Source organism: Solanum dulcamara, chromosome 1 (assembly GCF_947179165.1).
Source record: "Solanum dulcamara chromosome 1, daSolDulc1.2, whole genome shotgun sequence".
Classification (NCBI taxonomy): Eukaryota; Viridiplantae; Streptophyta; class Magnoliopsida; order Solanales; family Solanaceae; genus Solanum; species Solanum dulcamara.
The window spans coordinates 77513070-77585158 of NC_077237.1; the positions used below are offsets into that span (position 1 = coordinate 77513070).

Here is a 72089-nt window from a genome sequence, read left to right on the forward strand (position 1 = left end):
GTTACAGAATGCTAATAAAGAGAGTGGAAACAACAGAACATACACCTTCTTCAAGAATGAAACATACAAACACAAGAAGTAGTTGATAGAATCTTTGATTTCTCCAATGTCAAAAAGCCCGACAAAATAGCAATCTCCAACACTTGATTTCAACCTTTAAACCTGGAAATTGGCAACATAAACTAACATAATAGTTAGTACTAACTAAGAATTGAATGAAAATCAAGAAAGATTGACCTTCATATTCTTACCTAGGGTTTTGATCGATGAACTGAACAAGAGAAAATGGGAGTTGAAAGATTAACTTTTTACCCTTTAAATTTGGAGCCAATATAACGTGGAAAGAATAATGAGTTGGCATGATATAATTGACCAACTAATCTATGTGGACGAAATTGTAATACACGCGCTTGAGTCCAATAACAGATTATTTAAAAAGTGTCAACATGACACAGCAGACCCCTACATGAGGTGTCTAAAATGAACATCTCCTGATTTAGGTGTCTAAGTGAAAGTTGGTGCCAACTTTAAGGAGGCACCGATGGATTTCTCCTTTTTATTATTATTAAACATTGATTTGAAGGGATCAGGTGGTGAAGGTTAGGAGAGTCAGTGATAGAATGATGTTGATTAAGGTGGTCGTTGAAGGGATCACTTTGAACATTATTAGTACTTATGCGCCGCAAATCGGCTTAGACGAGGAGGAGAAGAGGCACTTTTGGGAGAATTTGGACGAGTTAGTGGGAGGCATACCGCCTACTGAGAAGCTTTTCGTGGGAGGGGATTTCAATGGGCACATTGACTCTATTTTGGGAGATTATGATGATGTTCATGGAGGCTTTGGCTTCGGGGACAGAAATGGAGGAGGAATTTCACTTTTGGATTTTGCAAGAGCTTTTAGGTTGGTGATAGCCAATTCGAGTTTTCCAAAGAAGGAGGACCACTTGGAACCTTCCGTAGTTCGGTGGCGAAGACTCAGATAGATTTTTTACTCCTTAGGATGGATGATAAAGGTCTATGAAAAGACTATAAGTTCATCTCGAGCGACAGCCTTAAAACCCGATAAAAGCTCTTGGTGATGGATTTAGAGATCAAGATGATGAGGAAAAAGAGGGTCGGGATGATCAACCTAGGATCAGATGGGGGAGTTTGACCACGGCTAGTGCCTTGGAGATAGGAGAGAAATTGAAGGATATAGGGGCCTGGGATAGTAGTGGGGATGCGACCAGTATATAGGATAGGACGGCTAGTTGTATTAGGGTTGTAGCGAGGGAAGTGTTGGGAGTCTCGACAGGTAGTCGTAGTCGGCATAGAGGGGACTGGTGGTGGAATGGAGAAGTGCAAGAAAGGTGGAAGCAAAGAAGATGGTGTATGCGAAGTTGATAGAAAGCAAGGATGAGGTGGAGAAGTGGATGAATAGGGAACTTAATAAGAAAGCGCGGAAGGAGGCGAAGTCGGCAGTTTTGATGGTAAAAACAGCAGCTCTTGAACGCCTTTATGCTAAACTAGAAGAGAAATGCGGGGATAGAAAATTATTCAAGCTAGCCAGGGCACGGGAGAGAAGGGCACGCGATGTGGATCAAGTGAAGTGCATTAAGGATGAGCATGGAAAAAATATTGGTAGAGGAGACTCTCATTAAACAGAGATGGCAGTCATACTTCCATAAACTCTTGCATGAAGAAGGGGATAGAAACATTGTGTTAGGAGACTTGGAACATACAAGGAGGCATCACGATTTTGGGTACTGCAGGAGTATTAAGGTTGAGGAGGTTAAGGGTTCTGTTTGTAGGATGCGCGCTGGGGAAGAGCGACCAGACCTGACGAGATTCTTAGGGAATTTTGGAAGAGCGCGAGCTTGATAGGTTTGGAGTGGATGACTAGGTTATTTAATGTCATCTTTGAGATAGAAACGATGCCCGAAGAATAGAGGGCAAGCGTAATGATCCCTCTATATAAAAATAAGGGGAATATCCAGAGTTGCAACAACTATAGAGGTAACAAGCTACTAAGCCATACTATGAAAGTGCGGGAAAGGGTGGTGGAAAGAAGGGTGAGGAGAGGCGTGTCTATTTCAGAGAACCAGTTTGGATTTATATCAGGACGCTCAACTACAGAATTCATCCACCTTATGAGAAAACTGGTGGAATAGTAAAGGGAGAGGAAGAGGGACTTGCATATGGTATTCATCAACCTAGAAAAGACTTACTGTCACGCCCCAGGAGGGTACCCTAGACGTAACCGGCACTTAGAAACCATTTCTGGCTCCCAAGTGAACCACATAGCCCGATCACACATCTGTTCATTCATTCAATCAGCAGAAGACAAGAAAATAAAGAGAATATTCGGTGGGCAACTCAAACATCAATCTAACTTAAAGAATAAAGGCCATGGGCCGACAAATCAACTCTAATATTTGTCATTATAAATAGTTTGACAAGAAATACTCAAGGATAGAAATACTCAATCGACTCATCTCTATCTAGTCTATAAAGCCTCTATCACTACTATCTAATTGGTGCCAATGACATGTTCATGGCTACCTCAAATCAAAATGAAAAGGGCTAACTCGATGCAAGAATACACAGACGATGTCCTCCGAATGTAAGGAAGGACTCACCAATACGCTGAGTGCTAATAGATCCACAATGATGCTCCTATTGACGATCTCATAAACCTGTCTCTGCATCATGAAACGATGCAGGCCAAATGGCGTCAGTACGTGGAATGTACTGGTATGTAATATGACAGAATAAAACATACCTCGAGGAAGAATAGCATCGGTCCACATATCTCAAATTAGAAAGATAAGAGAGACTCAAATAAGGCGTTGTAAATCTAAAGTAAGGATACAGTTTAGACATAGACCAATCATACACCATACAATCCCATCCAATTATTGTCACGCCCCGAGAGGGTACCCTAGGCGTGGCCGGCACTCAGAAACCATTTCTGGCTTCCGAGAGAACCACTTGGTCTCATTTCTTATTTATTCATCAGCGGAAGACTTAAGAATACTAATGTGGGCTTGTCATAATCAAAGGAAAAATAGATAATTCTTATAAGAAGTAATAGCCAGCCACACCAACCCTAGAAAACGGTATTCGTCTTGAAATAGGGATATTCATAGCAGTTGGTGTCATGTAGAATCCCGAGAGAAAGAGAGGGCGTTGCCTTGCACAAGACGGTGCCCTTTCACTTTTCACTTCGAGTTCCAGCTAGTAATCGCCGGTCAGCCATACGGCGGTGAATTTGTTACGGTTGGAGGGGTAGGTGGTTTAGGAATCATGTTAGAGTGCTGGAGATCTAGCGGATCTTGGTATGATGCTGTAGAGGATTTAGAGTGTTCCTGATATCGTTAATAATTTTAGCCTTGTTGCTCTTGCTTCTCTGGCTAGAATCACGCCTTTTTCAAAGCATTACTATTCCTGAGTGCAGGTTCGGTGATTCATGCCATGTCGGATGAGCAAGATATGCGGAGCGTGGGCAAGTTCGGGATTCACTATCGCTTTCCGCTTGGAGCGGCTCACCCCTTTGTCACTTAAAGGGCGTTCCCACCGCGCTCACGGCCCGGATGGCCTGCCAGCGGTAGTGGGAATTCTCCCGTTCCCTAGTCAAAGACTTGGTTGGATGCGGGATCTACTCCACGAGGAGCGGCTAAGGGAAATTCATCCTTGGATCAATGAAATAGTTGAATTAGCTAAGATGCAAGAAGCAACCTCTTATTGAAATGACTTATTCTAAGGAGAACTACTCCGATTACATCATCAAACTCTGTCTATGAAGCCTCTAATACTCTTAGATGGTGCCAATGACATATCCATGGCTACCTCAAAAGAAACATCACACTCAACAATAATAAAAGGATAAGGAGTTCCTTCGAATACAAGAAGGACTCACCAAATAGCTGAAAAGAAATGATCTTCAACGATGCGCCTGTTGAGGATCTCTAACACCTGTATCTGCATCATAAAACGATGCAGGTCGAATGACGTCAGTACGTGGAATTTACGAGTATGTAAAATGGCAGGAAGGTAAGGTTAGATATCAAAAAAAACTCCTCTCAAGAAAACTCAGCTCATAACTCAACATCATCTCAACATGAATATGTAATGCAAGTTTAAAATATAATAATAAAAATAATTGTAATAAGCAATGCTTACTCAGTGGGGAGTTTCTCTAACCGACAACCATCACTTATGAGCTAGCGATGATACAACGAAGCGATGTCATTGCCACATCCATCCAATACCTTGCCAGGGTAAAGGACATCACCATCTTGGATCCACTCATCAAAGTCCTCTTTTTGGGACTTAAGAGGCATAGCCTCCATCCTACGCTGGCTACGTAGTTCTGGGGTTTGAGTCAATTAAACTCTTATCCAACTCGGTGCTCAATACTACTCCCAAAATATGTGCTCATATTAAACTCATCATTTAGTCTCATTGGACTTTAATTTAAATTATCAAACTCATTTCATTTCATGTTCATCAATCATTATACTTCCAAAAAATATCATTTACATCTCATCAAAATATCTTGCTCAAAATATCATTTGCTCAAATTCATTCTAACTCAACTCTTTTGCTCTTTCAAAACTCAATAAAATACATATATAGTATTAATTCATATAACTTTCTTTTTATCAATGAAAATAATAAAAAGCCAACATCTTTACTCAAAACATGTATAAAAATATTCATGAGTATCAAATCAATTAGGATTCATGGGAAAGTAGCCATGAATAATAATTCTAATAATATGAGAGATAACAATAATAATATTAATGCATAAATATATCAAACTCAATAGAAGAAGAATTAATTTATTTAGAATTCAAGATTTGGATAAAACTCAACTATAACTCAATTATAATGAATTAAAATATTGGGCACATGGACGAACTCAATCCAATGCTATGAAAGCCTTACATACCTTAAATCCGAAGGTTTACTCCGAATTTGAACACTCTTGGACCCCTAGCCTTTTCTTCTCGCCGGAGCGTTTTGTGTACTACCCGGAGTATAAGAATAACCGGAGTAGTATTTTTATACTACTAAAACTAAAACTATATTTGAGAAAAAGTATATAGAGAGAAGAAATGCTTAAGAAAGCTTGATGAATAAAATGAGGAAATAAGGTGGGTATTTATAGATGGGAAAGAGGGACCTAACAATAAATAAAATAATTATAAAGAAAAATCTGAAAATTTAATGGAATATATTGATGTCATGGATGATGTTAAATGGAGGACAATTTATGTCATGCATGATGTCAAATGAATCTAGATGTTTCCATGGTAGGTAAGATGAGTTCTTTTTAACAGAATACTCGTTTTCGAAGCTGCGTATGAATAAGATAAATTCCTTATTAGGATTTGGTTTCTTCATAAGAATTGTAGATATGGAAGTGTAGTTTCATATAGTTTAAGAATCAACCAATTTGGAGCAACCTACAGTGAGATATGAATTTTCTTCTATCAATACTCAATTCCGTCACAGCACTATATTTTGCAAAGATTAATTTATTTGACCTACTTATACTCCGAATTTGAAGTTATGTTCTTCCTGAAAGTTGTAGGTAAGGATGTTGTGATTACCCAGAAATTTGAATCACCTAATTTGGACCAACCTATGAAAAGTTATGCCCAAAATACAGAGGCTGTATTATTTTCGTCGAGAATTGAAATCTCGACATACAACATTTTAGGGGTTGTTACAATATCTCCCCCTTGGGATCATTCGTCCTCGAATGAAGATGAAAATAGGAGACATAAAGAATGAATATCATCAATACATCAACTCCGATACTCAAATGGTCAATGACTCAAACTCAAGAATAAACATCGACTCAAAGATAGAAGTAAGGAATATTACCTTGAATATCGTCATCAGAAGGCATAAATAGATGAGGATAGTTAGCCTTCATATCTTCTTCAGCTTCCCATGTAGCCTCTTCAACAAATTGATTTCGCTATAGGACTTTGACAGATGCCACTTCCTTAGTTCTTAATTTGCGAACCTGACGATCAAGAATTTGAACTGGAATCTCTTCATAACTCAAACTCTCTTTCACCCCAATGCTCTCAGCTGGGACAATAAGTGAAGGATCTCCCAAACACTTCTTAAGCATAGAAATGTGAAACACGGGATGAATAGCAGCTAATTCTGGAGGCAATTCCAATTCATAGGCTACGTTACCTACCCTCCTCATAATCTGATAAGGACCAATGTAGCGGGGACTAAGCTTCCCTTTCTTTCCAAATCTCATCACACCCTTCATGGGTGAAACTTTCAAGTATACCCAATCGTACACTTCGAACTCCAAATCTCTTCTTCTAACATCAGTGTAGGATTTCTGGCGACTTTGAGCAGTCCTCAACCTCTCTTGTATAGTTTTCACCTTCTCCATAGCTTGGTGAACCAAGTCTGGTCCAATCAACTCAGCTTCACCAACTTCAAACCAACCAATTGGTGATCTACATCTCCTCCCATACAGAGCTTCATAAGGAGCCATTTGAATACTCGAATGGAAACTATTATTGTATGCAAACTCAATAAGAGGTAAATGATCATCCCAATTACCTTTGAAGTCAATGACACAGGCTCTTAACATATCCTCCAAAGTCTGTATCGTACGCTCTGCCTGGCCATCTGTTTGCGGATGAAAAGCAGTACTAAGGTTCACTCTTGAACCCAAGCCCTTCTGAAATGACTTCCAAAACTGAGCAGTAAATTGAGCTCCCCTATCAGAGATGATAGACAAAGGAACTCCATGCATTCTAACAATCTCTCTAAGATACAGTTTGGCATAATCCTCTGCAGTGTTCGTAGTCTTAACCGGCAAGAAATGGGCCGATTTAGTCATCCTATCCACAATCACCCAAATAGAGTCATGTTGTTTGCGGGTTCATGGTAAACCGGTAATGAAGTCCATATTGATCATTTCCCACTTCCATTCCGGGATCTCTATATTTTGAGCCACTCCACAAGGCCTTTGGTGCTCAACTTTAACTTGTTGGCAATTAGGGCACTTGGACACAAACTCTGCTATATCTCTCTTCATTCCACTCCACCAGTATACTTCTCTCAAGTCATGATACATCTTTGTTGAACCTGGATGGATGGAATACTTAGAATTATGGGCTTCTTTCATGATTCTCTCCCTAATACTATCAACACTTGGAACACATAATCTTTCTTGATATCTCAACACTCCATCTCCCCCTTTGGTAAAAGCCATTACCTTCTGCTTGTGAACCTCATCCTTCAGTTGAAGAAGAATGGGGTCCTGATCTTGCTTTTCTTTCACCTCTGCAACTAGAGATGATTCGGCTCCATTTCGTACTATTGTACCACCCTCACTAGAGTTAATAAGTTGAACTCCCAAACGCGCAAGTCTATGCACTTCCTTTGCCAACTCCTTCTTTTCCTCTTCCACATGAGTTGTACTCCCCATAGATAACTTGCTAAGAGCATCAGCAACTACATTTGCTTTACCTGGGTGGTAGAGAATGCTCATGTCATAATCCTTGAGCAACTCTAGCCATCTCCTTTGCCTCAAATTCAGCTCCTTTTGGCTGAATACATACTGTAAGCTCTTATGGTCTGTGAACACATCCACATGTACACCATAAAGATAGTGACGCCAAATCTTAAGAGCAAATACCACAGCTGCCAACTCAAGGTCATGAGTGGGGTAGTTCCTCTCATGAGTCTTAAGCTGCCTGGAGGCATAGGCAATGACCTTACCTTTCTGCATCAATACACATCCCAACCCAACTCTTGAAGCATCACAATAGATTACAAAACCATCTGTTCCTTCGGGTAGGGATAGTACTGGAGCAGTAGTCAATCTAGCTTTCAACTCTTGAAAACTTTTCTCACAAGCATCAGACCATTGAAACTTAGCCTTCTTCTGAGTCAGCTTAGTCAATGGTGAGGATATGGATGAAAATCCCTCAACAAACCTCCTGTAGTAACCAGCCAAACCTAAGAAACTCCTTATGTCGGTTGGAGAGGTGGGTCGGGGCCAGTTCTTAACTGCCTCAATCTTTTGAGTATCAACTTGGATTCCATCCCCAGATATAATATGACCTAGGAATGCTACAGACTCAAGCCAAAACTCACACTTTGAAAACTTAGCATACAACTCCTTCTCCTTAATAGTTTGAAGGACAATCCTAAGGTGATTAGCATGCTCACTCTTACTTCTAGAGTAGACCAAAATATCATCGATGAAGACAATTACAAACGTATTTAGGTATGGCTTGAATACTCGGTTCATGAGGTCCATAAAAGCTGCTGGAGCATTTGTCAATCCAAAGGACATAACAAGAAACTCAAAATGACCATAGCGGGTTCGAAAAGCCGTCTTCGGGATGTCACATTCTCTCACTTTCAACTGGTGATAGCCTGATCTGAGGTCTATCTTAGAGAAACATGTGGCACCCTGAAGTTGGTCAAATAAATCATCTATTCTGGGGAGAGGGTACTTGTTTTTAATGGTGACCTTGTTTAGTTATCGGTAATCAATGCACATTCTAAGGGACCCATCTTTCTTTCGCATGAATAGGACAGGAGCGCCCCAAGGTGAGACACTTGGCCTAATAAACCCCTTATCTAGGAGGTCTTTCAGTTGTTCTTTCAACTCTTTCAACTCAGCAGGAGCCATCCTATAAGGAGGAATGGAGATAGGTTGTGTATCAGGAAGGACATCAATACCAAAGTTTATCTCTCTATCAGGAGGGATTCCGGGTAGATCCTCAGGAAAGACTTCAGGAAACTCATTCACAATGGGAACTGACTCAAGAGATGGAGTCTGATCATTAATATTTTTGACTCGAACTATATGATATATACATCCCTTAGAGATTAATTTTCTGGCCTTAAGGTAGGAAATAAATTTACCCCTAGGCACTACAGAATTCCCCTTCCACTCTAAGATAGGCTCGTTTGGAAATTGAAACTTGACAATTCGGGTCCTACAATCAACCGAAGCATAACAAGAATAAAGCCAGTCCATACCAAGAATCACATCAAAATCAACCATGTCCAACTCAACTAAGTCAGCCATGGTATCTCTATGATAGATTGACACAGTACAATTTCTATAGACCCTCTCAGCTAAGATAGAATCACCAACAGGAGTAGACACACTGAAAGGCTCAAGAAGACACTCAGGAAGGATCTCAAATTTACTAGCCAAGTAAGGAGTCACAAAAGATAATGTAGCACCCGGATCAAGTAATGCATACACATCAAAAGAAAGGACTCGGAGCATACCAGTAACAACATCGGGTGCATTCTCTTGGTCTTGGCGACTACCCATAGCATACAGATGGTTGGTTCCCCCACCTGCACTTGAAGCTGCACCTCTATGATTACCTCTATTCTGTGGAGCTGCAGAAGAAAACTGAGCTCTACTACTTCCATCTCCCTGCCTTTTTGAAGGACACTCATTCTGGAAGTGACCTATCTTTCCACATCCGTAGCAAGCATTGGTGCCCACACGATATTCTCCCAAATGGAGCCTCCCACATCTAGCACATGGTGGTTTTCCTCTAGAACCTTGAGCCATACTTAATTGGGACTGAGAACCTTGAGATCGAAAGTTTTGGTGACTTAGCAATCTCTGATCATACCTGGTATTAGGTGTAAAAGCATTTGTTGGGGAAGGTGCATAATTGGAAGACCTTTTCTGAAAGAAAGACTTGTTACCCTTCCCTTGCTTCTACTCATTCTCATGCCCAACAGACTTAGCCTTCTTGCTTAGGTGTTCTGCTCGGTCCTTTTTCTTGTCATCCTCAACCTGCTGAGCATACACCATCAATCTAGAAAAATCCATGTCAGAAATCATTAGCATTGCCTTACATTCTTTCTTTACATGTTTGCCTAGGCCAGAGACAAACTTCCTCATCTTAGACCTCATATGAGGAATCATTTTTGGGGCATATTTGGACAATTGAATAAACTTCAAACTATACTCTTTCACAGTCATACTCTCTTGCTTGAGGTTCACAAACTCCTCAATTTTTGCTTCACGTAGCTCTTGGGGAAAGAAGTTATCAAGAAATGCTCTTTCAAACTCATCCTAAAGAGCAGGCTCTGCATCCTCACCTCTACTTTCTTCCCACTGGTTATACCAGACATTTGCCACATCCTTGAGTTGATAAGACACCAACTCAACCCCCTCGATCTCTGTAGCATGCATCGCTTTTAGTATCTTCCACATCTCATCAATGAAATTTTGGGGGTCTTCATCAACGTTAGAACCCGTAAAGACCGGCGGATTCATTCTCAGAAAATCTCTGATCCTCGTGGCAGCAGACGGCTCTTGATAACTAGAGCTAGGAGTTGGTGAACTTTGGCTACTATTTTGAGCAGCCACCAACTGGGTGAGCATAGCAATCGCTCCTCGAAAATCTTCCTCAGAAGTAGGAGTGGTCTGAACAGTAGGTACTTGGGGTACCTCAGTAGACCTTGCAGGTCGGCCCCTAGTTCTCCGTGGAGGCATTACTGACTGTGGAACCTCAGTGCTGGCAGCGTTCCTCTGACTAGCTGAACGTTTAGGAGGCATGTCTGAAACGTGTAAACGCACGAATTAGAAAGAAAGATTTTATAGAGTTAAACTCTATCGCACGAACTCAGATTATGAAAGAAGTGAAATAATTCCTAATGTCCTATAGCTTCCTGATTATAAGTGTGGTGCACGACACACCCATAAACAAGACTCTACTAGACACGGCTTCATAGACACCCTAGGACTCTTGAACTCTGGGCTCTGATACCAAGTTTGTCACGCCTCGAGAGGGTACCCTAGGCGTGGCCGGCACTCAGAAACTATTTCTGGCTTCCGAGAGAACCACTTGGTCTCATTTCTTATTTATTCATCAGCGGAAGACTTAAGAATACTAATGTGGGCTTGTCATAATCAAAGGAAAAATAGATAATTCTTATAAGAAGTAGTTTCTAAGGAGAACTACTCCGATTACATCATCAAACTCTGTCTATGAAGCCTCTAATACTCTTAGATGGTGCCAATGACATATCCATGGCTACCTCAAAAGAAAAATCACACTCAACAATAATAAAAGGATAAGGAGTTCCTTCGAATACAAGAAGGACTCACCAAATAGCTGAAAAGAAATGATCTTCAACGATGCGCCTGTTGAGTATCTCTAACACCTGTATCTGCATCATAAAACGATGCAGGTCGAATGACGTCAGTACGTGGAATGTACGAGTATGTAAAATGGCAGGAAGGTAAGGTTAGATATCAAAAAAAACTCCTCTCAAGAAAACTCAGCTCATAACTCAACATCATCTCAACATGAATATGTAATGCAAGTTTAAAATATAATAATAAAAATAATAGTAATAAGCAATGCTTACTCAGTGGGGAGTTTCTCTAACCGACAACCATCACTTATGAGCTAGCGATGATACAACGAAGCGATGTCGTTGCCACATCCATCCAATACCTTGCCAGGGTAAAGGACATCACCATCTTGGATCCACTCATCAAAGTCCTCTTTTTGGGACTTAAGAGGCATAGCCTCCATCCTACGCTGGCTACGTAGTTCTGGGGTTTGAGTCAATTAAACTCTTATCCAACTCGGTGCTCAATACTACTCCCAAAATATGTGCTCATATTAAACTCATCATTTAGTCTCATTGGACTTTAATTTAAATTATCAAACTCATTTCATTTCATGTTCATCAATCATTATACTTCCAAAAAACATCATTTACATCTCATCAAAATATCTTGCTCAAAATATCATTTGCTCAAATTCATTCTAACTCAACTCTTTTGCTCTTTCAAAACTCAATAAAATACATATATAGTATTAATTCATATAACTTTCTTTTTATCAATGAAAATAATAAAAAGCCAACATCTTTACTCAAAACATGTATAAAAATATTCATGAATATCAAATCAATTAGGATTCATGGGAAAGTAGCCATGAATAATAATTCCAATAATATGAGAGATAACAATAATAATATTAATGCATAAATATATCAAACTCAATAGAAGAAGAATTAATTTATTTAGAATTCAAGATTTGGATAAAACTCAACTATAACTCAATTATAATGAATTAAAATATTGGACACATGGACGAACTCAATCCAATGCTATGAAAGCCTTACATACCTTAAATCCGAAGGTTTACTCCGAATTTGAACACTCTTGGACCCCTAGCCTTTTCTTCTCGCCGGAGCGTTTTGTGTACTACCCGGAGTATAAGAATAACCGGAGTAGTATTTTTATACTACTAAAACTAAAACTATATTTGAGAAGAAGTATATAGAGAGAAGAAATGCTTAAGAAAGCTTGATGAATAAAATGAGGAAATAAGGTGGGTATTTATAGGTGGGAAAGAGGGACCTAACAATAAATAAAATAATTATAAAGAAAAATCTGAAAATTTAATGGAATATATTGATGTCATGGATGATGTTAAATGGAGGACAATTTATGTCATGCATGATGTCAAATGCATCTAGATGTTTCCATGGTAGGTAAGATGAGTTCTTTTTAACAGAATACTCATTTTCGAAGCTGCGTATGAATAAGATAAATTCCTTATTAGGATTTGGTTTCTTCATAAGAATTGTAGATATGGAAGTGTAGTTTCATATCGTTCAAGAATCAACCAATTTGGAGCAACCTACAGTGAGATATGAATTTTCTTCTATCAACACTCAATTCCGTCACAACACTATATCTTGCAAAGATTAATTTATTTGACCTACTTATACTCCGAATTTGAAGTTATGTTCTTCATGAAAGTTGTAGGTAAGGATGTTGTGATTACCCAGAAATTTGAATCACCTAATTTGGACCAACCTATGAAAAGTTATGCCCAAAATACAGAGGCTGTATTATTTTCGTCGAGAATTGAAATCTCGACATACAACATTTTAGGGGTTGTTACAATTATGTATAATACAGTTCAACCAAATCATTTACAAGTCGATCCCTTTCAATCATGTACACTCCGGTTATATACACTCAACTCAACAATCAACTCAATAATCAAATCCAATCTAGTCACATACCATTCTATTCAATCCAATCACAATTCATCTATTCCAATCCGACCATATACAATCTACTCAACATTCGACTCAACAATCAGCTCAAAGGACTCAACTCAGTAAATATACAAATCAAATTATGCAACGTTTTACAATTCAACTCGAAGGACTCAACTCAATAAATGTGTAACAACTCACTCGAGTGTCATAAGTCTAACAAGAAATAGTTAAGACAGAACTAACTCATAAGCATATAGCAACTCACTCAACTCAACTGACTCAGAGCACTATCAAGACCTAAATGAGAGTTTCTCTTAACCGACAACCATCACTTATGAGCCAGTGATAGTACAACAATCAGACGTTATTGCCACGTCCGTCCATACCTTTCCAAGGCATGAACGCCTCCCTAATCATGGATACCATCGATTAGTCGAGTCCTATCATTTCAGGACAATAAAATGGGAAACATCCGACTTTAACGGTTCGATCCCATGAGAAGCATCCGACTTTAACGGTTCCATCCCTACCTACGTTGGCGGCTTAGTTTCTGGGGCTCGAGTATGGACTATACTCTTACCCGCCTCGGTGCTCGATACTCCTTCCATGACTCTATGCTCATAAGACTCCCTCTAATCATCTCAAACAAGCCCTCACGGCTAGTTTCATGTGGTACATTGCCACCTCATCAACTCTGTTCTCATTTCAACTCAATCAAGCCTCATTGGACCTTCTTTCAAATCGACTCATCTCAAATCATCAAACTCTTCTCTTTAAAAATTTTTATAATCTCAACTAAATGAATGCAGAAAATGTTATGTACATTAAAATATAATTTCAACTCCTCAACTCATACTCAAAATAGATACTTTAATGTAAAAATACTCAACTCAATTAAAGGCTCCTCATACTCAACTCATACTTAAACTCCTTTCTAAATCAGAGATAAAACTAATAATTCTTTAGACTCAAAATAGTGTATAAGTAGTTTATGCAAAAAGGTTCACAAATAATTTATTTAAAGCTCCTCCTCAAAAGATCATTTATTTTCAAAATATTCCTAAGACTCCAATCAACTCAAATTATGCACATCATATACCACAAAATCACATTAGACTCCAATCCACTTCATCACACAACATCCTCATCAACATAACCTCTTCATTCACATCATCGTCAAATATTATCATTCACATCGTCATCAAACATCATCATCACATCATCATCATATATCATCATTCACATCATCATCAAATATTATCATCACATCATTGTCAAACATCCACTCTGAAATCCTTATTTTAGTCCTATGTTTATTTTATAGAAGCAAAGGGACATTCTTAACTAACCAATTCATTCTTTTCATTCCAATCAATACGTATATACACAAAACATCCACCTCAACCTCAAGACATTTATGATAAGAAATCTCATCTTGGGTTCATGTGAATGAAACATGAATCCATACTCTCAACAAGACTCAACTCAAGAATATCGTCAACATCTATAAATCTATAGACAAAGGTACATTTGAAATCAATAATATAAAAGAAAACTATTTAGCAACTCAAGTCATTAAAACGTCAATCAACTAATAGTACTTAAAAACACTCTATAGTTTAGGAAAACTTTCAAGAAAAAACCTTCTTAGAGGGTTCAACTCTTTCACAACTCCTATTCAACACATCTATGGGCATATGGAAGAACTCAATCCATATTTTAGGTTAGCCTTACATACCTTGTTTGAAGACTTTGAAGAAAACCTTATGTTGGGTCTTCAATGGAGAACAAAAATCTTGAAGCTCTTGGACCATTCTTGTTGGAAATTGAGAAGATGAAGAAGAGAGAGAGAGAATCTCCTAGGGCTCTAAGAGAGAGAGTGAGAGATTGAAAATGATCTCAAAATGTGTTAGGGCTGATACATATATAATTTGGGTAAGTTCCCAAATTACCCCTCCTCAAAAGTTTTGAAAATAGGCTAAAAATGCACCTGGCGCGATAGTGGCGCGTCGCGCCCTTGCAGCGCCAGGCTGATTACGCCTAAAACCTGCACACCTCGTAGTGGCGCGCCGCGCTAAGGACCAAACTACTGAGGCACATTCTTGGCGCGATAGTGGCGCGTCGCGCCCTTACAGCGCCAAGGCCAATATCTTCTGGGTTCTGGAAATTGGCTTGGAAAATCCTGCACACCTTTTAGTGGCGTGCCACGCCAGAGCCCAAACTACTAAGGCATGTTTCTGGCGCGATAGTGGCGCATTGCGCCACTGCGGCGCCAAGCCCAGTTTTCCAGCAATTGCAACCAGACCTGAAAATCTCTACTGTGCTAGTTCATCTTAGGATCGCCATACCTTTCGACTCCAAACTCCAAAATTTACATTCTTGGTGGCGTTGGAAAGAAGACTCGATGGCCATTAATTTAATAGGTCGTGGGCTACCCAGATTGTCATATATCAAAAGATAGGGTCGTTAGAAGTCAACCCCTCATGCAAACTCCTCCTCAAACTTAGCCACGATGAACCTTTTGGCTTGATTTGGTCCTAGGGGTCCTTCATGACCCCACATCACCTCTAACGCTCTTTAATTACTTAGGAACTCATCCTAACTCATGTGAAAAATTTCAAGTCCTTCGGTCTAAGTCTACACTCACGTGAAGAAATGTTCGAATCTTAGGGAAAAAAATTCCGGGGTGTCACACTTACAATAAAGTTCTAAGAGAGATACTATGGAGATATTTAGAGGCAAAAGGTGCACTTGTGGCGTACATTAGGGTGATCAAGGACATGTACGAGGGAGCCAAAACCAGGGTAAGGACAGTAGGAGGGAACTCAGAGCAATTCTCAGTTGTGATGGGGTTGCATCAAGGATCAGTTTTAAGTCCATTTTTATTTTCCTTGGTGATGGATGGATTGATGCGACAAATTCAAGGTGAGGTGCCATGGTGTATGCTTTTCGCGGATGACATAGTCTTGATCAATGAGACTCGTAGCGAAGTTAACGCTAAGCTGAAGGATTGGAGACATACCTTGGAGTCTAAAGGGTTTAAGCTGAGTAGGACCAAGACAGAGTACTTAGAGTTCAAGTTCAGTGAGACACCTCAGGAGGTTGGCGTGAAAGTTAGGCTTGGTGCCCAGGCCATCCAAAAGAAAAGTAGATTCAAGCATCTTGGGTCTATCATACAAGGCAACGGGGAGATTGATGATGATGTCACACATCGTATTTGGGCAGGATGGATGAAATGGAGGCTTTCTTCTGGAGTGCTATGTGACAAGAAGGTACCACCACAACTTAAGGGCAAGTTCTACAAAGTGGTGGTTAGACTAGCTATGTTGTATGGGGCGGAGTGTTGGCCAGTTAAGATCTCTCACATTCAAAGGATGAAATTTGTCGAGATGAGAATGTTGAGATGGATGTGTGGGCACAACAGGAGAGACAGGATTAGAAATGAGGCTATTTGGGACAAGGTGGAAGTGGCCTCGGTGGAAGACAAGATGCGGAAAATACGACTGAAATGGTTTGGACATGTGAAGATGAGAGACACAGATGCCCCAGTACGGAGGTGTGAGAGGTTGGACATGGATGGTTTCAGAAGAGGTAGGGGTAGGACGAAGAAATGTTGGGGAGAGGTGATTAGACAGGACATGGCGCAGTTACAGCTTATCGAGGATATGACCTTAGATAGGAGGGTGTGGAGGACTCACATTAGGGTAGAAGGCTAGTATATAGTCTCGTTATTCTTCCTTATTAGTAAGCATATTATAATTTCTTGTGCCCTTATTTCTGTTATTATCTATTACTATTTGTACTTTGATTACTCTATTTTATCTGTGTCGCTTTCGTTATTTGCTTTCTCATATCGCTTTGAATTTCTTAGCCTTATCTGACCTCTTTTTATGCTTTTATTGAGCCGAGGGTCTTTCGGAAATAGCCGTCCTACCTTGGTAGGAGTAAGATCAGCGTACACTTTACCCTCCTCAGACCCCACGTTGTGGAATTTCACTGGGTTGTTATTGTTGTTGTTGTTGTAAATATTGATTTGAATGAAGTGGTAATAAATTTGATCAAAAATAATAAATTTGGTGAATATAAATAGTAAACTAAGAATTAATTTGAAGTAAAAATAAATTTTATATTAAAGAGAATAATCGTTATATGAGATATAAACGACTTTAAAAGTAATGTTATGAATTATAAATTTTATTTACATATGAAACAAATGACTAGTAGATATATATATATATATTTATAAATTAAATATGAGTTATTTTTACAAAATATAAACTTGTTGGTCAATTTTTATATTTAAAAAATCTCATATCATGATTTAAAATTTTCAAATCATAATTTTTGGTGAATTTTTGATTTCATCTCATGATATGAATTAATGAGATGAAATCAACGTAAAATTGCATGTCCAAACGCAGATTTCATCTCATAATTTCATATCAATCTCATGGCCAAACGCCTACTTAATGTCTGAATATCAATCATTCAGATTTTAATCATTAAGTTCATTTATTTTTCTTATTTTAAAACCACTTAATGAATAATGGATTTGAATAGATCTTAATGATTAAGATTTATAACAAAGTTTTAATGTAATTAAGATGTCTGTTTAAAAATTTCTACAAAGATGATAGTTCACTCCTACTCCATCTACTTTCACCTATCACCCACAACCACCATTTCAGCCACAACTATCACCACCATCAATCATCACCACCTACCCTCCATAACCATGCACCGTCTTCAGCCAACCACAACCATCACTGTCGTGAATCAACAAATTCAATCATCATATATCACCATTAGCCATTATTTTCAATCATCACCACCAATTATTATTACATTCACTAATTAATCACTGTCGATAATTACCACTGTTACTCAACATTATATATTGCTAATCATCATATCTTCGTCATGACCATTAACTATTAATATCATTTCACTATTAATTATTAACCGCCACCACCAACAACCACGGTTTATCACTAATGTCAACCACTATACCATAAGATACTACCCACAACCACCATTATCAGTCAACATCATCGACACACACAATTATCATCGTTAGCCATAAACACCACCAATTGTCATATAAAAATTTTAAAATATTTTATTGATATAATATTAGATCAATTTGGTATTTTGTTTAAATTTTATATTTATTATTTTCAAAAATAATAATTTTTATACATTTAGATGTTGAAAAAACTACCAATCTTAACTATTTAGTATCAGCCTTAATGCAATATCTTAATGTTCTGATGTGTATTTAGATTCAGATCCCTAAATCTTAATGTACATCTCAGATTCAGACATCTTAATTTTAATGAAAGGAACTGAGGCCTATCTAGTTCCTTTAACCAGTCTACTAGCAATATCACTTTAGCTATAACTATTGTCATGCTTCTATACTTAGCTTCTGCCTATCAGGGGCGGAGTTAGTAAAGTTTACCGTACCCACTTTGTCAGAAACTACACTATTTATGTATCATAAAAAATTATTTAGATGTTAAACTTCATTCAACTTTTTTATGTATTTACTTCTTTATATACTGAATTCCTTCATGAAAAATTTGCCTTTGCCATTGCCATTCACAATTTTTTTTTATACTTTCGAAAGATTAATGAATCACGAAGTTTAGTTTGATCACATATCCAGTGATATATTTCCTCGTGTTTAGGCAAGTTGTCCAATCTAAGACACAAAATCCAACCAGTTGATGAATGTCTTTTTAATTAACAAAATGCATGTCTGGTCGTGGTGAATCCTTTTAAGTATGTTGTCGGAGCAGTTATTTCATCTTTTATTTTGCATAAAATAATATATAGATTTTTTTTTATATTTTATACGTATATTGATTATGTTAATTTCTAAATTGCAAAATAAATACCGTATTAATTTTATACATGAATAACTTACCTCCTAACAACTACCAAATGACCAATAAGTGTTGTGGTAGAGTGGTAAAACTCTTTCATCCTTAATCAGAGGTCTCGGGTTTGAGTCTCCTTGGGTATGGAGTCTTCTTTGTTAGGGAGCACTTTACCCCCAATGTGGAACTTTCCGCCGTGAATCCGAATATAGGAAGTTTTCCACTATTTAAGTGAAAATTTGTTTCTCACCATGCATTTTTCTAGTAAATTGAATAGGTGAGAAATGAGTGGGAAAATCATGATCTATAGTACAAATTTCTCAATAATTTACTATGGGATTTCTTAAAATTTCTAGTAGTATGACTTGCGTAGAATTTAATACTTGCATAACTCACCTTTAAATCAGATAATATCAAACAACCCTTGGTTTTCTTAATGCAGACAAACATTTCTTTTTTTATTGGTGTTTTTATCTCAATGATTGGTAAAATATAATTTGTATTGAATTATACTGAAACTCAGCATTATCAGTAGAGGTGGGATCTGGGATTATCCCATTCTTAGCAACAAAAAAAAAATCAGCCTTAACACCTTCATGAATCAAGAGTCATCACAACATTTAGTGAATGAGTAGGTTTGGATTTTTAAGAAATGGGTCAGATTATTAAGGGCACGTTTGGATTAAAGAAATTGGTGGGTTTAATTTTTAAATTAAGTAATATATATGATCAATCATTACAAGCTACATAGCGGGTTTTTTAAAATTAGAAAAAATCATCAAATTTAAGGTGTTAGTTTTAAGGTTATTCTTGAATCAAATAAAAAGATTGATAGTATTTTTAGATCAAAAGTGGATGAAGGATACTTTTTCCATCCACATTACTTGTTTATTATACTAAAAAATAAATGTCAATTTTTATATGTCTAATTTAGGAAATTAAGAGATAATTTATCACTTAATTCTGAATTTATCCTTATTAATAACTAATTAACTATTGGCACCTTTCATTGAATTTATTATATCCAAAGCGTGGTATAGTAAAATTATCATTTTATTTAAGAAAATTTACTTAGTAAGGCAAACATATGTTATGTATTTACTATACACAGCTATAGTTTAAAAGCATTGCATTACATAACTAGACTTAGCATTTTATAGTAATCTCTCCTCTCTCTCTCTCCTCCCCCACCCCCCTCTCCCTTTCTCGTCCCCTCCCTCTCTGTCTCTCGTCTGATACACATGTAGGATATTACTAATACAAATCAGGCGACAGATGGTAGAGATATCTCTTCTTCTTCTCCTCCTCGATTTCATATTAAGACTCTCAGTGTGCTTGAACGGAGGGAGAGATACAATATTGTATCAATCGTATTAAGAAGGAATATACAATACATGATACAAATGTATAACAAAGATAAAATACAGTCAATACATTGATATAAATCTATAGCTAGTTGATATACATTGAATACACGAGGAACAAATACACTAGATACAATATATTCATTGACACAATATAATACAATTGTATTCGTGATACAACCTAATACAATAAATATAACACGTATTCATCATCTCTCTAGCCTCTCTCCCTCAAATCTCGCTCTCCTCTTTCTCCCAAATCTCATTGGTCATTCTCCTCATTCGCACAATCTTGCTCACATATCTCCTTCTTCTAACATGTATTTAAGAATTATAGCAAATTATAAATATAGATCTCTAATTAAGTTCAAATTATAGTCATTTTTGAAAATTCTTCATTTATTTGTTACTCTTTAAAATATATGTAAGATTAATGTTGAACAAATAAAAATAGGCGAAAGAAATATTTGGGAATCATTTTCATTAGATAGGATATTTTTGTCCCCTTTCCCAAAGAAGGTATGATTAAAAATAATTTTTTGACCTTTGAGATATAACAACATGTAATTAAAAAAATGTTCACACATATAATTGGACATGTAATACACAGTATTGTTTTTGGATCCTATATAACACCTGGCTGTAATGATTAATGTCAGATATGCAGAACTAATTTTGGTGGATCTCTAACAAAGATTATCAATGGCATTTACAATAATTTACAACTCCCTCCGTCTTAATGTAATTTTTTTAATTAATCTTAAAAAAATTAATATATGTTTATATTTAGTACTAATAATTTGATCTTAAACCTCCTATGTTATTTTAATGAGATGATTTAGTCAAAAATATTTATAATTTATTTTAGATCAAACTAAATCATCAAGTTTTTATTTGTAAAGAAAAAAGTGAAGCAAAATAGTTATTAAATGATGACTTTAGTTTACTAGAGACATCAACATATTATTTTAGTTTGGTGAAAATAAAATCCTTTTTCTCAGGATCCTATTAAATAGAAATAGATAACGAAATAAATAAAAAGATTGTTAAAATCCCTTTTTTTAGAAAGATCATCTACAAAGCTATTTGTTTTATCTGTATTCAGAATTAAGACAAAAAGCTAATAGATGTTATGGGTAGAATTCTGTTCTAGACATGTTGATTTTGTTCCAGAATGCAACCAGGTGATGAATGTCTGCATTTCTGTTTTTCAATGATCTATGTTTTTTTCCTTGGGAGGAGGGAGCAAGACATGTTGGTTTTGATCCAAGAAAAAAGAAAACATAGACCAGTCAAGGATTTATCAAAAATAGATTATCTATTTTAAAGGTAAGAATAAGATTTATGTTTGTGTATTTCGATTCTTCTCAGATTTTACTTTGTAAAATTACATCAAATATGTATATAGACCAACCAAGGATTTATCGGAAATAGATTATATATCTTTAAGGTAAGAATAAAGTCTGCGTACATCTTATTCTTCTCAAACTTTATTTTGTGAAATATATTTTTGTAAAACTATATAAACCAGTCGATGTTCTATTGGAAATAAACTCCCTATCTCTAAGATAAGAGTAAGATTTGTATACACTCTATTTTTCTCAAACTCCACTTTATGAAATTACATCTAGTATGTTTTTGTAAAAAAAAAACATATATTAGTTGATGGTCTATCAAAAATGAACTCCACCTTTTAGATAATTGTAAAGTCTATTTATACCGTAATGTTCTTCTCAAACCTCATTTTATAAAATTACACCCGATATATTTTATAAAACATGCATAAACCAATTAAGGATTTATCAAAAATACATTTTCTATTTCTAAAATGTAAAATTAAAATTTGCGTATGCTCAAATCTCATTTTTGTGAAATTACTCCGGTATGTTTGTCCTAAGAAAAGCATCAACCAAATCAGAATTGAAAACTACTTGTTTGTTTGTTTGTCAGTTTGGTTCTTCGAAAGTGCCAAAATGCATCATCAAATTACCTATAAGGTGAAAATTATTTTAATCACAATAATGAATAGTTTTCTGTCATTCTTATTGAAATGTGAACCACAAACATTTCACAATCCCAAATTCTTAAAGAAAAAGAAAGTGTCTCCTATAACTCCCAACAACTGTGACACCTCCACAGAATAAGTCAATCAGAGAAGCAAATAACATAAAAGATTTAGGGGTCGTTTGATAATCCGATAAGATCCAAGTTATTCATATCAATCAGAGAAGCAAATAACATAAAAGATTTAGGGGTCGTTTGATAATCCGATAAGATCCAAGTTATTCATATATTAATTTACTTATAATTTATACGATATTTGGTAGGTAGATAAAATATAAATTATTCATATATAAAATTAATACGATGTTTAGTTGACAATTTAGAAATCCGCATAACTAATAGATGTATAAGTTATGAGAGAATTTGTGTATTATTTTATGCAGGATAGAAGGTAAAATAAATAATACATGTATAATTAATAGATGAATAATTAATCCCTGCATAATTAATGTGACACCCCGGAAATTTTTTCGCAAAGACTCGAACATTTCTTCACGTGTGGGTAGACTCGGACCGGAGGACTTGTAATTCCACACAGGAGTTAGGATTAATTCCTAAGTATTTGAAGTGTGTTAGATGTTTTTAGGGGTCATAAGGGATCTCTAACACCAAGTCGAGTCCAAAGAACTCCAATCGATTAAGTTTTCGGACGAGTTAGTATAAGGGTCAACTTCAAACGACCATATCTCTTAGGATATAAATACTTGGGTGTCCCACGACCTACCAAATTAAAGGTCTTCGAGTCTTCTTTCCAACGCCACCAAGATTGAAATTTTTGGAGTTCGGAGTCAAAAGTTATGGCCATTTTACTACAGACTAGTACTGCAGAAATTTCAAGCCTGGGCGAAATTTGGCTTGGCGCTCCAGTGGCGTCCCACGCCACTATAGCGCCAGAAAACAACCTCAGTAGTTTGGGGCTTGGCGCGACGCGCCACTAGTAGATGTGCAGGGTTTTAAGCCTATTTTGGCTTGGCGCTGCAGTGGCGCGACGCGCTACTATAGCGCCAGCAAGACTTTTGCCCAATTTTCCAGATTTTTGGAAGAGGGGCAACTTGGACTTTTTCCAAATTATATATACACCATCCTTGAGCATTTTGGACCATTATTTTCAGCTTCTCTCTCTCTCTAAAAAGCCCTAGAAATTTTCCCTCTCTTCTTCTTCTTCTTCCCCAAATCCATCTCCAACATAGGGTGCCTTCAAGAGTTTCAAGGATTCAAGCCTTCCATTGAAAACCTAACATCAAGATTTCTTCAAAGTCTTCAAACAAGGTATGTAAGGCTAACCTAAAATATGGATTGAGTTCTTCCATATGCCCATAGATGTGTTGAATAGGAGTTGTGAAAGAGTTGAACCTTCTAAGAAGGTTTTCTTGAAAGTTTTCCTAAACTATAGAATGTTTTTTAGATACTATTGGTTGATTGATGTTTTTAATGATTTGAGTTACTAAATAGTTATCTTTCATATTATTGATTATAAATGTATCTTTGTATATAGATGTTGACGATATTCTTGAGTTGAGTTTTGTTGAGAGTATGGATTCATTTTCATTCACATGAACCCAAGATGAGATTTCTTTGGTCATAATTTGTCTTGAGTTGAGGTGGATGGTTTTGTGTATATATGTATTGATTGGAATGAAAAGAATGAATTGGATAGTTAAGAATGTCCCTTTGTTTCTATAATTTGAACATAGGACTAAAATGAAGATTTGCGGAGTAGATGTTTGATAATGATGTGATGATAATAGTTGACAATGATGTGATGATAATATTTGATGGTGACGTGAATGACGATATTTTGATGATGGTGTGAGTGATGATGTGAATAGTGATTATTTAATATGTGTAGAATGATTGATGAAGAGGTATGTTGATGAGGATGTTATGTGATGAAGTGGATTGGAGTCTAATGTGATTATGTGATATGTGAATTGCATAAATTGAGTTGATTGGAGTCTTATGAATATTTTGGAAAAACAAATGATCTTTTGAGGAGGAGTTTTAAATAAATTATTGGTGAACCTTTTTGTATAAACCATTTACACGTTATTTTGAGTCTAAGGAATTATTAGTTTCATCTTTGATTTAGAAAGGAGTTTAAGTATGAGTTGAGTATGAGGAGCCTTCAAATGAGTTGAGTATTTTTACATTAAAGTATCTATTTTGAGTTTGAGTTGAGGGGTTGAAATTATGTTTTAATGTACATAATATTTTCTGCATTCATTGAGTTGAGATTGTATAAATTTTTAAAGAGAAGAGTTTGATGATTTGAGATGAGTCGATTTGAAAGAAGGTCCAATGAGGCTTGATTGAGTTGATTTGAGGATGGAATTGACGAGAGGACAAGGTCCTAAATGAGACTTGTCATTATGAGTTAATTGAGTTGAAATGAGAACAGAGTTGATGAGGTGGCAATGTTCTACATGAAACTAGCCGTGAGGGCTTGTTTGAGATGATTGGAGGAGTTTTATGAGCATGGAGTCATGGGAGGAGTATCGAGCACCGAATTGGGCAAGAGTATAGTCCATACTCGAACCCAATACCTGTGTTGCCAAACGTAGGGGGGATTGAACCGTTAAAGTCGAATGCTTCCCCGAGAGTTTTGTCCTGACATTATAGGACTTGGTTGGATTGGATCCATGAGTGTTTGATTCATTCATACCCTGGCAAAGTATGAATGGGTGCGGCAACAACGTCGTTTTGTTGTACTGTCACTGGCTCATAAGTGATGGTTGTCGGTTAGAGAAACTCCCATTTAGGTCTTGATAGTGCTCTGAGTCAGTTGAGTTGAGTGAGTTGCTATATGCTTATGACTTAGTCCTGTCTAAACTATTTCTTGTTAGACTTAGGACACTTGAGTGAGTTGTTACATATTTATTGAGTTGAGTCCTTTGAGTTGAATTGTAAAACGTTGCATAATTTAATTTGCATATTTACTGAGTTGAGTCCTTTGAGCTGATTGTTGAGTTGAATGTTGAGTATATTGTATATGGTTGGATTGGAATAGATGAACTGTGATTGGATTGAATAGAATGGTATGTGACTAGATTGGATTTGATTATTGAGTTGATTGTTGAGTTGAGTGTATATAATCGGATTGTACATGATTGAAAGGGATCGAATTGTAAATGATTTGATTGAACTGTATTATACATAATTGGATTGGATTGTATGGTATATGATTGGTCTCTGTCTAAACTGTATCCTTACTTTAGATTTACGACGCTTTATTTGAGTCCCTCTTATCTTTCTGATTTGAGATATGAGGACCGATGTTATTCTTCCTCGAGGTATGTTTCATTCTGCCATTTTACATACCAGTACATTCCACGTACTGACGCCATTTGGCCTGCATCATTTCATGATGCAGAGACAGGTTTATGAGATCGTCAATAGGAGCATCATTGGGGATCTATTTGCACTCAGCGTATTGGTGAGTCCTCCCCTACATTCGGAGGACACCGTTTGTGTATTCTTGCATCGAGTTAGCCTTTTTATTTTTATTTGAGGTAGCCATGAACATGTCATTGGCACCAATTAGATAGTAGTGATAGAGGCTTCATAGACTAGATAGTGATGGGTCGATTGAGTACTTCTACCTTTGAGTTATTCTTGTCAAACTATCTTTAATGACAAATATTTTAGTTGATCTGTTGGCCCATGGCCTTTATTCTTCGAGTTGGATGGGTGATTTGAGTTGCCCGCTAAATTATTCTTTATTTTTAAATTTTCCGCTGAATGAATGAATGAACGAATGTGTGATCAGGCTATGTGGTTCGCTTGGGAGCCAGAAATGATTTCTGAGTGCCGGTTACGTCTAGGGTACCCTCCCGGAGCGTGACAATTAATATTTGCATAAAATAATGCATAAATTCACTCATAACTATTCCCTACATTATTAATATCCACATAACTCGATCATTTAACAAACGATCCCTTAGGGTGTGGTGGTATTAATTTTTAAAAATATTTTGTTTAAGGAAATAACTTCATTAAAAATCAGGAAAAAAATTACTTCTTCCACTCCACCAACCCCTCACCGGTACCCAAAACTAGGGGTGTCAAAAGAATATTAAAAACCTACCGAACCAATCGAACATAACCGTATCGAATCAATTTATATCATTTTTTCAACAAAATTGTGGACCTTTATTTAAGTGTATAACCATCCCGAACAATTGGGATGGTCTTTTTAATTTATAAAAAAAAAAAAAAAAAATCGAACCGAATCGAATAACCTTACATGTAAATATATTTATATATTAACAATATGTTAAATTTAATATATAAATATATTTAATAATATTTTTCAAATATAAATATAACCTAGGTCCTAGGCCTCTGGTGACTTGACAACTTTGGATCTTTACTCTTTAATTATCCTTTAATGTATTAGATTTAAAATTTAAAGATACTATAATAAATACTCCATCAAATAATACGACAAAATCTATACAAGCACTCCTATTAAATGTTTAAGATCAAATGATACGGCAACAAAGTTTTACATTCTTAACTTGTTTGTGAAGGATTGAAGTGATTCAAACATACTTGCGAAAGAAATATTATAATAACAGTATATTTTGAGGTGATACTTTAAAAGTTAAAAAATCAAAAATTAACCGAACCGTACCGATACCGAAAAAAAATCGATATGATTAGTATGGTTTAAAAAAATCTAATTTTAGTTATACATTATAAAATACCCGAAAAATTAAAACAGCATAATTTTTTAAAAATAAACGACCGAACCGTCCCATGAGACCCCTACCCAAAACTACCTCCACTCCACTTTTACTGTGTTTGTCTGTCTGAATTATGCTAACATAAATATTCTTGGAACAATAATTAGTTGTTTACTTACCGGTTATAAAAAAAATAAGAAGAAAATCAGTTATTTAACATGTTAATGTCAAACATTAGTCTATCATACTGTGAAGAAATCTTAATAAAACACCATAACTTCCAAAATAACAGTACCAACTTTGGCCGTTAAATATATGCCATGCAGTGTCTCTTCCCAGAGCAAGGTCCCTTTTGATTCCATTTTGAACTATTATAGTTTAGCACTTTGAAACTTGAGCCACCATAACAATTAACAAACATACCACATCCCATCCTTCCATAAATTCTATCAGTCAATGATCAGACACCCAACACCATAACAATTAACAAACATACCACATCCCATCCTTCCATAAATTCTATCAGTCAATGATCAGACACCCAACACCATAACAATTAACAAACATTATCATATCCCATTCTTGCATACTTTCTATCAGTCAATGATCAGACACCAACACCAATCTATCCTCTCCCACCATCCTTCTTCCTCAATCTGTGATACAATGACCATTGATGAACCAGAGACTGATCCTACTTCTGATCCCATCTCAGAGTGGCTGGATGGTCCCTTATCGTATTTCCCATCGTTACTCGATGAGTCATATAGCCTCGATGATTTACTCGATCAGTCATATAGTCTCGATGATTTTTACGAGGAATCGTGGTGGGCTCCTAGTGAAAATATAAACCAAGATATACAAATCAACAACAATAACAATAACAGTTTAACATGCTTCGACACTAGCTTCGCTGTTACAACAGCGAGCACGATCCCTTTGGAGCCGGTCATTTCAAGTCACCTTCCGCCATTGGAATTGTCCAAGAAAAGGAAAGGGGATGATTTTGGATACAATCCCAAGGCATCCCGGAAAAATCAGAACCCTCGGATCAATGATGCAGATGATGGGGAAGCTATTGTGGTTCAAAGAGGGCCAACAAGAAAATCAGCAGGACAGAAGAAAGCAACACACAAGTCCACAGGAAATAATGGGAACAACAGAGAAGGAAGATGGGCAGAGCAGTTACTCAACCCTTGTGCTGCTGCTATAACTGCAGGAAATCTGAACCGTGTGCAGCATTTATTGTACGTTCTGCACGAGCTCTCCTCACTAAACGGAGATGCCAACCATCGGTTGGCTGCTCGTGGACTCCAGGCGTTAACGCATTATCTTTCTACTCCATGCCCAACTTCACTATCTTCTGCTTCTGCTGCTGGTGTTACTACTTTTGCTTCAACAAATCCAAAGTTCTTCAAGAACTCACTGATCAACTTCAATGACATCAGTCCCTGGTTCCGCATACCCAATAGCATTGCAAACTCCTCAATACTCCAAATTCTAGGGAAACATGATTCATCCCGGAACCTACACATCCTTGATATTGGAGTCTCTCATGGTGTTCAATGGCCAACCTTGCTCGAGGAGTTGACCCATCGATCAGGAGGGCCGCCACCATTGGTTCGTCTGACAGTTATAACACCTACTATAGAAGATGATCAACAAAGAAATAGTCCATTTGTAGTTGGTCCAGGTGGTTATAACTTTTCAGTGCAACTCCTTGCCTTTGCCAAGGCAATTAACATCAATCTACAAATCAACAGACTAGAGAATTACCCACTTCAGAATCTTGATTCCCAGATGATAAATTCATCCTCGGATGAAATCTTGGTTATTTGTGCACAGTTCAGACTCCATAACTTGAAACACAACAATCCAGACGAGAGGGCAGGGTTGTTGAAAATACTGAAGAGTTTGGAGCCAAAAGGACTGGTTTTGAGTGAGAACAACATGGATTGCAGCTGCAAAAGTTGCGGGGACTTCACAACAAGATTCTCAAGGCGAGTGGAGTACTTGTGGAAGTTCTTGGACTCCACCAGTGTAGCATACAAAGGACGTGAGAGCGAGGGAAGGAGGATGATGGAAGGAGAAGCAGCTAAGGCTTTGACAAACATGGGAGAGATGAATGAGACAAAGGAGAAATGGTGTGAAAGAATGAGGACTGTTGGTTTCATATGGAAGGTGTTTGGAGACGATGTCATTGACAGAGCTCGTGCATTGTTGAAGAAGTATGACAGCAACTGGGAGATGAGAGTGAATGAGAAGGATTGCTGTGTTGGTCTGTGGTGGAAAGGAGAACCTGTTTCATTTTGTTCATTATGGAAGATAGATCCCAACACACGAGATGCACCAGGCTTTTAAGCATGAACTGAGTCAAAAGTCCAGTGGTAAATCTAGTGACTGGAAAAATTTCATTAACTGGGCTTTTATACAGGTTCAGATAGTTTATTTGCAGAGGCAACAAGTCAAAAAATTGTAAAATTCCTTAAGAATTTGATTCTAGGCAAGGGATCATGTACCTCAAAGAATATAGATGTGTAATGATTGTGTGTTGATGAAATAACTGAGTGTTTAAGAACTCAAGTCTTTTTTTAGCAAAATGACTAACTAGCAAGTCATGCCATAATACTACTTTAAGTGGGGGAAGCTAATTTACAAATGCTGGCTGTTCTTGCAGTTACTAAATTGAAAAGATTTTCTTCCCAACTACATTGTGATGAATATTGTATTTAAGGCTACAACAATGAGTCAGCAAAAATGTATGTACACACACAAACAACATGCATGTTAGATTTTAGTATCTAATCCCTAGGCACGGCGAAAAGCATCCACCATCAGTTCCATGAGACAGTCCAATGCAGTTTTCACTGCATGCTTTACAAATGCACAACCACCTTCCCAGCATGAGCTACTCAAAATATCTCATAACTATTTGCTCCTCAAGAATCATATATCCTTACAGAACTACGAATTGTCTGCCTACATAAAGGACACTTTGGGGCTAAATCACGTTCAACTGACAAGGCACAGCGCTGGCAACATGCAAAGTGTCCACACGGAACGAATGCTGAACGCTTCCTCCTCATAAGGCATATCACACACAACTGACCATCAGGAACATCTCCAGTTTCCTCATCAGCACTAACCTGCAAATCATCGTCATTGCTTGCAGAATCCCTTTGTTGCTGGGCCTGCCTCTGGTGTCTCCACTGCTTCCATCGATTCCAGTTCCTAAAACAAATAATACGAATGAGATAATGTGACCACTAGAGTAAAATACTGATAAGGATGCTGCTGATAGACAAGTTTCATTTAGCTCTTTTTATTCATGCCACGTGGGAGGTTAAGGGGCCGTTTGGTGTGATGGATATAAGGGGTTAATCCCAGGATAATTTTCAAGTGCCCTTTAATTCTCCGTTTGGTTGCAAAGGATGGGATAACTTATCCCAGGATTAACAATTAGTATTGGGATAAGTTATGCCTTCCTGGGGATGGAATAGTAATCCCAGGATAACTTATCCTGGGTTGAGGTGTATTAAATAATTAAAATACTCCTTTAAACTCTCTTTTATACACCACTTTTTACATTAATGTATATTAATATAATTTTTAATAACATTTATAATAACATTCACAAACTTAATTAATCGTTGTTTTTATGATAATGTATTTTTCTATTAAAAAATTACATTTTATAAATAAAATTTCTATTTATGAATATATTATAAGTTTATTTGTCTAATTCTTATGTTTATTTATAATTTGATTTCTCTTAAAATATTCACTTCACTACTAAATTACATACAACAACAACCCAGTGAAATCCCACAACGTGGGGTCTGGAGAGGGTAGGGTGTACGCAGACTTTACTCCTATCAAGGTAGGACGGCTGTTTCCGGAAGACACTCGGCTTCACTACTAAATTACATATTTTAATTAAATAGTTTATTGCTCACTTAAAAATTATATTTTATATATCAATTAAAATGTAAATAACTTTTAAATGTAGATAATTTTAATAATAACATTTATTTTACTTTAATAAACTTAAAATGGAAGTTTTATTTCTAAGCTAAATAAGATGGAAGTTTTATTTCTAAGTTAAATAAGATGAAAATTTTATTTTTAAGTTATATACGATGGAAATTTTATTTAAAGCTAAATAAGATGAAAGTTTTATTTTTAAGCTAAATAAGATGAAAGATTAATTTTAAAAACACATGGCAAAATCATGAAAATGATACACAAAAATATTTTAGTTAAATAAGATGGAAATTTTATTTTTAAGAATGATAACTAAAAGCTTGCTAAGTAAATGGAAAAAAAAATAAGATGGAGGGCATTTTTGTAAACGAACAACTTATTCTTAGATTTATGCAATGAATATAATTTTGAATATGGCAAACCAATCAAGCAATAAAAACTACTCTCAGCATAACTAATCCAATCATAACTTATCCCAGCATAACTTATCCCATCATAACTAATCCCAACCAAACGACCCCTAAGGGATGTTTTAGGCAGTATAGCTAGAGTTACAGGTTTATGCTCATCCTGACAAAAGTCTCTGCTTTTTCCAGGCCGTATAAGCAACAGAAGTTAAAGCTTTAAACACAGTAAGGAACCATAATTACTGTCATGTAGGATGGTTAAGAAAGAGTTTGGACCAGCAAACGAAGGTGCTTGCTGTATAATTTCGGAGATTAGCCCCAGTAAAACAACGAAACAAGCAGAGGAACTATTCACACGAGGATTTGGACAATCCTTCAACCCAACCTTTTTCATCATGAAAACATCAGGATGACATGAACAACATAAATATAAGGAAGGCACTGCGTAAATCAATAGTCATTGACAAATTTCCAAAGAGAGCAAGCTACACGTTATTGGCCAAAAAACTTGAAAAATCAAAATTCAAAGTTTTGAAAAAACAAAAAGAGTAACATTTTTTTGCAAAAAATATGAAACGAAGACAATTTTAAAACTTGACAAAGAAGATTTGGCCAAAAACTTTTTCACCTTGTTTTCCTTCCAAGCTGACATATCCCTTTTTTTCTGTTTTTCAGTCTTGTGTTTACTGTCTTCTTTTTTGTGGGGAGGGGAGAAGGTGATCTAAATATGTAAGTTTTTGCACCTTACACATTGCCAATTTCAAGATTCTGCTCATCTGAAAAATGCACCCATCATGATTCTTTCATGCTTAAGGTAGCTAGATGCATTATTCTTTTTGGCACGTCAATGACGATGGTCCTACTCAAACTTCAATCCCATCAAAGATAAAAATATACTCCCTCAATTTAATAGAATGCAAGTACACTTGTCTATGTCACACAAGTTCCATAAAGTAATATGTATCAAATAATTGCATGCACGCTATGGCAACAACTGTAATCCAAATCAATCAACCAGCCCCTCTACCCCAGTAGGATTTGAACTTCACGTCATAGTTATTATAAGTTGACTCATTTGATGCAGTTGCGAGATAAATTGCAGATGTAGGAAAAGGAATCCACCAATTCTAGGAGCAGATGGATGACTTGATTATTTAACAGGAAATCACTCAATAGCAGGTTTCTAGTATTCAACCCTAATTCATGCTCTGTAAACAGAATCTTAAAATACTATATGAAATAATAAAGGATTTTGTCCTGCCTAGACCTCCCCTCAACTCCAGTCCATGACAGGGGAAAAGGACAAAGAAGAAAAAAGAGAATAACAATGAGATCTTTAAGACATGATATCCACAAAGGCTAAAAGTTCAAGTGTCTGAGAGAAGCAACCAGTTTACCTCACAACAGAATAGCCAAGGACACCAACTGCAACTGAACCAAGCACAACTCCACTCCACATCAGAACTTTTGTTTTAAAGGCAAGATCTACCAGCATTTGATCCTTGGTCATGTCAGACCTACCAAAGTAAAAAAATTACACTCACAAATTTCCACAAAAGAACACCAGGATTTTAGAACAAGAGAAGCAGCTGATATAAAGCATCATATATGTAACATATGTTTGAAGATATAAAGCATCAAATATGAAGAGAACACCTGATTAGAAGTTAGATATTAAAAGAACCACATGCTTCGGGCAGAACGTTTATCCTCTGTGTGTATTAGATTTATATATACAAGAGCAATTTGTAGACAGGCAAATACTTTACTGTGTATATCAACATGTGTATCAGCTGAATCAAAATCATCACCAGGACAGCACTTGCACTCTATTACGCAAACCTACCAATGAGTGCGTCACCTACAAATGTTTCAAAACTCATGGTAATTCTATCACAATGGAACTGACCAAAAAACTGTAATCACTGTTATCATGGTTGAGCACAAATGTCAAAATCTCGGAAAACATTTTAAATTTTAAAATCACCTCATAAGAACCAACTCATGTTAGTTTTTTCATATAGTCTACCAATGACTATGACCAGCAACATTGCGAAGCCTGTGGTAATTATAACCAGAAGTGAAGAGAAGATGAGACTGTAATGTTTCTGTTAAATAGAAGCTGTGGCTTAAATATAATGCTCATAAGAAATGTAGATGTGGTATTTAAGAAAACATTTAATATATTCCGTAACGCGGGGTCAGATTCAGGAATTTTCATTTCCTCTCATTTAAACCAATTTTTTTGAGTAAGGTAAAGTTGTATTCTTCAGCAATAAGGGTGTGCTGCTCATTTAAACCATTTTTTATAATTCAGAAAAGCACTTTTCTTCATAGGTCACTAAGAAGTCTCTCTTAACCTACCTTTCAGACCCAGCTCATAAATCTTTCTATACATGATCAGATACATAATTTAAGAGGACCAGTTGAATATAAAGTATTCAAAATTTCACCAATAAGATAAGGAGACTTGCTTCACATTCAGAGTCAACAAAAAAGACAATTTATCTCAGAGAGGTTTGAGGAAATTTCAGGGGAAAAAAATTAATGAATATGAGAATGACAATAGCCAACCTCATTTGGCAGAACATTTGTCTAACTCTAACCAGTGCCAGGTGAAAATGAAGTATCATAAGGTCCCATGAAAAGAAGAGTGTCATGCTTTATCAACTTATTAAGAGAACTACTCTGTAAACCTTCCTTACAAGAAATAGGGTAGGTCCTTGCATGATTTGATCTCAAAAATCCCATCTTTTGAGCTGTAAACACCAACAGCGGTTATATCTTTTCCAAGTGGCAGAATTTTTTCTTCATCCAATACTCCAACCTTTGTTACAGAAAACACTATGTTACATGAGTTGCAGGAAGACAGACAAACTTCCAAAGTTGTATAAATGAAAACAAATGGTCAAGAGGCCCATATATAGTATACAAAACATATTTTTCAACTCACAGGATAGTGGTGGCCAAAGATCGCCTGGAGGAAAGTGAGAGGCGTAGCATGTACAGGCTGCAAGTGATGATAAACTGTCACAAGAGGTAGGGGATGCCTTGAGCCATCCATATTTACATTAACATATTCTGGTTGTGGCCACTTCCCAGTTTCAACAAGAACAAAAGGAACCTGAGTCGAGGATAGAGAAGCACAAAAGCTTATATTATGAAACCAAAGAGAGCTATACAACACTTATCAGCAGACAAAAAAGCAGCAGCTACAAACATGGAGTGTATTAACTAGACGTCAAGATAACAAGTAGGAAAGACTTTCTATGCAGAGGAATTTGCAACCAAAACACAAGCCAGATAAGAGTACAATGTTCCAATAGGAGAGAAAAAAAGGAAAAGAGAAACGAAAAGCTGTCACATTCACTACGGGCAGGGGCAGATCTATGTAAAGCGTGCTGGGTGCTCGACCACCCATTAACCCCGACACGAACTATACATAACTTCATAGAAACTTATTTATAAATGGATAGAAAGAACTAATTGCACCCATTCAATCAAATGTCTAATGGGTGCTGTGGTTGGAAGTTGAAGGTAAGGTTTGTGATAAGCGTTGTTGTGGTTTGATTCATGGTTATAACAATTTTTTAAAACTTAAGGTTCTTCTTTGTTTACTCATTCTCGTTTACTTTCTCTTCTTTTCTACTGTGCAGAATCTTTCTTCTTTTCTTCTTGTACTTCCTTTGCTGATTTTCCTCTTATTTTGCTGACTTATCTTTTTAGTTTTTCACTTTTTCTTTTTTGTTTGTTTATCTAATTTGTTGTGACAAAGTAAGAGAAAAAGGTATCATTTAAACCATTTTCTTCGCCAACTATAACTGTATAGCAACTGAGCACTTACCCCATTGTATATTTTAGATTATGAATTTGAATTTAACATTTATTTTTTATATATATGGTTTTGGTTGAATCGTAGCGTCGAGGTTTTATCCATCACCGAGTCAAGAACCCACAACCTTAAAATCCTAGATCCACCATTGACTACAAGCCATTTATAAAGAAACACCCTCTCAAGCCTTGCTCCTTAAAATTGAGATGGTTTGTGCTAAAAATCTGATCATCTGAGGAACAACCAGTCTGGACATCTCAGCATGTTATTCTTCCTATTCAGAACCTTACCTTGTACATGAGTACGATATACCTCCAAAGATGTCAAATAGAGAGCATAAAAATCTTAGATGAGAACATTAAATTAGAGTGGAAGGAAATTATCAAAAGCAGATAGATAAAGTATTAAAAACTCTGGGGTAATAGCTTCCTACAAAATATTTTCACATAACCCAGCAGAAATTATGGCAAAAAAGAAATTGTCAAATATTAGCAACACTAGCTCAGTATTTCTTTTTATGCTTCACTAGTGAAATTAAAAGCAAAGGCAAAATTCAAGAGACCAGTGGTGTTGCTGGGAAATTTTCACATTACCATTCTCAAAGAGGATGACTCTTGGTCCTTCCGGAATCTCGGAAATATTGAATACAGATCACCAGTCCACCAAAAGAAGCCTCTCCGCTCATTATAGATACACTAAAATAAGACAGCAAACGAACATCAGTATTATGCCAAAATTCAGTGATAAAAAAATACACACAAAAATTGGCAAAACAATAGCAGGAAAACATAGTTGCAAATGAATTGGTTGTGGATCATATTTCCAGGTTAACAGTAGCAAGTGGTTTCTGAAAGTACACTGTTCAAAGAGTTCTTCGAAAACTGAAGGATGTCCATCAGCAGTAGATAAAAGCTGTTGATTTTCTTCTTCTTTTTTGAGGATGGTAACAGTTAATCTATATTCCACAGGTATACTACATCCAAATAGGTAGTTCCCCTTCAGAAGTGTTAATAGTTGTTGATTTTTACAATGTAACACCAGCAACTACTGCACATCAATTCCAAACAACTTTGGATAAGCTATATAAATCCTCACAATCCATTTAGCTCTTTTTAACACATCTCATTACAAAAATAATTTGTCTTTTAAGACATACTCCCTGCTTGCGACCAAGGGGTCATGAGGCGAAGTAGAAACTCAGCCCATGACATCCCTTCCTGTGCTTATCACCATCTAATCCTATAGTCAAGATTAGCTCATGTCCTCTCTCTATGTTTAGGGACTCCTGTGACACGGGCTAAGCAAAACATCGATTTCTCTTTCTTTCTATTGAGCATCAACATGTAACCAGCATGCGAACATAGTAAATCAAACATTCATTGTAATTGAAAACCATCACCGCGTTGTGGCAAGTGCCTAGAAAAGCCCAACAACGCATCAAATATAGTAAAAATTAACACTCTTTAGATTGACCATCAACTAACTCTAACCATAACACTAATCCTAAATGTGCACAAACAAGTTGAAATAAGAAATAGTCAACTCGAATAAGGATGTTACTTGCCTAAAAAAGCATGCAGATTTCTGATAAATTGAGTAATTTAGCACTGATTTTCAAAGGTATGAACATAAATTAAGGTAAAACGATAAGAAATGAAGAATTACTGTTTGAGTGCGTCGCAATATTACGCCTTTTTCCGCAGAATTATGAGCGGAGAGAACATTAGCCCTCAAGCTCTTCCAGTTACCTTCAACTGCAGATTTCGCCTCCACAGTACCGCGAATGATCACAAGCTTGCCGTCATCGGATTGATTTGAACTTCCAGAGATGACATCACTATCGGAAGACGAAAGTAAGGAACGGAGATCGGAGACACCGAGCGATGGCGCGTCGTTGATTTTGTGAAGGGCGGAAGAGTTGGCTTTGAACTTGAGAATACTCCGTACGGCAACGTAAGCTAGGGCTAGGCCGATAAGTGCGCCGTCCGCTGCCATAGCTATTTGCGACAGCACGGCGGCCGCCGCTTGATCGTGTATTGACATGGCTAGCGATGGTCGACTTTCGAATTCTCCGTCGCCGGAAAGTTAAATTAGAGTCGATATTTGTATTGTTTGTTAATTGGCTATGGAAGTTTAATTATGTATAACTCTTTTTTTTCATAACACTATTATACATCTGTTAAAGAAAAACTTAGGAGAAAACCTCAAAAATATTCTAAAATTTTATTTATTAGTTGACTTTATTCTTATCGTTAAAGTAAAATTATTCTTACCCCATCGCCTACACCTCTCAACTTTTATTTATTAGTTAACTTTATTTTTATCGTTAAAATAAAATTGTTTTTATCCCCGTCGTCTACAAATCTCTCTCATACCCCTCATTTAGATGGAAAGCACCAAATCAACCAAAATTGCACATTTTTCTTATAAATAGACCATTTCCAAATATTAACCCATGCTCGCCCGACCTCTAACTATCTTGGAACATTTAATTAAGGGTGATAAAAATGTGCTGGAATTTAAAAAGAGTGACAAGGATTTTAAAAATTGAGAGTTGGTGATAATTTTATGGTTAGTAATTAATGAACTTTGACCCAAGTCTTCAAGTTTTTTTTTTACACTTAAACTCATTCTCATAAAATCCTAACCTAAAAAACAGGCGCAGCTTTTTCATTCGCGCGTTTTTTTCTTCTGCTTCATCCTCCTCCTCTTCTTTTTCTTTTTTCTCCTTGTGTTGGTATTAATGTGCCTGAAAGAAGAGAGAGAGAGCAGAGCATCTCTTTTCTTTTTCTCTTTTTTTTTTAATTTGGAAATTATTTTGAAATTTCTTCAATTTGAAACTAAATTGTGTTGGTGTGGCATTGGACATTGCTTGAGAGATGATTTTCGACCATTTTGGTAAGTAAATATTGTTGGTTTGTGTCTATTGCTCATTTAGATTTTTTCGGTCACTGCTGAATATGTTTCAGCAACGGCTTCATCATCAGTTGAATCAGATGTAGCAAATGATGAAACAAATACAACTATTGTATATGTTACAACAATTATTGCATCTATTTAGCAGTTGTTGCACTAATTGTTGCTTATATTTTTTACTAGTTGTTAAAACACATTCAACAATTGTTGTTATAGGTTCTGCAGTAGTTGCTGAATATATTTCAGCAATTGCTCCATCAATTACTAAAATAAATACTGCAAACTGAAACATGTTCGACAACTGTCGTTTTAGATACTTTAGGTGCTACACCAATTATTACAGCAATTGCTGAAACTTTTTCAATAATTGCTCCATCAATTACTAAACATATATAGTAAGTGCTGAAATTTTTCAGCAGTTACTGAATAAACTGCAGACAGAATCAGAAGAAAATTATGACCATTTTTTTTGAATCATAATATAGGTACCTACATTTAACTCCATTAATGGAGAACAAAATATATGTTAGAATGGATTGCAATAGTAAATGGATTGAGTCCAACAATCATTATATTTGGCGTTGAAAAAATAAAGAAATGATAGAGACGATGGCGATGATTGTGGATCGAGATATCACGTATGATGATTTTGCAAACAAAATCATTTTCTACTGTGATCTGAATTCTGAGTTGAAAGATCTTGTTATCACTTACATGCATTATAGTGGTGAAAAGCAAAAGGTATCTCCTTTTAGGATAAAAGAACAATCTAGTTTGCGTACTTATTTAGATTATGAAGGTAGACCCATTTTAAGGTATATGTGCGTGAAACATTGATTGAGAATCGTCAAGATAAAAAAATATTAAATGATCTTCAAGAAAAAGAAAGTATCGATGAGCATACTCCTTCTATTTCTATTCCTACTCCTGCTCCTGTTCCTGAATTGGACCATAATACTCCGGAAACTACACAATCATCTAATCATGCCCAATATGACAAAACTGGTTTTTACATCAGTATGTCATTCAAGAATAAGCAAGAGCTAGATATTACTTTGAAAATTTCTTGTGTGAAAAAAGATTTTAGAATGAAAAAGGTGATCAATTCGCGTATCGTGTATTGTGTCAAATATGTACATCCCGAATGCAAATGGTGGTTGAGAGCTATAAAGCTTGAAAGTTCTGATAGATTTTATATCCTAAAGTATGAAAAAATGCATACATGTGGTTTGCTATATCTCACAAGTCATAACCCACATGCCACAACAAAAGTTGTTGGTGAATACTTCAAGGATAGGTTTCCCAAATGTAAAGGTCATTCTACAAAGAATATTCAGAATTCAATCCGTACTGAATTGGGCTGCAAGGTTAATTATTGAAAGGTTTGGAGGGGAACTGAAATTGCAAAGGCTTTGATAACAGGGATATATAAGCACGGTTATGCAGTGCTTGATGCTTACCTTTACATGCTTACAACGTTAAATTTGAAAAGTAAGACAGATTTGAAGCTCGATGAAAATGAAAGGTTCAAATATTTTTTTATTGCCTATGAAGCTTCGATTCGTAGTTTTCAACATATTCGAAAAGTCATCGCTGTGTATGAGACATTCTTGAATAGTAAGTACGGAGGAGTGTTATTGTCTGCCGTAGCACAAGATGCAGATGATCATATTTTTTTGGTGGCATTTTGTGTAGCGGATACTGAGTGTGATGCCTCCTATCAATACTGTTTTGAGTAAATGAGCAGCTTTGTGGATGATATCCCAGAATTGTACATAATTTCTGACAGACATCCAAGTATTAAAAAGATGATTGAAATTGTATTTCCTTTGGCTCATTATGATTGTTGCATGAGGCACCTCGGAGAAAACATCCGAAATAACTTTTACAATGAAAAAGTCGTCTACCACTTTTATAAAGTGACAAAAGCTTATAGCGTAGATGAATTCAATGATCACTTCAATCAAAAAAGGAATATGATTCTGGGGGCCGCCGCATATTTGAAACACATTGGATTTTAAAGATGGAGCAAAATATTTTTTTCGGGAAATGGATAAACTGCTGAACTTGTTGAAAATGTGTAAACCACTGTGTATAGAATAATAATTGCAGCAATTGCTACATCAGATTCATGAAACAAGTGCAGCAATTGTGAAATAAATACAACAACTGCTGAAACTGTTGTTTTGTATAAATATATTTCAGTAATTTTAATTTTATTAACAATTTTAATTGTTATTTTTATAGGTACAAATTATGACATCAAACATTGTTGAGTCGATTAAAGCAATGTTTCTTGATGAAAGAGAATATCTCATTATTGCTCCTTTGGATGAAATAAATTGGAGATACGGAGAAAAATTTAATGAGAGGTGCAACATGTTCATCAATGCATAAACCATTTTTGTTCCTAATATAGAACGAAAAATTATAAAAAATGCTAATTTGGAGAACAAACTATTGGTTCATCAAACTGTCAACTACGAATACATTATCACCGGTAGCAATGCAGTTGCAACAGTTGATTTGCAATGCAAATCGTGCACCTGTAGAGTTTTTGATCTTGACAAAATACTGTGTCCACATGTTATGGCAGCGCTTCGATGTCATTATGGTGATGATTATGGAAGGTGCATTTATGAGTACTCATCTCTATATTACAATTTGGAGACATATCTTTTTGCATACTTGGAGAAAATTAAATCCGTGCCATCAGAAGATACTTGGAAAATTCCTATGGAATTTTTAGGAAGTGAAATACTTCCTCCGCATGTTGAACCAGGCAAGGTGGGAAGAAGGGTCAAGAAGAGACGAAAAGGAATCGAAGAGTCATTTCCAATAAAAAAAAAATGTTCTATATGTAAAAGAGTTGGGCATAAAAGAACAACATGCACAGAGCTAAATGCTCCGTAGGAATAGATTTGATATCGAAATTACTTTTGTTGTTAGTGAACTTTTTGAAATTTATATGTAATGTTGGTGTTGAACAATCTTCTTAACGAATGCTTCAATTCTCAAAAATTGCATGTGAGATTGTTGAATCCTAAACAAGTAGGCAGTCTACTTCAGCAACTACAGTACATGTTGTGGATTTTTTCAGCAAGTAGGCAGTCTGATTCAGTAATTGCTTCACTTTCTGAATAAAATCTCAGCAAGTATGCAATTTTCTTTAGCAACTGCTGTACTTGCTGAATAAAATCTCGGCAAGTAATACGTCTTCTTCACCAACTACTGTACTTGCTGATATTTTTCTTAGCAAATAGGCAGTTTGCTTCAGCAATTGCTTCACTTGCTGAATAAAATCTCGACAAGTAATACGTCTTCTTCACCAACTACTGTACTTGCTGAGATTTTTCTCAGCAAATAGGCAGTTTACTTCAGCAATTGCTAAACTTGCTGAATCAAATCTCATCAAGTAAGACGTCTTTTTCAGCAACTATTGTACTTGCTGAGAATTTTCTCATCAAATAAGCAGTCTGCTTCAGCAATTGCTTCACTTGCTGAAAAAAATCTCAGCAAGTAGGACGTCTTCTTCAGCAACTATTGTACTTGCTGCAACAATTAGAATATTTACTTTCATTTTATGAATAAATTACTATGTAATTGTATAAGATCGCTACTAAAATCAAGTCTAAGTATTATAATATATAAAAATCACTTTATTTATAATTTAATACGACTGATATAATCAATTAATAATCAAATTACTTAATTAAGATTGACTACGCGTGTAATTACTCGATTTATGGCCTATTATGAATAAATTACTATGTAATTGTATAAGATCGCCACTAAAATCAAGTCTAAGTATTATGATATATAAAACCATTTTATTTATCATTTAATATGATTTATATAATCAAATTACTCAATTAAGATTGACTATGCATGTAATTACTTGATTTATCACCTATTATGAATAAATTATTATGTAATTGTATAAGATCGCCACTAAAATCAAGTCTAAGTATTATAATATATAAAAACCATTTTATTCATCATTTAATATGATTGATATAATCAATTAATAATCAAATTATCTAATTAAGATTGACTATGCGTGTAATTACTCGATTTATCGCCTGTTATGAATAAATTACTATGTAATTGTATAAGATCGCCACTAAAATCAAGTGTAAGTATTATAATATACAAAACCATTTTATTTATTATTTATTATGATTGATATAATCAATTAATAATCAAATTACTCAATTAAGATTGACTGCGCGTGTAATTACTTGATTTATCGCTTGTTATGAATAAATTACTATGTAATTGTATAAGATCGTCACTGTTGACACCCAATTTTGATCCTACACAACGCAAATTAGCTATCGAATTTCTTTAAATTTTGAACATTTTAAAAATAATTAACTTTTATAAAAATTAAATATTTTCATGTTATTCCTAACAATTTTTGTCTTTTTATATAATTTTAGGATAATATACATATTTTTATATAACTATATCTTTAATTACTACTTATGTGATTATTCGAAAATTATCTCAATTATTTTTTTATTTTTAATTAGGTTAGTTTAATTATAGTTTGTATTTTCAAATAAATTGATTTATGACTAAAAAATACACTTCTCCAATCGAAAATACATGAACAATTTGAGATTTTTGGAGCCTATATAAAGGCTCATATTTTCATTAAGAAGAGAGGAAGAGGAGGGGGGAGGGGTTTGGACCACCCCTAAGTTAGAAATTTTATTTACTTGACTAGGATTTTGGACTCTTGTCCCCAGCCTAAAAGTTATGAAAAATATCTAGCTTTCAATCTATATTTTTCTCTAACGAGGAGAATAGGAGATTGAAATCAAAATTTTGGATAAGAACAAAGTTCTTATAACGTCGAACCCATGAAGGTTTGAGTCTAATTTTTTTTTGTGTTGGAGCTTCGTCAAGCTCTTGGGTGGTGATAAAGTCGTCTTCAGCTCATCGTCTTCGGTTTCGCTACCCGATAAAAAGTAAAATCTTTTCTCGACTTTATTTTATTTAATGTATAATCATTTCATGTCTTTATTTAGTTGATTCCTAAATCTTATTTTTAGTTAGCATTTGTTAGAATTAATTAGGATTAATAGTTGATTCATAATCTTGTTTTTAGTTATCATATTACTTAGATTTTGTATTCATTATAAATGCATACTATATTTTTCTTTAGTTTTAAAAAATAAAAATAATAATAATAATAATAAAAATTTAAGTAGTAATTTGTTTTATAAGTGATAATGCTTAAGTGTTATTTATCTTATTTTAGAATCTTGTTTTCACTTTATTTGCCCTCTTTTGCTCACTACTAACGGAACATGTCCCTTGATTATGATGCCTAATTTGTTTGATGTGGGCCTGAATGGAGTAGTAATTGTTTAAGATTAGTAATGACTAACTAACCCTAATGTGATTACTTTGATTAGTCTTAGTTGGTATGTTTAAAAATTAGTATTTGAGTCTTAAGTTTTGGTTGATATTAATACTGGTTGTTTGGTTGCCTACTGTTGATATTAAGTTTTGATATGTGCTCATTTCTATTTTAATAATTTTCTATGCTGAGTTAATGAGTTGTTACTTATGTATTTCATTTGATTATGTTGCATGTGTACACTGTTGGAGTCCATTGGATTCAACTCTTCTTTGGACATTTTGGATTGTTTGAAACCCAAATTCTTTATCGGGTCATCTTTGATCTCATTCGGGTGGAAAAGGAAGTTGATATAGGTGTAAGGAACGCTGATTTACAGGTTGCTGAGTTGAAAATAGTGTTGTATACACTGATATACAGTGTATATACAGTTTGATATACTGATATACGGTATATATACAAAGAAAATAGTGTTGTATACCATTTTTCTGTTAATTTACTCTTAAAAAATAATTTTGTTAGAGTGTTTTTCTTTTACTTACTTTAACAAATAAAATTCTTTCAAATTATTTTAAAGGTTTCAAGATGATTTCTTGTTCAAATAATTTTAGTTGACTTTATTATTTACAAAAATTAGTCAAATAATTTTCAAATCATCGGATAACCGCGCGTTAGCGGCCACTTTGAGTGCTAACACCTTATCAAAGTAGAAATAAGAACCTGTTACCCATTTTCTCTAATTTTAAGACTTAAATCTGTTAGAGTCTTTAAAATTAAGGTTTCTTGATTTTTCTTAAAAATTAAGTGGTGACTCTTTTCTAAAATTGATTTTTTTTCTCTAAAAAGTTAAAATTAATTATAAACTGTCTTTTTCCGACATAGCAATCACTAAAATCAAGTCTAAGTATTATAATATATAAAAACCACTCTATTTATCATTTAATATAATTGATATAATCAATTAACAATCAAATTACTCAATACCTTGCTAAGAATTGTTTTAGCAACTGCAGCAGTTGCTGAATTAAATCACCTACTTGCTAAGAATTTATTTAATAATTACAATAATTGCTGAATTAGATAGCCTAATTGCTTAAATAAATTTCAGCAAATACAGCAGTTGCTGAAGCAAATTAATTAATTACTACAAAAATTTTCAAAAAGTACAGCAGTTGCTGAAGCAAATTAGTTAATTGCTATAAAAATTTCCAACAAATAGAGCAGTTGCTGTAGCAGACTTCTTACTTGCTAAGAAATTATTCAGCAATTGAAGCAATTGCTGAAACAAACTACTTATTTGCCGAGATTTTTTCTCAGCAAGTACAATAGTTGCTGAAGCAAACTACTTACTTGCTGAGATTTTATTCAGCAAGTGAAACAATTGCTGAAGTAGTTGTTGAGATTTTTCTCAGCAAGTACAATAGTTGCTGAAGCAAAATGACAATTTTCAACAAGTAATACATACAGTAAAATTAATAGTAGATCAAATAAATTTACTTTTACAATATACCTAATAATATTAATTAGAATTATAGATTGTCTTACAAAAATAAATATACAAAATAACTTACAAAATAAATTATCTAAGAATCATTCAAACTAATAAACATTGTTAACATAAACATTATGGCTTTAGTTCTTCTTTAATGATGCCCTCTATCCACCTATACCACATCTTATTAATCGAATTGTCATTCATAAGGGTCATAGGAGTGTTGGTGATGAGGTGCTCAATATATTCAAGTGCATATGAATCGCACGCTGCTGATGAATCATTTCTTGGGGTATTCGCCAATCTCTCAAAATTTCATTCTTTGTTCAACAGTTTGTCGGGCAAGCTGTCGAAGATTTTGCTTTATTTCAAGAACCTAGAAAATAATTCTGTCATTGATATATTATGTGCCAAAAATTGTTCATCGAAAAAAATAACTCTGTTGCAATCATACACTTTAATTTTTTCCTCGTCGATAAGAATTTCAAGTGTGACAAAATATTTTTTGCCTAGGTTCAAGACAGTGAAAATTCTCTTAGTACCATGCCACGGGACACTGTCAAAAAATAATTTACCTCATCTGCAATAATTCAAATAGAACTCATCAAAGATAAACTTATCAATGTGTTCCTTCAAAGAGACGGTACCCGGTTGAGAACTCTCTTAGGCCAACTGTTCATAGACACTTTTAAAGTAATTAAGAAAATCAAGATCAAGAATTATGTCTTTGGCATCATAGTAGTGAGGATATTCAACATGCCTTTAATGCATTCAGCATAATATTTCATCTACATGCTGCAATAATAAAAGAAAATAAGATGAGAGAGATATAAAAATTGCTACAACAGATACAACAACTGTTGAGACAGAATAAGCAATTGCTGCAATAACACACAAAATTATTACAACAAGTGCTGCATCTACTGGAACTGTTATAGCAAAATAAATTAAAGTTATTAAAACTTACCCAATCGTCCCACCACTTCTGCATGTTGGTCATCATGTCGAAGTCCTCAAAATTAAATTCATACATTATGTAAGATTTTTTCTGAGGATCTTTAGCCTTCAAGATATTTTTTATTTTTTTGTATAATTCACTTTTTGCATGCTTGTAGATATCCACAGATTGCCTCTTGATTATTTGCATCGTTGTAAGTGTCTTGATAGCCCTCTTTTCTTTGACACTTTCTAGTGTCTTCAAAATTTACTTTCTCCTCTTATTGATAATTAATGTATAGGGACTTGAAATCTTTCTTGATGGTCTAACACCCCTTTTGGCCATAAGATTTTTAATGGACTCATCTAAAGATAAAATGCTTTGAGCCATTAAATTCATCTTCTCAGCACATATTTCATATTAACAAGCACAAAGAGGCACTTTAGAAGCACCGATACCGCATCGAGAAGATTCATCTACTGTGAATGGAGTTGTTGTAGGAACTCAAGCATTCTCACCAATAGGAGAAAATCCTCCTTCTCCACCAACATCAAAAGCACTAGGAACAAAAGGGAAAGATCATCCGCCTACACCGACACCACTACCACGATCAATATCAACATGCGGAGTAGATACCCTTTCTCCGCTTTCATCGCCATCAACATGTGGAGTAAACACCTTTTCTCCCTTGCCATCACTATCTTCTCTGCCAACAACATCATCATATGTAACAAATGCCACTGAAGGATCAAAATTCTTCTCAACAACTTCAGTATCTCTTTTGATGGCTACAAAATCATTCAAGTCTTTCTCAAATTTTTTAATTTTTTCATCCTCGATCAACTTTAAAGGCACAAATTCAGTGAGAAAAATTTCATCTCCATCACACTAGGTGTAGGCACTAACCATAAATACACAATCTACATATATTTTTAAAAATCAAAATATAATTAATTAAACTAAATAAAAAATATAGCAACAATGAAAGTTGCAGCAGTTGTTGTAGTTGTCTGAAACTATTACAACAGTTATAGCAATTGCTGCAAACTACTGCAATTGTGTCTGCAACTATTACAATAGTTATAGCAACTGCTGCAAACTACTGCAATTGTGTCTGTAACTATTACAATAATTATAGTAACTCCTGAAATATTTATAGCAACTACTGCAAACTACTTCAACTGTGTCTGCAACTATTAGCAACTGCTGCAAACTACTTCAACTGTGTCTACAACTATTAGCAACTGCTGAAATATTTACAGCAACTGCTAAACAACTGCAATAGCTTCTACAAACAACTGAAGCAACAAACTAAAATAATCAAGATGAAAATAAACACCAAAGTTATATAAAGATAAAATGAGGCTTACCGAATCTTTGGAGGGTTCAAATAAGTCACGAGTCTCAATAAATTTATTGTTGATCGTCAAAATTCATCTAATGATCCGCGGCAAAGTCACTTCTTACGGAGTCATCTTTAATTTCTTTTAAAGGTGGGGAATAGCCTCAAATGCCCAACACTATACCAAATAATGACATATAAAAATGATCAAAATTATGAATTGACCAAAATAATTAAAAAAACTCTGAAAAAATTAAAGATTACCATGAAAGGCCATAGAAAGCTATAAAGATTGGTAGAATTCACATCTTTATTCACCGCCTTTAGTAGATATTCAACCGTCAGCTTGTAAAATTCACGATCCCATAGATAGGCACAAAATGCCTTTTTATCTGATGAAAGCAAAATTATTTCGGTCAAAATCTTTGTGTTTGGATCTCTACCAAGAAGAATACAATGCGCAAAATAAATCTAGCATAAAGACTTTTTTGCATCTCTTGAAACAGTATCAGATTTGAGATACTCAATTAGATCATCTTTCTTGAAGGTCCTTCCCGCTGAATTAATAATATTTTTTCGCTTATCCCTAACCTTAGACGATATTTTTTTATCATCATATTCTTTTGCCAAGTGACAATTCAAACCAGTCATAATGACAAATTATTTCATGCCAAAATGAATCGGCATGCCACAAAAATTTATCCAGACCTTGTTGATCGCTTGGAATTAATTTGACATCGGAGAAGTTGATACACCAACTTCATTTGAAACTGCTAAGTCATATTCTTAGGTAGGTCCATATAGCTATCAAATATGAAAGACCTAAAGAATTTTTTCAATTTTTGTTGCTTGGGAGCAACCCCATTTTTCACCTTGAATTCGTCAAAATATGCGGACTTTCTGACTTTTCGTGGAGGATTAGATCAAATTTTTTCTAAAATCACTAAAAGACTTCATCAAATTGGACTTAACAGTAATAGAACCAAACAAATTTGGTTATTCATTCATCATGGTCACAACTTTGTAATCTGAATATCGGACAAGCTTGATATGTGAGGTGTCATCACTTGAAGATTTGATTGGAGAGAATTCGGCAGATCTGGTGTTCCCCTCTCCTCTGGAACAGGTATGTCATGCCAAAATTTTGTTCTCTCTTCATATCTAGCTCCTTCATCCTCTACATTTTTAAAAGAAACATCTCTTTCACCTTCTTCTTCGTCTATAGATTTTATGATCTTAATGTTTCTTCTTTTTGTAACATGAATTTTTTTTTTCTTGAGATTTTAGAGTTGCCTCACTCTCAGCAAGGACATGAGCCTGTTCAGCAAGTGCAGACAATCTATTGGTGTTGTTTTTGAAGGCTTCTTCTGCTTCTTTTTGCCTCTGTGTAATAAGTCTCCTCCTTCTAGTATATCTATTATGAGTAGTAGAAGCAATAGCATCATCAATTGTCTTTCTTTTTTTGTGAGCCATTTATCTGCACCACATAAAATAAAATAAAAGCCATCAATTAAATTAACCAATCATTCAAAATAAATATGCAAAGCAAACTATTGTAGTTGTTCAAACAAGTACATAAAATAATTTTTCAAACAAACTGCTGAGTTACTAAAGCAACTGCTGAAGTTGAGAAACAACAACTTCAACAATTGTTGTGTGAAACTTCAATTGTTGGTTTAACATTTGCTGCACTAGTTCAATAGTTGCTTCAAAAAACTTCAGTTGTTCATAAACTTGTTACAATAACCTCAACAACCGTGTGATTTAATCTCATAAGTTCTTAAGTTGCTGCATCAAAAATATATTTTTCAGCAACATATTTGTAAAATCACAAAAATAACAACAAAAATATTTGAAATTCAAGCTCTTATTCTTCTATTTAAACCTAAATAACTATTTTCACTTTAAAAATAAAAAGCCCTAACAATGAAGAGAAAAGAAGAGAATTTACCTTTAAAAATCGAAATTCTAACAGAGACAAGAGAAGATAATAACGGTGACAAGGTTGACAGAGATAAAAGGAGAATAAAAACTAGAAAGAAATAGAGATTAAGAAGAGAAAATAGTTTTGGGAGAGATTTGAGATAGTGCGGAGATGCGAGGATCGAAGAAGTTGGAAAGGGGAAGTTGAAAAGTCTCAGGCAAGAATTTGAATATATTTAAAAAAAGAGTTTGATAATTTATTATATTTTAAAAAAATTTAACAAGTTTTAAAAATTATATTTTACCCCCATTTAACCTAATCACCTAATTAAAAATATTTTAAATTGAGATCGATCAATTTGTCACATTATTTTAATTAAAGACTTATTTGTCAGCTACAACTCAATTTTCTCAACAGAAGTATCTTTAACCCAACAAATTAAACCTATTTCAATATCTGTGGAGTCACTGTATTGGACCCTCTTCAGCTAAATACTATTACCACTGGCGATGGCTTCATGTTCACCTCCTTCCCTCCAAAGATCAGCACCACCGTCGGATTCTTCTCACTCTTCACATATTGCCTTATGACATTTTTCAATTACCTCCCAACAACTAATGGTATCAATTCTTCAGCTTTCCATTTTTTTTCAAATAATCTTGCTCTCATCTCCGCAAACAATGTAGATTAATTTTATTCCAGCACTTAATTTAATCTCACATTTTCCACTTTGAATGGAAAATCAACAAGGCAATGAACACAGTGACCACAAAAGAAGATTTGGAAGAAAATCAATGAACTTGAAAGCAATAGACTATGAAGGAAAAGAAGGATTATAGAAGTAGAATGGTGAATAGGGAACAATTGGATTTGGAGGTGGAGGTGTAGGGCCAGAAGGGTAATTTTGGTAAGGTAGAGGGTAGTAATTACCAATTGCTCCACCAGGTGGTGGTGAATAGTAGTAATTGCCGCTGGAGGAGGAGGGCGGTGGTGGAGAAGGAGAGTAGTAGTAGACTAGTAGTTTCCACCGGAGCTAGGGGGAAAGGGTGGTCGAGGACAATTGTTAGAGGGAGATGGCGGAGGAGGAGACGGTGGCTGAGGTGGTGGTGGAGATGGGGTGGCGCAGGGGTTGTCACGTTCTCCATAGCCATTATCATCACTATGATGATCAAAAGAGTCTACTCCCATTTTCTCAACTTTACTCCGATCACTAACTGAAGCAAAATTTGGTTTAATTTATTTGGGTTAAGATAATTAGTGGGTCGAGTATGAGTTAAAATTTGAGAATGAGTTAGTTTTAAGAAAAATAGGTAATTTTGATTGATTTGGGACTTTCTATCCAAAAAAAAGGGGTATGAATGATAATAAATAAAAGTTGAAGGATATTTTTGATTTTTTTTTTAAAATTATTATTTTAAAATTTTAACCATTTGATCCACCATCACATGCTAAAAGGCGGACATAAAAGAAAGGAATTTTATACATAAAACTATAAAGAGAGAATTCATCCAGATTATTAAATATAAATATTTTTATCATTAAATATTAACTAATTACACTTTTTAATTTATAACTAACCATAGTAGTGAGCAAAATTCATAAATATCCTTATGATGAAATTTTCAGCTACAGACATTATATTTATCATTAGAGCTAACACGTCTTCGATAGAAGAGTTGTCCGGTCATGATTCGGAGCGTCCTACTCAACCACCTGATCCCGATAGAAAGGCGACCTCACATTAGGAAGAAACTCCTCCAAAATCCAATTATCTAGGTGTTATAGTCGATGCATAATCGATTTCAACTCAACAAAAAAAATCAATAAAAGCTCAAATCTCTATTCATAATGTTATGCCAGGGGTTATTTTTTACTCTGATGATTACTATGAATCATATTAGAAGAATGGAAATTCACCATTAATGGCAGATTTTTGAAAACTCAATCCTAAATTGAGACTATTCAAGCAGCTGTAAAGGAATCAATTTCGATTAAGGAAGCAATTAATGTTGGTGTATATGATAATCAAATTTTTTTCATCAACATCTATAATGAAGAAAATTTCAAAACTGTATACTTTAAATACGTGATTCAAATTGATGGCCAACCAATGAGGCTGAGTAGATGGACCCCCAGTTTCATTCCAAAAAAGAACAACCCTCTCACTATGGTATGGGTTCTACTACCTAGGTTGCCTTTTCATTGACACACATGGCATTATGTGAAGAAAATAGTCAGCCTTATTGGTATTCCGATGGCAATGAACTTAGCCACAAAGGGTAGGACTAAATCTAGTATGACCGATGTACGAATTGAAATTGATCGTACCAAGTCTAGTGTCACGGACTTAGAATTTAACTAAGATTTTCGAGCAGCACTCAACAACTTACTCACGACTCTTTCACGAACTTATAAGCTCAAGTAAGCCTTTCAACACTAGATCGTTAAAGGAACGCTAGATTGAAGAAAGACACAAGAGAGTTTTTAAGAAGGCTTTTGTATTACTTGAAAGATTGTTTGCTTTGCTTGATGGTTTTACAAATTGATGTCCCTCTATTTATTCTACTTACTTAGGAGCTAATATGTAAATAATAATTGTTAAATAAGACCCTACATATTTACGAATAAGTCATTTTATAAAATTCTCTACATATTTAGAAGATTCCAAGGACCTTTCATGCAAATCCATGAAATTCGAAAGTCTTCCAAGGGAATTCTCCCCCTATCTCTAGAATCTTCTACCAATAACTATCCTTTTTCCTATGTAAGCCTTTCACATGGACAACTTTGTTCCATTTGGCACTTATGTGGTGCTTATGTGTCATGATAATGTGGAGGGTTGTCACGCTCTCCCTCACCTGATGTTGCCACGACCATGACGTATTGCTATTGCATAAACTCTTGGCTCTTATCTTTGAATAGCCACAAGTCCTCATATCGTTCTGGTGTAGTTTTCTCCGATAATTTCCCCTTCTAATGGAGGTGGAACAATGCAATGACTTTTTGTCACTATCTCTCTCAAAACTTGTAGTGGTTTCCAAGAACATCGACCTCTCCTTGTTGATCCCCTTCACAAGTTGTATAGCCGAAAGTTGAGCTTGTCCTTTCGTCTTTGACATCTTGACTAAGGGTAACATACACGATCCTTCTCTCTCCATGACGAAGAGTTGTTAGAGGTAGGGACCGATCATTGTGTGGCACTTTTGGAAGAACTCTTGCCCAAGAATTATATCAAAGATATCTAAGGGAGCGACAGTAAAGTTGGTTTTACCTTGCCACCTGCCGAGTGTGATGCTTACTCCATGAGACACTCCACTCACAGGAGTCAATGGTACATTGACCTTTTTAAGGTGGGTGTTACTTTGACTGTAACTCAACCTCAACTTTGTTTCTGCGGTCTTGGTCATAACGTTGACCTCTACACCTGTGTCGATCATTGATCATGATGTCTACATACTATGTGTCATGCTCTTTCGGCTTCTCTGATTTCTTTGCGATAGCTCCGCATAGTCCAATCAGGTCTAATTGCGTCGGTCCCGAACCTTGCCCTAGTTCCTGTACATCTTTCTCCTACCATTCTCATAATATGGGACCAAGGTTCTTCAGTTCAGAGCATCTTGCATAGCCATGCGACCCCCGCATATGTAGCAACCATTTCTTTTTGTAGTTTATGCCTTTATGTCAGCATCGTTTCGAGGTCCAAATTTCTTTCCATCAAACTTTTAAGTGTCATGATTCTTGGGATGTGTTGTTTCTCCTTTCTTTTGCAGCCGAAAAACATAGAATTTCATCACAATATGATATACCATGTGAATTTCTTAGATGACTTACTAGTATTTTTGAAGAAATGAACCAATCTTCTACGATATCCTTCCGATATCAATCTTTTATGATATCCTAACAGTATATGATATACACCATGTGAATATCATAGTATACTGCAATAATATACTTACACTACTACTATTGATTGGTATATTATAAGGAAACTTTCAAAAATAGCAAAGATTTGAAATATAATTAGGCTTCTTGGCTACAATTTGCATAATTACGTTACATAGATATAGTTTTAGTTGCTATGTCAATTTTCGTTTGTATATCTCGCTGTATTATACAAATTGGGCTTTTCCGTTTGTAAATCTCGATGCATTGTATAAATTGGGCTTTCAAAATAAATTTTGTATTTTCGCTTTCAGATTTGTATATATTCGCTTCCAGATTTGTATATTCACTTCCAGATTTGATTTAGAGATTTATATATTCACTTCTAGATTTGTATATGAGCCTCCAGATTTGTATAATAGCAAATTTCATTAGACTGTAGCCAATTCGCGTAATATTTTGAGACTATAGCTATATTAAATCATATACTAGTAATGTTTGTCAATTCGCGTAATTTTCCATATTATATGTCAAAATAAACTTTTCATTGATATATGAAAAAATATATAAAAACATGTACTATATCAATTATATTTTTATTGATATAAAAAAAGGAGTCAAAAGTGTGTAGAATTAAATCATGGATAAAAACAGAAAATTAAGGAAAAATTAATTCTAAAAAATGAAATTAGAAAGGAGAAAAATATTAATGAAAATCGCCATAATTTTTTTTAAAAACGAACAAATAAAAAGAGCAAAGAAAAGTGAATAAAATTAGATTATGGAGAAAAAAAAATTAGAAAGCAAACAAGAATTAAGTACCTCGGTGTACGATGCGATAAATATAACGATCCTAATTAAGGTAGTGAAAGTCATTGTCTGATAATCTCAAATCCTAAAATTTTGAATTGAAAAGGATATTAAGAGAGAGCAAGAATATCCCCAATTTCAATAGATTAATCAAATTTTAAATTTGATTTAGATAGAAATTCAAATTTTATTTCATTTATATTCTCCTTTCTCAGGAAAAGAGCCTTTAACCAAAGTACGTATTTCTTCGTTACTTCGATTGGATAAGTTGTAGCGAGAGAATAATTAAGTTATAATTCATTAATTGACTCTACAACAACAACAACATACCCAGTGAAATTCCACAAGGTGGGGTCTGGGAGGGTAAACTGTACGCAGACCTTTTCACTACCTCATGAAGATAGAGAGATTGTTTTTGAAGGATCCTCGGCTCAAGTGCATTAAACTCAAGTAATAAATGATGAGAGAATAATAGTAAATACAACAACAATGTTATAAGATCCCGAAAGTTGAAAAGTCGAAATGAAAGAAAATTTTGACAGCCTCAATTGTATGACTCGTAGAAGGGCCAATGTATGAGGTTGCAATTTGGTTAAGGAAGGAAGTAGGTCTATGTCACGCCCCGGGAGGGTACCCTAGACGTAACCGGCACTCAAAAACCATTTCTGGCTCCCAAGTAAACCACATAGCCTGATCAGACATCCGTTCAACCATTAAATCAGCGGAAGACTCAGAATAAAGAGAATATTTGGCGGGCAACTCAAATCATCAATCTAACTCAAAGGATAAAGGCCATGGGCCAACAAATCAACTCCAATATTTGTCATTTAAAATAGTTTGACAAGAATAATTCAAGGAACGAAATACTCAATCGACCCATCACTGTCTAGTATATGAAGCCTCTATCACTATTATCTAATTGGTGCCAATGACATGTTCATGGCTACCTCAAATCAAAATGAAAAGGGCTGACTCGATGCAAGAATGATATAAGCGGTGTCCTACGAATGTAGAGAAGGACTCACCAATACGCTGATCCTCAATGGTGCTTCTATTGACGATCTCTTAAACCTGTCTCTGCATCATAAAATGATGCAGGTCCAAATGGATGTCAGTACATGGAATGTATGAGAATATAATATGGCAGAATGAAATATACCTCAAGGAAAAATAACATCGGTCCAAATATCTCTAATCAGAAAGTTAAGAGAGACTCAAATAAGGCGCCATAAGTCCCAAGTAAGAATATATTTTTTTGACAAAGACCAATCATATACCATACAGTCCAATCCAATCATACACAATACAGTTCAATCAAATTATATATCATCCGATTCAATCCAATCGTATACAATCGGTTCAATCCGGTCGTATACGGTCTGACCCAATCATATATCCTTCCATTCAACTCAATCAACATATCATCTAATCCAATCCAATCCAATCGTATATAATTAACTCAACAATCAACTCAAAGGGCTCAACTCAATAAATATGCAAATTAACTATGCAATGTTTTACAATTCAACTCAAACATCTACAGTCACAATCAAGCCAATCATATCAAGCACAATCCATTCAATTGGGAGTTTCTCTAACCGATAATATCATAATATGAGCGAGTAATAGTACAATAATTCAACGTTATTGCCACGTTCGTCCATACCTTACCAGGGTATGAACACTCAACCAAATCATGGATCCAATCCAACCAAGTCCTATAATGTCAGGACAATAAAATGGGAAACATTCGACTTTAACGGTTCGATCCCATGGGAAGCATCCAATTTTAACGGTTCCATCCCCTCCTACATTTGGCGACATAGTTTATTGGTTCGAGTATGGACTATACTTTTACCCAATTCGGTGCTCGATACTCCTCCCAAGACTCAATATACTCATATCTATCAAGTGAGTAAGATACTCAAAATACTCATTTAGTCTCATTGGACTATTTTCAAAACTCAACTCAAATCTGGCCTCATTGGACCTTCTTTCAAATCGACTCATCTCAAATCATCAAACCCTTCTCTTTAAAATTTATACAATCTCGACTCAATCTCAAAAATTTACATTTTTAAAGTAGAAATGCTCAACTCATTTATACTCAAAATACTTGTGTTCAAAAATAATTAAAAGACTTCTCAAACTCAACTCTTGCTTAAACTCTTTTTAAATCATAGATGAAAATAATCATTCTTTAGACTCAAAATAGTGTATAAATAGTTTATGCAAAAAGGTTCACACATTCTTTATTTAAAGCTCCTTCTCAAAAGATCATTTATTTTCAAAATATTCATAAGACTCCAATCAACTCAAATTATGCAAGTCACATACCACATAATCACATTAGACTCCAATCCGCTTCATCACACCACATCCTCATCAACATAACCTCTTCATTCACATCATCGTCAAATATCATTATTTACATCATCATCAAATATCATTATTTACATCATCATCAAATATCATTATTCACATCATCATCAAACATCATCATCACATCATCATCATCAAACATTATCATCACATCATTGTCAAATATCATCATCACATCAATCGTCAAACATCTACTCCAAAACAAATCCTTATTTTAGTCCTATGTTCAATTTATAGAAGCAAAAGGACATTCTTAACTATCCAATTCATTCTTTTCATTCCAATCAATACACATATACGCAAAACCATCCATCTCAACCTCAAGACAATTATGACAAAGAAATCTTATCTTGGGTTCATGTGAATGAAACATGAATCCATACTCCCAATAAAACTAAACTCAAGAATACCGTCAATACGTATAAATCTATATCCAAAGATCCATTTGTAGTTAATAATATGAAAGATAACTAGTTAGTAACTCAAGTCATTAAAATTATCCATCAATTTCTAGCATATGAAAATATTCTAGGGTTTAGGAAAATTTCAAGAAAACCTTCCTAGAAGGTTCAAATCTTTCACACTCTTCATCCAACACATCTATGGGCATATGGAAGAACTCAATCCATATTTTGGGTTAGTCTTACATACCTTGCTTGAAAACTTTGAAGAAACCTTGATGTTAGGTCCTCAATGGAAGGCTTGAATCCTTGAAACTCTTGAAGACACCCTTTGTTGGAGAAGGATTTGGAGAAGAAGAAGAAGAAGAAGAAAAAGAGAGGGATAATATTAGGGCTTTTAGAGAGAGAGAGGGACTGAAAAATGGTCTCAAAAACGTTCAAGGCTGTGTTTATATAATTTAGGGAAATACCCAAATTGCCCTTTCTCCAAAATCTGGAAAATAGGCCAAAAACACTCTTGGCGCGATAGTGGCGCGTCGCGCCACTGCAGCGCCAAGTCGAATAGGCTTAAAAAAATCCTGCAACCCAATAGTGGCGCATCGCCCAGGAACCAAACTACTGAGACTGTTTTGTGGCGCAATAGTGGCGCATCGCGCCCTTACAGCGCCAAGCCCATATTTTCTGGGTTCTGGAAAATAGGCTTAAAAACCATGCACATCTCCTAGTGGCGCGCCGCGCTAGGGACCAAACTACTGAGGCTTGTTCCTGGCGCGATAGTGGCGCATCATGCCATTACGGCGCCAAGCCCAAGTTTTCTGCAGTTACATCCTAGGCCTGAAACTCCTGCAGTACTAGTCCGTCTTAGGATAGTCATAACTTTTGACTTTGAACTCCAAAAATTACAATCTTGGCGGCGTTGGAAAGAAGACTCGAAGACTTTTAATTTAGTAGGTGTGGGCCACCAATTCATTATATTCTAGGAGATATGGTCGTTTGAAGTTGACCCTTATACTAACTCATCCAAAAACTTAACCGATTGGAGTTCTTTGAACTCAACTTGGTGTTAGGGATCCCTTATGACCCCTAAACGCATCCAACACACTTCAAATACTTAGGAATTAATCCTAACTCATGTGTAGAATTACAAGTCCTCCAATTCGAGTCTACACACACGTAAAGAAATATTTGAATCTTTGCAAAAAAAAATCCGGGGTGTTACAGTCTACGAGTCTAATTACGACTCATAAAAATGATGCTGACCCGTAGGAACAAGTCATCATTGTAGGATCTGAGTTCCTGCACATGACCAGTCTCAAAACTCCCTCTACGACTCAATAGGAATGGTCATAGAGAGGATGACGACTCATAAAGGCGAGTGGTAGCGAAACTTTAGAACTCGAGAATTGGTAGGTTTTTCAAACCTATAGGACAACAAGGGTCTACGACTTGTAAGAGTTTTGACGAGTCGTAGCCATGACTTGTAGAAAGAAATCATAGGCCCACAATCTCAGTCTTCTCATATCTACAGGACGACTTAAAGTTGATGAGTCGTAGGGGCTTCGACGACTTTTAGAGTCCAATTCGTAGGTTCAAAAATAAGAATTTAATGAAGGATATAAGGGTCTTTTTTCAAGTCCGATTCAATGAACCTAAACACTTTTATCACAATGTTCAGAACCTATAAATATCCAACCCTTCAAATTCCCCTCCTAGTCTAAATCATTCCCTAAATTCCCTTAAGGCAAGACAAATCAATTCTCTCAAGGTTTTCTCACAAACTCAAGCAAGGGTATCAAGAACAACAAGGTTCTTCTCCAAATTCTGAGTAAATTCACCAAGGTATGTGGGAATTCATCCATGGGGCATTTCACCCATGGAATTCCGAGGTTCTTCTTAAACTTATCTTTATGTTTTTTAATTCAAAAGCCCTAATTTCAATGATTATGCATTTGGTTCTTTTATTCATGATATATTTCATGATTATTGGTTAAATGATGCATTCAACTGATATTAATTTTCATGAATTGAATATGGTTTGATATAAAGTATATGATCATGCATGTTTTCAATCAAATTTCATGGTTTTCAATAAAATTGTTTATGTATTCAAGTTTCTGTCATAATTTCAAGTATAAGCTATGATTACGAATTTCAATTATGATCAAGATATGAATTTCATGCAAGTTATGAAAAGAGGTAACTTAGAATCCTTAATTGGTGACCTAGGAACCTAATGAAATGTATTATGCAAGTATGATATTGTGATGTTGAAAGGCTTTTACTCATATTGAAAATGAGCTATTCTATGAGATATGGAATTTATGAACAAGTTTATGAGTGTGTTTGGTATGAATGATTTTCCAATTTTCTCATGTTTAGTTAGCTTAAATGTTTTGGAAAATATTTTTCTAATCAACTTATTTTCCTCAAATCTAAGAAAAATGATTTTCTTCCAAAAACTAAGGAAAACATTTTCCAAAACTTTCCTCCAACCTCAAATTACAATGTTTTCTTCTTACCTCACTCCTACCACAACCCCCCTCCCCCCCAAAAAAATTAAAATTTATTTTTTTAAGAAAATGTTAAAAGTTTATTTTTGAAAAAAGATATTTCACATTTTGAAAATTCCATTTTTTTTATCCTATCCCTACCCCCAAAAAATTAAAAAGTTCATTTTTTTTGAAAAATATTTCAAAATTTCAAAATTTTATTTTTTGACCCCACCCCACCCCTCCCCCTACCACCCCCATGCTCACCGTCCCCCTCCTCTCCCCCCTCCCACCCCACAAAAAAATTAAAAAATTATTTTTGAAAAATATTTCAAATTTTGAAAGTTTCAATTTTTTTACCCCCCCTCCCACTCACACACGAAAAAAACAATTTGTTTACGAAAAAAATTCAATTTTTGAAATTTTTAGTTTTTCACCCAACCCCTAACCCCGACTCCCCTTCCAGTCCCCCCCCCACCCACCCCACTCCCAAAATAATTAAAAAATTATTTTTTAAAAAAATTAAATTATTTGAAAGTTAGGTCTGGAGTCGGGTGTGGTCAAATTTTGGTTCGAAAGTCGGGATCTAGACTAAATTTGAAAGTCGAATTTGAGGTTGAAAGTCGAGTTGGGTCCCACATCAGGTGTCAAGGTCGAATCCCGAGTCAATTACTAGGGTTAATTTTCATGTCAGAAACTATTTTCCTAAAAAGTATTTTCTACTCGCTAGCCAAAAATAAAAGATATTTTCTAAAAAATATTTTCATTCACTCACCAAACAATAAAAAATATTTTTCGGAAAATATTTGCCACTCATTAACCAAAAATGAGAAAATAAGTTAGAAACCAACTTGTTTTTCAAGAAAACACTTTCTAGGAATTGGAAAACATTTTCCTTGGAAAAGATTTTCCTTCGTACCAAACACTCTATGATTATATGTTAAGAATGATTACTATGATTATGTATTTCATGGGATTTGACTTAGCACTGAATGAGGATTGAAGTAGGGGCTCGACCTACGGGGTCCTTATATAAAGTCTCTTGTCTTATAACTATGTTCCACTGTAGGATTTGCCCTTTTTAGCCTAGCTAGTGGATCAACATATAGCGTATGTTCATGATTCGCCTAGTGGGGTAGAGTCTACCTTGGTAAGTAGATTCCCCTTTCTTCCGTTGTATGGGGAGACATCGGTATTCCATGTTATAACTTGCATGGTCTTGTTGTCGGTTATGGTTCTATCCCACATATGTATATTATCTTTTATGTACTTTTCATGATCTCATTTATGTCTCTTAATGCTTTGACCAACTCATGTTTTCTTATGAAATTTCTTGTCCTCTTTTACATCATGTTCGTTACTTAGTTATTACATCTTATATTTTATATTGCATGGCATGCCCACATACTTAGTACATTCAAACATACTAATACATATTTTGTCTACATTATATCATAATGTAGGGGTGGAAGATCATACTCAATCTTCACGTGGCTAGTTGAGTTACTATACTACGAAGGTTGGTGAGTCCTCATCTATTCGAGGGCGAGTTTATGAGTTTACTTTCTTGAAAGACTTATGCTATTTTGATTTAAGGGTGAGCTAGAGACATGCCTTAGGCCCCGCTCATCTTGAATAGTAGAGGCTTTTGTTGGACATATTATGTAGAGTCTATGTCGTCGAATTTTACACTCTTATGATTCATGTTCTTGATCTTTCTTATGATTTTTTCCGCTTTAATTACACCTTATGCATTCTTATGAAATGTTAAGATGCTTGGTTGGAGGCCTTCGAGGCTTTGATCGTCATGTCGAGGCTAGGCCCTAATCTGTATCGTGACAAATGTAAAGTCTACAAGAAAGAAACTAGTGTAAGACTATTACTACAATAAACACTAACAAGCCTAAGCACGATACCCTACAACCCTACTAACCTTCTACCCTAATACGTAATCTCCACCCCTTTCTATCTAAAGTCATGTCCTCAGTAATACGAAGTTGCGTCATATCTTGTCTAATCACCTTTTTCCAATACTTTTTTGGCCTACCTCTTTCCCTTCTCACACCTCCTACAACCATCTTCTTGCACCTCCTCATTGGGACATGGACTCACCTTCTCTTCACTAGGGGCAGAGCTACGTATGGTTCACCGAAAAATTACACTGTATATATAAGCTCACTTTCTGATTTTATGAGTATATATATTAAAATGAACCCATTTAAAACTAAATAGAGGCATGTCTCAGTGGCTAAGGGGGTCATTGTTGACCAAAATGGTCCGAGTGGCATCGACGTACCTCCTCTTCACCAGGGGCAGAGCTACGTGTAGTTCAGGGAGTTCATCTGAACCCCCTTGACAAAAAATTACACTGTATATATAAGGCCACTTTATAATTTTATGAGTATATATATTAAAATGAACCCCCTTAAAACTAAATAGGGGCGTGGCTCTGTGGCTAAGGGGGTCATTGTTGACCGAAATGGTCTGTGTTCAATTCCGATGGCATGCAATATATCTGTATCTTTTTTGTGCATTGGGAAAGGCTGGGAATGGGCTCAAGTTTTGGGCTCAGAATCCCAACCCAATGAAAAGTCTCATTATTTTTGGGTCCAATGTAAACCTATATTATTATTTTTTTCATTGTTTTTCTCTCTATGCTATTTCTTTTTCTCAATTTGTATTTGTTTAAATTTATTAGACACATTTTTGATAATTTGTATTTTATTCTTCTTATTGATATTGCTCATTTTGCTTCTACATAATTCTCTTTTCATGTACTAACTCGTAGAAACTCTTTTTAAAATGATGAATTATTATGAAATTTGAATTGAGTTAGAAAAAATATTATATAAAATAAAGTAAATTAAAATTAATCGAATGAAGAAATTTAAAAGTCGTGAATAATCTTTTAACAAAATCTATTTAATTGACTTTTTTCTTAATTTTATAGTATTTATTTCTTATTTTTTTCAATTTGATTCTAAAAAAATGTAAATTAAACAAAACTTCTTTGATTTATTCATCATTTGTCTTCTTCTTTTTACAAATGATTAACCTAGTAAATTGAATTAAATGAACTAAAAAATCGACGATGTCTGTTATTTATCTCTTGAATATACACTATAATATAAGTAACTCAATTCTTATACCTTATTAAAGAATCTTAGTGATTTTTAAAGTAACATATGGTTGAATGGGCACTAATTCATAATTTCAAAAAAAATTCAAAATAAAGTAGAACACTACAAAAAAAAGCACAAGAAATATAAAAAACTCGATAGAGCAGGATAAAAGTACGAAAAACCTAAACGCGATATGATAAGATAAGTTAAATTTGGTGGGTTAAGCTTTCTGTTTCCCTCCATCTTGCTCCATTTTTATCCTGTGATTTTCACATGTTTACTTTTTTATATTTCGAACCCCCTTCATAAAAATCCTGGCTCCGCCACTACTCTTCACATGCCCAAATTATCTTAGTCTTGATTTTTTCATCTTGTCCGCCACAGATACCACTCTCACCTTCTCTTGAATAACTTCATTGATAGTCTTGTCACTTTTAGTATGCCCACACATCCATCTCACTATTCTCATCTCTGAAACATCCATTTTCTGAACATGTGAATTCTAGAATGGCCAGCATTCCATCCCATACAACAAAGACGGTCTAACCACTATTCTATAGAACTTATCTTTAATTTTAAATGGTACCTTATTATCATACAAGACTCTAGACTCTTTAGGCAAACCTCTATTTCATCTATTCCATCCCAATGCGATGTCTGATATCATCGTCAATGTCACCACTATCTTAGATTACAGATTCAAGATATTTAAAATTTTCTCTCTTGGGAATAGTCTGTGTAGAAAGCCTTACTTCCGCATCTTCTTCATCCATCACAACACTAAATTTGTACTTCAGATATTTTGTTTTGGTCACTTAACTGAACCCTTTGGACTCTAAAGTTTGTCTCCTAACTTCCAACCTAGCATTAACTCTGTTCCAAGTCTCATCAATTAGTACAATGTCCTCCGCAAATAATATACAGTATGGGACCTTCTCCTGAATAGACTCAGTCAACTCATCCATCACCAAGGCAAATAAGAAAGGGCTAAGAACTGATCCTTGGTGTAGTCGCATCTCAATTGGAAAGTGCTCTGAGTATCCTTCCACCATTCTAATTTGGGTCTTGGCTCCATCGTATAGTTACTTTTCTCCCTAATATAAATCATTAGGGCACCTTTAACCTCCAAACACCTCTAGAGGACATCCCTCAGGATTTTATCATAGGCCTTTTTAATGTCAATGAACATCATATGTAGGTCCCTCTTCTTTTCTCTATATTTCTCCACCAGCCTTCGCACAAGATGGATGGATTCAGTAGTCGATCGCTTTGACATGAATCTAAATAGATTATTGAAGATGGACACCCCTCTCCTCAACCTTATCTCCACCACTCTCCCCCAAACCTTGTTTGACTTAAAAATTTAATACCCCTATAACTATTATAGTTTTAGATATTATGCTTGTTCTTGTACAATGGAACCATTGTACTCCATCTCTATTCATCGGATATTTTTATCGTCTCAAAAATAGCAATTTTAAATAATTCTAATTTATCCTTTATTCTTCATTAAAAATTATCTTAATATATCTACTGATTTCTCCATCATATTACTCATAAAGTTTAGAGTAATTTTATTTAAATTTTAAATATTGCTTCTTTTGAAACAACCTAGTCAACCCTCTATACCTTTCTTGCCAGTAATTTTCCAAATTTCACCAAAATCTTATCGAGTCTAGTCGCTTTTCCCCTGCTCATCATATTAATAGCACGTCTAACCTCCTCAACATGAAAATCCCTACAGTACCCAAAGTCCTGGAGACTTTCAAAATGCTCCAATTCTCCCAATAGAATATCTTCTTAGATCAGAAAGTCTTGGAGACTTTCTAGGAAGATTCCATCTTTCCTTTCCATCTTATTGAGAGGATGATCCCTGGCCATCGCATGTGGTGTTAAATCATAAACGTGACCATATCTAGTTCCGAGGTTGGCCTAACCTAACTTGATGATAATCTTATAGAGTTTTTTGACCTAAAGTACTGCTTAAAGTGTATTTCTTGCTCGGTGATCGGTCAATGAAGTCATTCTGGATCCCTGACTTATCTTATTCTGAGCTTTTGGCTAGTTTGACATTGGGTCAAATTTGTCATCGACCAAACAGAGGGGATCAGACACCCATATTTTGGGATTATACAAGCCTGTTATATGAAATGCATCCAAACCAAAACAAGCCACCCATGAGAGAAATAAATGAATTCCAAAGATCTTTGGAAAATCCAAAAAGATTTTTTCTGTACATTCATCACAAAATATTTCTAGATCCCAATATATCCAATCCTAGATAGCTGCCTGTTGACACCCAATTTTGACCACCTATAACTATTTTTCGGATTGCTATAGGTATTTTTCAAAATTATTTCTTTATTAAATAAATAAATTTATATTTAGTTTTACCCAATAAATCATATATTTTGACATTCGTAATTTATAATATTATTTCTATTTATTAATATTATTACTATTATTTTATTATTTTTATAATAAGCTTAATACGTTCAAATACTTATTTTCGTGTCTATTTAGTATATATTATATATGTGTGTATTTCTTTATATAAAAATATATATGTTTTTTTTACGTATTCATGTTAATAGGTGGACATTACATATCTATTTTCATATGTTTTATATACAGGTACATATAAAAAATTTATTACTTAATTAAGTTTGTTATATATTTTAGTTAACTATATTAATTATACGTCTATTTAGTGCATACTCTATACATATGTACTTTATATATAAATGTACGTACTTTATATATATATATAAAGTATGTACATACATATTTACATAGTATATACATGAATGGTTATTTGATGTACAAATATTATTACTTGATAAATTTAGAATTTTTACTTATTCAACATGTATTTTAGATGACATTTTATTTTACAACTAATTATAATTATAGTCTAATCCAATTTAATGTAGTCTATTTTATTTCAATCTCATCCGTTCATTTAATTGATCGGACGATTCTCATTCATCCTTATCTCTCTCCATCCCTAACCACCCTAAACCTAAACTAATCTTAAACTAATCTTTGATTTTTCTTTTTTGGTATCTTCTCCAAAAAGGAGAAGACAACAACGCGGCCTCCCTCGTAAAACCACCATCGTCGCCCCTCCATCTCCGGCAAGACCACCACCAGAAAACTCTCTAGAGCGCCGCTGTTCCTTTATCCTCCGAGCTGCTGTCCAGCAGCATAACCAAACGACCCCGTAGCTGCAATCAGCAGCCATAACGCAGCAACAACAAACCATTCCAGTGAGCGGGCGGCGATGGCAACGCTGCCATCAGCAGCCATGGCGCACAGCTCTCCTTCTCTCTTCCTATCTTCGTCGTCAAACAAAAACGTCGACGATGCACAAGACAGCAGCGTTGAGGTTGCTGGCCACCAGTCAAACTCTCTCTCAAAATCGAATTTTTTGAAGTATATTCGAAGATCTATTTTGTTAAAGGCGGATCTGTAAGATCCGTCTCAGGTATTTCTATCTTTTCAGTTTCTTTCTTTGTTAAATTCAAAGATTCATAGATGTTTGTTTGTTCTTCGTTTTCTAAGATTAAGAGTTATTAGGCATATTTATGTTAGTGGTTATGTGCATATTCATGTTCTTGTGTTTCAATCACCTGCATATATAACCATATTGATTTTATAATAATTGTTATTATGATTAAATGTTTGGCTTGTTTTTGGATATAACTCCAAGATTCCGTGTTCATCTTGGCACCTTTTCTTTAAATCGGTTGTTTAAACTTTCATTTCTGTTAACTAAGTTTGGAGATTTGCAATATGCATAAATCTGCTCATGATCTTCTGTTATAGTTTATGACCAATATTGCAAAAGCTATTAATTTTGTTTTCTGGTTTGTTTGTTCACTGATTCATGTATGAGATAAATCATTTTTTTTAGAATAATTTGTTGATTTTGGAGAAATCCGAACATGTCTACATTAATTATCCATGTATGACCATATATTTTAATTAATTACTGGGTTTGTTATTACAAAGGTTTCATTAGTATTATTTTCTCTTATCAAATTTTGGTCTTATTAAGAATGTGTATTTACCTTAATCATGACATAGGTTGATTTATAAATTAAGTAATAATTTCTTTATAATTATTGATAGTAGGTCCCTCTTGGCATGATATTTGGGACTTTTATGACAAAATATTGATTATATTTTATGACTTTTTCACCAAATTTTGAAATAAAGCTTGATTAAGTTTGACCAAACCAAGGATTGATTTGAAAATATTGACAGATTTGTTTTAGGATTTTGTTGTTGAAATTTGATATTTAGTTTTGAAATTGGGGCTCCTCTTATTGACTTTTGTGGAAAAAAAAAAAAAGTCTTACAAAATAACGGTCTGTTGATTTTCTTGCTTCATGATTGTTTAGATTACTATAAAATGAGGCTACATCTTCAGACACAAAGGGACACACAAAAACAGACAGAGAGAAAAGGACGAAAAACAGGGAAGAAAAAATAATTTTCTACTTTCCATTTTTACATCTAATATTCATTAGACACAAAAGGTTTTTTTAACAAAAATACTTAGTGCTTTTAAGTTCTTTCTGTTGCCTCTTTGCTACTTCGACTTGTTTGGATCTCGAATAGTGTTATCGCTTTCCGTTGGCATATTAATAAATTCATATTAATCGTATCCAGGTTAGTACCAATTCCCTTTATATATTGATTTATTATTTTGAAATGTGTTCTTGCTTTGTTTGTTTGCTTTGTTGTGGTAAAATTACATAATCATGATGTACCTCTATATATTTGTATATCGCTTGTATTTTTTTTTATGGTTTAGCAGGATTTGGATTTCAAATGCAAGACATGAAGATGTTTATTTGGAACAAGATTCAAATAGTTTTAGTTCCTGTCCTATTATTTCTATTTTTGTATTATTTTTTCTTAATCATTTTGGCATGTAATACTAAACTCTTTATATAATAAAAGGGGGAAGAATACATGGGGAGGGAATATACTTGCTACTTGCTTTAGTGATTTATTTTTAGTTCATCTTAAATTTATGTGTGCTTGAATATATGTGAAATTAGTTATACTACTCATTTCCCCATGCTTAAGTTCATTTATTCACGATACAAAAATTTTATTTTTTACAAGAGGTTTGCTTTAATAAAAAAATAATAAAATAAAAAATGATCTAAAAATAATTTGTTAAATATTATTTATCATCATATATGTTTAAAAAATAATTTGTCTATTTTATACGTCTTATATTTGTTTATGACAAATCTCATTAAATAATTATTTTGATAATATTTCTACATTATAACTTGTATTTTAAGCCTAAAATCATGAATATAGTTTTAAATAATAGCTTTATCATATTAACTATTTAGATATTATATATGTAGGATCTACTAAATAATTTTGAATGTAGTAATAATCATATTTAGATTTAAATGCCATTTTGGGTAGACATCATGTTCATAGGATTTACAATTTTAATTATATCATGTTTAAATATTTTAACTAATATTTTTAACATGCTAGTCATTTGGAAATCATGTGCATAAGATTTTATGTTAAATATCATATAGCAAATCATGTCTATAGGACTTAATGAATATTTAAGTATTTATAATATTATGGGTCTTCTAAATATTTTTAAGCTCGTTATATGGATGTAATAAATATTGGCAAAAATATTATTAGGTAGTTTCAATATGAAATAATCCCTAACTTGAAAGATTTTTCTTTGATATTTTATTTAGGAATCACACCAATAGAATTTTAATAATTATTTTTATATCCAAACTATGCCTATAGAATTTCAATAAATGTTTATCATGATATTATGTATAAAAATCATGTTTATAAGATTCTAACAAATATTTATTGTATTATTCCATTTTGAGGCCATGTCTACATTTTAATAAATTTTCATTTCATTTAGAAATCATATTTATAGTATTTTAATAAATTTTCATCATACTCTTAACTAAATCATGTTAATAAGATTTTAAGATTATTGCTAGTAAATAACTAAATTATCAAGCATGCCTTCTTTTATTACAATCGCCCTTTGTAATTAATATTGCCTTCATATATCTAAAATAATGAAATTTGTCATCTATGTTATTCAAGTTTTTATATACCTACGTCTGATTGTACGCACACACATGATTATTATAGCCTTCACTATTTATCTGTGTTTTCAAGCATGCTAAATTAATTAATCTAGAGGCTTACTTGATATTTTATGTGCTAACTGTTTGTCCTATCTATTTTGTTTGACGATGGGCCCAATTAGGACGCCTATATTTTCTTTGGTCTAAAACCTACCCTAATAGTATATCCAATGCCTCTTGGACATTAAGTTGGGTCGATAGACACGCTTTAGGACGTTAGTTTTTATTTCTTTTAGATCGCTTTAGGATTATAATAACAAATGAACATAGGAGGGGTAGGGGTAGTTAGGCCCTTCGGAAATGATGGAAATCGACCCGAGCAGAAAAACGACAAAAACTATATTTTGTCTTTCGATTAATAAGCCGACACTGATCCGAAGAATATGAATTTATAGAAATATTTTATCCTGTCTATTCTAAAATATTTTCATTGATATATATTTGGGGTAGTTTAAATGTTAAAAACTAAATTATTTTCATCTACGTATCACTAATTTCTATTGTCTTTAATTTTTTATTTTTTTATATTTTTTAGTTAATAATATTTATTTATCCTGTGTTAATTCTAACATTAATTGTTTAGTTTAACCTAATTAAATCCCTTAAAGAGAAACCATTTTTAAGTTCATTTGTTTAATTTAATTAATTCATTTAATTATCTTTTTTTATTTAATCATTTTTTAGCAAATCTATTACTCTTATAAATGATCTAAAAATATTTCAAAATTTATATTTCTTTCAAATTGTTTAATACTTTAATTATTGTTAAAACACATTTTTTCAAAGTTAGTCAAGTAATTTTCAAATCGTTGGACAACCGCATGTTAGCGGCTATTTTAAGTGCTAAAACCTTCTTAAAATAGTAATATGAACCTCGTACCTTTTTCTCTAAATTTGTAAGACTTAAATCTGTTAGAGTCTTTTAAATTAAGTTTTCTTAATTTCTTTAAAAAATTAAGTGGTGACTCCTCTTTTACTAAAATTGATTTTTTCTTTATAAAAGTTGAAGTTGATTTTAAACTCTAGTCCATTTTTCGACATAACACTGCCAATAAGCATAAGCTAGATAACATAATATGTGCTCCCGCAATGCAATGTTCAGTAGTGGGGCAAAGCACTAGTGAGAAGCTCCCCTTGGGATTGTATTCCCAAGCAATTTTTTTTGAGCTTATAGTTTTTATCTATTTTTGATGTCAAGCCTAGTCCCAGTGACCCATTGGATTGGATTTATCCCTTGGGTGGGAAAAGCCTATTCCTATTCTAGAAATCCTGTAAACTATTAATCGAAAGTACTTAGCACTCACCGCTACAACTGGCAGAAATTAATTGGCCCTGCATTTATCCCAATGAATTTTTTGGATCTTAGCACCCAAAAAGTCTGTCTGTACAAATTATCTAGGCATGTATTAAGAGTTTTCCTAGGTTGGTAAGGAGAAATAAGGCCACCCTATCCCATTGAGTGCTCTACCTCAAGCCATCGACATCATACGCTTTACTGAAATAGATTTTGCGGAAAATCAACTATATCCGATCTTGGTTGGCCTATCACCCCTAGCCATAAGTGATCCCTGTATTTTACCACATACGTGGGTTCGGTCCTCCAAGGCCTATTAGAGCTCTCTTTAACCTGCTCATGGCTAGATTGATCGATTTCGGGTTAAATAGGAAGAACTAGAAGATTCTACCTATGAAAAATGCCTACAACTAATGGCTTAAGCCAATTGTCCCGTCGATACTCGATAGAGATATCGACTTTACAAAGGCTAGAGAGTTCAGGTTATATCATCTAATCAAACAAATGTCATGACCTAATGGACTTTAGGACTAACGCAGAGAGCGATATTCTTGTCAAAATACCAAGCCACTCGAACGAAGTTAGATTAGCAGAATGCAACTTCTTGACCGAAGAGCTTCAATATGATCTTCAAAACACTAACCTAAATCAATAAAGGCGATAAGAGTGTAGAAATCTTTGTCTGACTAAAGAAATCCAAAAAGTGGGAATCTAAGAGAAGGAAGAAGTGAACATCATTGCAATCTCTTTTGAATATCTTATCATCTACTCGTGCATATACGTAATATTCGGCGGTCAGAGAAGAAAGAATATCCATGGAAGCAGGAGGTTTTAAACATTAGTCTATCTTCAAATATGGAAAATGTGGACATTCAGTTTGATGAGGGCAGAGTGCCACCTTCCAGACTTCTAAAAGTGCGTGGTTTTAATTCCAAAGCCCCATACTGGTTTAACACAATCGTTGGTACCCTTTTGAGCTAAGAGATAACGGATTGAAATTCATTAGACTGGACATAACTTCTCCATGATCTTAGAAAAATGAAAATAAATTCTCAAAGATCCATAAACAAATCTATAAAGTTGTCTATAAATGTAAAATCATTGATAACCCCTTATTTTGAGGCAACTATTCCATAGCCTCTTAGACTGCCTTGCCGGACCTTGAACTCTTCGCTTCTCAGTGTTGACAAAACCAAAGGTGCGGACTGTTGATAGAATTCAAATTGAGGCTTTACATTCGTAGAAATAATCAAGAAGTATTAACCATGATTCTGATCCAGAATATGTTACTATCTACTGAGTAAGTAAATAACTATCAAGAATAAAGTAATCTTTTACTTTGGTTAAAGGCCCTTTTTCTGAGAAAGGAGAATAGGAATGAAATAAAATAAATCAAAATAGAAAGAAAAGAGTCTAATTGCAAAAGTCAGTGGTTGTGGTGGTGGTGGAGAACATATTACGGCGAGAAGCGGCTCTTTTAAGCTTATGAGCATTCTGGTGTCCTCCAAGAGCTTGAGAAGTGCAAAACTTGCGAGAACAATAGAGGCAAGAGAACATTCTAGAAGATGGAACCTTTACTTCTATTGCCTTTCCTCACCCTGATATTGGGAACGTTCTAGAGGTTCTTCAGTTGGTTTCATAATAGGGTTTTTCACTACAAGCTATCAACACTCAGCGCTGTCTTAGATTGAACGTTGACTTATCTTATTGCCACTCAATCTCTAAGGCGAGTTTCCACTGAGAACAAAATAATGTTCATATCCAAAGGTGAACAAAGAAAGGAAAGTTTTTGCGCAAGATAAGAAAGGAACTCGCCCTTTGACACCAAGGGATAAGAGCTGATTGCTGGCGATGACTTGGTGAAGGAAATCTATGAGAGAAAGTTCTCGAACCGGGTTATGACCAATGAGGAACCAATGGATAGGCAAGTCAAGAAATATCTTTCCTATCTCACCCCCATGAAGCTACTCACTATTGAGTGATGAAGTGAGGTTTCTTCTTTGCCTTTACCATTACCTAAAAGGTAACCATGACTCCTTAATTGAATGAATGACAATATTCTATTGAGCTTGGAAAAAGCTGGGTCTGGTTATATAGTTGATGAGCTCCCAAACTAGTGATTTGAATGGAATGATTCCTCTCCCTTGGTTGCCTTCACTGCCTGTGAATCCCTTTTTTTCTATTCTAGTAGTATTTATGCGATCTAGTCTATCCATTAGTCATTCTCTATGGCTTCCTTTATTTAGTAGGAAGCCCCGTATGCTAAATGAAGAGGACGGATTGTGATGA

At 34.7% G+C, this 72089-nt stretch overlaps 2 protein-coding genes across 2 annotated transcripts; one reads left to right on the forward strand and one right to left on the reverse strand.

The window, feature by feature from the left end:
- The first annotated feature begins 27314 nt into the window (after positions 1–27314).
- Positions 27315–29711, forward strand: LOC129904280 (protein NODULATION SIGNALING PATHWAY 1-like). Its single transcript, XM_055979856.1, has one exon. It carries the CDS (start codon positions 27649–27651, stop codon positions 29404–29406), a length of 1758 nt encoding a protein of 585 aa, XP_055835831.1. The 5' UTR covers positions 27315–27648; the 3' UTR covers positions 29407–29711.
- An 11-nt stretch (positions 29712–29722) lies between these two features.
- LOC129904365 (E3 ubiquitin-protein ligase SPL2) lies at positions 29723–37408 on the reverse strand. Its single transcript, XM_055979963.1, has 6 exons — positions 36934–37408; positions 35862–35963; positions 34390–34560; positions 34142–34263; positions 32834–32953; positions 29723–30276 (listed from the first exon to the last, which is right to left on the reverse strand). The coding sequence occupies exons 1-6, from the start codon at positions 37309–37311 to the stop codon at positions 29985–29987; spliced, it is 1185 nt and encodes a 394-aa protein (XP_055835938.1). The 5' UTR covers positions 37312–37408; the 3' UTR covers positions 29723–29984.
- Between the last annotated feature and the right edge of the window lie 34681 nt (positions 37409–72089).

Bases quoted from the DNA above. Each gene is read 5' to 3' on its own strand.
- LOC129904365 (XM_055979963.1), bottom strand. From the start codon at position 37,311: ATGTCAATACACGATCAAGCGGCGGCCGCCGTGCTGTCGCAAATAGCT. The intron at 35,964-36,933 runs GTAATTCTTCAT...GTCTTATTTTAG, and splicing joins TATTGCGACGCACTCAAACA to TGTATCTATAATGAGCGGAG. The intron at 32,954-34,141 runs GTAAGGAAGGTT...TTACTTTGGTAG, and splicing joins AAGGACCTACCCTATTTCTT to GTCTGACATGACCAAGGATC.
- LOC129904280 (XM_055979856.1), top strand. From the start codon at position 27,649: ATGATCAGACACCAACACCAATCTATCCTCTCCCACCATCCTTCTTCC.